We start from the raw sequence: 60948 nt of genomic DNA, 5'->3' as shown, positions 1-60948 counted from the left end.
TGCAATCAAGTGGATGGTGGCAGCGTTCGGTATTTTATGCATTACTTCTTCATACGACCTCCGATTGAGCTGATTAAAATGGATTTAGAAAGCCAACTTCAAGGGCTACAACTTTTGTGAAATGCAAAATTGTCACATTCGGGCTACAAAAGGGTCAAAACATAGTTTGAAGTTATTGCAGCGACCATATCGCGATATTACCTTCCATATCGCGATATGGGAGAAAACGAAACAGAGAGCTTGCATTTTTGCCATATCGCGCGATATGCCATTCCATATCGCGATATGGGGAGAAACGAAACAGAGAGCTTGCAATTTTACCATATCGCCCGATACTGCCGCTCATATCGCGATATGGGCCTTGGGATGCGTAAAAAATATCTTAGAAGGCCAAGCATACTATAAATAGATCCCTTGTGTCATTTAACAAGGAGGGACTTCTTCGTCGAATCCACTCTTCGACTTCATCTTCGACTCTCTTCAGTCTTCGACAGTTCTTCGCGGGAATCTTCGACGAGGGTTTCGACTCGGGTTTTTCATAAGCTTTTTCTTTATGTCTAGTTTATGATTTCTCGTGTTCTTCATTTGGATGCTATGTTTGTAATGAACTAAGAATTTTCTTTTAGGGAAATGAAACCTTGTATATATTGATTTTGATTTCCAGATCTGTGATCTATTTGTCGTTCTTTGATTCTGTTTATGTTTTCCTGTATTAAATGCTTTCGATTGTTTGGCCAACAGTTGAATTGATTGTAAATGGGAATGAACTCGAGAGAGGATTTCTCGTTTGAAGTTAGGAAAACATAGCTCGGGGTGTGGAAACGGAGACGTGATGCACCTCGGGTAGCCTTTAAGGACTTGACCTAAATGCTCTCTTAATATCAGGTTCTGAACGGAGACGTCGGACCTGTGGGTAGACTCTAACTACACTGGAGACGGGGGTTAGAGTATTTTAGTGTCTGGGTTAGCGAACATAGAATTGACAATAGATTCGGATTTGTAGATCTTTATCGATAGTACACTGGTGGATTTTCCCTAGAAGCCATCACACGTCGGAATTCCTCGTTTATACTGGCGGACCGTTGCTTTTATTATTGTTTCTTTATTTTTAGCTTCATCCCCTTCCCTTTCGATCGTCTAGATAAAGTTTAGGATAGTATAATTACGGTACTTGGTAGATTTAGGAACTTAATTCCCTGTGGATCGATATCTGGAATTCACTATTCTACAAAACGCGATACTGTACACTTGCGGTTTTTCATACGTAGGTTTTACGCGTATCAAGTTTTTGGCGCCGTTGCCGGGGAATTAGTTAATCTTGAATTTACTAATATCGTTACCAACTATCCTTGCTTTACTTTAGACATTTTTTTTCTTTTGATTTTTTTTTATTTATTTTCACAGATTTGTATACATTGATGGCCTCGATTTATGATCTCTCTCTTGGCGAGATTCAATCCAGAGCTGATTACATTCAACAAGAGTTGGAGGATATTGAAAGACATCGAAGGTTGAACCCAGAAAATGGATTTGCACAGACAAATGAGCACTTGTGCTATTTACAAGACGAACTCCAGTTTCTGGCAAATATTTTCAAAAAATTTCAGGGATGTCACATTCACAAACCACATCCGACCATCATATATGAAGACAACGAGGTATTTACAGATTTTCGTATGAACGATGAGGTTGAACACCTTGAGGGAATTATTCATCCCAGTTTTGTAGATACTTTTGCGTGTGATGAGAGTGGGATGAAGATGATGGTAGAGGAACTTGACGAACAAAATCCTATCCACATTGCTACTCCGGATTTGAGTGTGAGCGAGGAGACGAGTTTCAAATTTGAGGTAGAGCTTTCTCCAAAGCTCGAGTATCTTGTATACGAGTTTGAGAGATCGGTAGGCAAGCAACCCATCCTAGTCTCCTACCGACTGATTTCCAAAGCAAACGAAAAGTACCATGGGTTGGGATGGTCATTACAAGATTGCAATCTAGTCCACGATATGATTGCAAAGTATGTATCAAGACTGACGGATGGATGCGCAATCTACAAGGCTTTGGATTGGACATAATCCGTCCAAATTGTGTCGAGCCGTCGACTGTAAAACAGGCGCTGAATGGGAGGCAACCCATTATTTATTTTTCGTCATTTATTTTGTTAGTTTTCTTTTATTTTTGCATTTTTTGGTTTAGATATAAATTTCACCCTTTTTTCTTGATTTTTGCCGGTACCTCGTTCCCAGGGAGAGAAGAGTAAGAAGTCGGGGAAGTCTAGACAACTCCGGCAATTCGCCCTCGGTGCCGAAATCCACGGCACCCCGTGCAACCAAAGAACACTTTCGCAACCGTAGAACACTGATCAATCTGCGGCACAACTGTTCAGGGCGTATTTCTTTCTCCTTTCTTTTATTTTTCGCATTGAGGGCAATGCATGATTTAAGTTTGGGGGGAGTTTAGCTAATTTTGATTTGGTCTTTTGCATGCATATCATATAATTTAGATTTATTTATGTATTTCGATTTCCGTGATTGTGTTATGTTTGTCACATGCATTTCATATAGGATCGAGTGTAAGTTGCATTTCCGGATTCTATTGAAGCAAAGAAATTAATGAATTAGTAGATGGGCTAGTTGATTTTAAAATTGAAATTATGGATAACCGGCTAATTATAGATGTATCTTCCGACTGCGTTTTTGCAACTTGTGTGGATAGCCTTTCGAATCCTTTCCGATTAAGCTTGAGCGCACTTTTCTGAGGGGTATAATAGCCTGAGGTTTGGGGGGCGAGTTAGAATTGAATTATGTGTTCACGATTTCCAGTTGTTGGCTAAAAGTTCTATCAATGGTCCCGTTGGGTGCACCTCGTTGCCTAAGTCTCTCGAGTTGTCAAGCTTGGGGGTTTCTTGGACTAAAGTTCGATACATGGGTCAGAGAGATAACACAGTGGTATCGAGCCTTGCACGAGTCACGATTATTCCCGTTTCAAGAAAAAGAAAAAAAGAAAAAGTTGTGATGAAAATCACCAAAAAAAATTGTTGTTGTCATTTTTTTTCTATTGAATAAATAGACTTACTTATGCCCAACTCGAGTTTTTGAATTGCAGAATCAAAACTTACTTTTTCACCCACATTTCTACTCAAAACCCTCGGTGATTGAGTTTATTGTTTAATTACGGATTCTTGAGTCTATCTTTCATTTTGGTGTAGAAACAACTAATTGCGTCGGTAGGAAAGTCGAATACCTTAAGCCGTATGCCATTCTAAGATTTTAAGTTATCTAGCTCGTTTTATCTTTGGAATTAATTGCAATGCTTTGACCAATCCGGCAACTTTGTGGGTGTGTTGTCTGAAAACCCTCACGAGACACAACTCGTCCTTTGGGGGTACCCAGGGGTTCAAAGGCTTGTTGCATACGCTAAATGCAATCGTGTTTCCCTACGTTAGTGGCCTAGTTTTAGTTTGTTGTTTATATTTCCTTTTTGTTTTTGTTTCGTTTTGATTTACTCGGGACGAGTAAAGTTCTAAGTTTGAGGGTGTGATAAGTGTTCATTTTGCATGATTTTCACTTATCAGTTCTTCAAGTTTTGGTCTTCGTTCGTACGAGTTTTCGGCTTTATTTGTTTATATTATGCGTTTCTTGTTTTATTTATATTTTCAGGTTTTGTTAGCTATTTTTGCCGATTCGAAACGATTTTGAAAGCGAAGCCGAGAATCAAGTCAAACAAGAGCAAAAATTGCAATCAAGTGGATGGTGTCAGCGTTCGGTATTTTATGCATAACTTCTTCATACGACCTCCGATTGAGCTGATTCAAATGGATTTAGAAAGCCAACTTCAAGGGCTACAACTTTTGTGAAATGCAAAATTGTCACATTCGGGCTACAAAAGGGTCAAAACATAGTTTGAAGTTATTGCAGCGACCATATCGCGATATTACCTTCCATATCGCGATATGGGAGAAAACGAAACAGAGAGCTTGCATTTTTGCCATATCGCGCGATATGCCATTCCATATCGCGATATGGGGAGAAACGAAACAGAGAGCTTGCAATTTTACCATATCGCCCGATATTGCCGCTCATATCGCGATATGGGCCTTGGGATGCGTAAAAAATATCTTAGAAGGCAAAGCATACTATAAATAGATCCCTTGTGTCATTTAACAAGGAGGGACTTCTTCGTCGAATCCACTCTTCGACTTCATCTTCGACTCTCTTCGGTCTTCGACAGTTCTTCGCGGGAATCTTCGACGAGGGTTTCGACTCGGGTTTTTCATAAGCTTTTTCTTTATGTCTAGTTTATGATTTCTCGTGTTCTTCATTTGGATGCTATGTTTGTAATGAACTAAGCATTTTCTTTTAGGGAAATGAAACCTTGTATATATTGATTTTGATTTCCAGATCTGTGATCTATTTGTCGTTCTTTGATTCTGTTTATGTTTTCCTGTATTAAATGCTTTCGATTGTTTGGCCAACAGTTGAATTGATTGTAAATGGGAATGAACTCGAGAGAGGATTTCTCGTTTGAAGTTAGGAAAACATAGCTCGGGGTGTGGAAACGGAGACGTGATGCACCTCGGGTAGCCCTTAAGGACTTGACCTAAATGCTCTCTTAATATCAGGTTCTGAACGGAGACGTCGGACCTGTGGGTAGACTCTAACTACACTGGAGACGGGGGTTAGAGTATTTTAGTGTCTGGGTTAGCGAACATAGAATTGACAATAGATTCGGATTTGTAGATCTTTATCGATAGTACACTGGTGGATTTTCCCTAGAAGCCATCACACATCGGAATTCCTCGTTTATACTGGCGGACCGTTGCTTTTATTATTGTTTCTTTATTTTTAGCTTCATCCCCTTCCCTTTCGATCGTCTAAATAAAGTTTAGGATAGTATAATTACGGTACTTGGTAGATTTAGGAACTTAATTCCCTGTGGATCGATATCTGGAATTCACTATTCTACAAAACGCGATACTGTACACTTGCGGTTTTTCATACGTAGGTTTTACGCGTATCAGAACTTAACGTTTGTATAAATCTTATTCAAAACAGGCGATGTTTTGTCTTATATATAAATATTTGAGAGTCTTCTCGTGAAAGGATATGTTGTTTATAACGAGTTATTTCATTAATAGATTGTTCTTAGGGTATAAACTCATCTATTCCAAACGTTCACCTATTCGAAATACCCTAACAATTTAATTCACACATGAAAAATCCAAGAAAGTTTTAGATGATACGTCAACATAAAAGTACATGGGGTCGTAGCCCATTGCCATTGTCAAATGCATGGTAGAAAGAAATGGAGATATGAACAAAATTGGAAGAACCCTAAATTTTATGAACGTAAGAAAATAATTTTATGCATCATTTACGTGGAAAATCGTGAAAGAACATGATGTGTTAGCCGGGTTTTTCTTGCTAAATACTTATACTCCATCTTTTTATTTAAGATCTTATAGTAATGAACAAAAGTAATTATAAGTTTAATACCCAAACTCTTTCAAAATTAATTTTAAAAATAAGATGTAACAACTTATCAGCTCTTAAAAGAACTTATCAGATGTTTACGTCTTATTTAAAAAAATCATTTTTAAGAGCCCGTTTGACAAAGCTTATTTAAAACATCTTATAAGTTACTTTTAGTTTTTATAAGTTGTTCAGCTGTTTGGAAATAGAAGGTATGTTCGCTACAATGACAAAATACATGACGCCACTATAACTGTTAGACTTATTTAACTCAATACTTTTGTTCCTAAAATATTATTATAATATTTACAAATTAATTTTTTAAATAAAAATAATAATATAAAATTAAAATATTAATATAAAATAAAGGTTGTAAAAGAAATGCAATTTTTTTTATAGATTAAAGAAATATAATTTACTATTCAGATAATAAGAATATTCGGGTGTTTTATATACCTATAAAATGTAAATAGAGAACAATTTTTTTGACAATTATTATAATAATTATATTTTAACTAATAATTAATCTTGATTACAGAAATACATTGTTTTGATAAAATATAAATGATATTAATATTCATGTAATATAATAAAGTATTTGAGGGTAATTTTGTATTTTGAGTATTTTATTAAATAATCAAATAAGATCTTAAAAAATGTGGGGTGGATGTACTTTTTTAAAAACATCTTATAAGCTCCCTAACCGCTTATTTTTGGAAAAAAAAAATTAGATTTTTTTAATTTTTTTACCAAACACTTTTAAATAGATTATAGGCTCTTGAACATTTTATAAGATGTTTATAAGTTATGTTACTCATTGTAAGATCTTAAATAAAAAGTTCGAGTATAACCGTATAAGTACTTAAAAAATATGAATATCTTATGGGAAAATATGCAATACCCCCTCAAATAGAAAATATTATGAGTAAAACTCATTTGACTTTAAGACTTTTGGCCACACCCACAATCCAATCTTAATTAGCGAGACCCCCCGAACTAGTGTGAGAAGACAAAAATACCCTCAACTACTATGACCCTAAATCTTAATTATTTGTCTCCACCTCTATCACATTCATCTACTCTCTTCTCCACCTCTCCACCTAAATCTCTCAACTATCTCAGGAAAATCCGACCTTCCTCCGCCGCCGCCGCCGCCACTGCCCACCATCGTTGTTGCCTATTTCGTCTTCACATAAATTTCTCTCTCTTGTTCGTTATCTCTCTCGAGTTATCTCTTTTTTTTACAGATCTGTACACCATCACTCACCGATGGAGACCACTCAGCTGCACACGGCACCGACGCGGGCTTCCGATTCTCCTTTCGAAGAGTAGACGGAAAAAGAGGAGACAAATCAGTTTTTTGAGACGTAGCAGTTTTCGTGCGGAGGCCATATTGGATGATCTAATTGTCGGATCGGGTTAATATTTTTATATAGACTTTTTAACACATCAATATACGTTCTGAATAGTGGAGATCGAGATCGGACTTCTCTAACTACATATCATATCTTAAAACAACCGCTGCTGGTTTTTGTTACTGAATAATTCGGGGCAGCTAGATTGGACACATTTTTCGTGCAATTGAACCGTTGGATGTGGCCAAAATTTGGACAAAGTATTCCGAGCATATATTTATATATTCTATACCCACAAGATTGAATTTGGTGTCTCCTATCTCCGGATATTAATCGTCAAACAATTTGGTGATATTTTTTTCCTTTTTTACTCTTCACTTTGAGCGATGTTCAATTTAAAATTTGTTCGGGTCATTTGTGTTTGATTTTGATATTCCAATTATTGTTAATTAGGCCTTTATTTGTTGAGAGGGTGTAGTTTGAGCATTATTGGATATCCGATGAGGAAACTTCGGAATAAATGGTGGCGATGGCTATGAAATATAATGTACTAGTGAAAATAGAGCAACTTGCAAGCCAAATGGCTAGAATCAGTTTTGTAGTCATATACATACGTAGTCGTATGTGGTAACATATATAGTTATATTTAAGTTTTGTAAATTCTTTTGTCTGGTTCGATTTCTCTCTCTCTTTTTTTTTTCTTCAGATCTAAACATACAATTTCAAATTTGAGCAGCAATATTCGAATATGACTATAGTTGAATATGTATGTAGTCATATTCGAATATGTTATATATTCTCGTTTCAAGTTGACTTGTAATAACAAGATTCAAATTGTGATTTTTATGTGGATGTTGATTGGATTGTTTTCGTAAATAATAGGTAATCTTCGTTTGTTCTATATAATTTGATAAACATGATTGTACTACACTATATAATCGAAATTTTTAAGTTGAAAATGTAAAAAACTGCAATATAAAGTAAGAATATGACTACCGGTGATATAGTCACATATAGTCATATTAGAATATAGTCATATTCAACTATAGTCATATTCGGCATAGTAAACATGTCGAGAAAAAAAATCATTTTTTTATTTAAAAAAATATTTTTATTAAAAAATAAAAAATAAAAAAATGCTAAATAAAGTCCAAAAATAATAAAAAATAAAAAAATAAAAAATAAAAAAAAAAAACAATTTTTTTTTTATCTCGCAGCAGATTTTTAGGAATTGACTAATTAACACAAGGGTAGTATTGCGAATAAAATTTCTAAGGGATTATCACAAAGAAATGTTTAAGAACCATTTCTTAGCTATACAAGGGGCTTATTGCTTATGACCCCATATCTTATATATAATCCACTCTAGCGGCTTATGTTTTAAAATTTTAAGATCTATTAATAAAAATACCAACACTTTTGAATAGCTTATAAGCAGTTAAACAACATATAAGTTGTGATAATCTTTTTCTCATGCTTTAATATTATAAATAAGTTCCGAAAACAAAAACAAACGGATACACACTTTCTTCTGAAATCAACAGATATCTTCAGTCCCGGTATACATCTTCTCTTGCTTACTTTATTCTCATGCTCCACGTTTTGATGCATCATTTCTTCAGAGTCAAATCATTTGCTTCATCAAATTTTGAGCTCAATTTTGACTTGCAATACAATTAATTAATGATGCACGCAGGAAATAAAAATGTGGAAGCTAAAGATTGGTGATGGGGAGGGGCAATGGCTGACGACCACCAACGGCCACGTAGGCAGGCAGCACTGGGAGTTCGACGCCGAAGCTGGGACGGCGGAGGAGCGAGCCCAAGTTGAAATAATGCGGCAAAACTTCAATAAGAACAGATTCCGATTCAAACAAAGTGCTGACCTCCTAATGCGGATGCAGGTTCTCTCTCTCTCTCTTACACACACACACGCGATAAAATACAAATACATTTCCTTTTCTAATATGTATTCCTAGCAACTCCACTCGTACAGAACGCATATGCATATATTTATGGGTAATTATGAAAACCACCCTGAACTTATGCTAAATTACGAAAAATACTCACACCCATCCGTAATTACTAAAATTCCCCGGACGTTTATTTCCGTCTTACACCGACTCTCTTAAGGTGTAATATTTTACGAATTCTTTTTTATTCGAGGGAATATTCTCTAACAAATGCAGGCGTGACATTTCTATGCTACTTTTGTAAAGTAAAAAAATTCCATGATGGGGGCCTTTACATGGAATCTTTATTCTAAATAACACAATCACAACTTTTTAGTATTGTCATTACTCCTTTTAGGGTAGTTTTTGTTTTCAAAATGTAGCATTAAACAATGTCGTCTCCAATGGTAGAATTGACATATTTCAGAAAATATTCCATGGAATAAAAAAAAATTCGTGAAAAAATGGGGTCAGTGTCAGACGGTTACAAACATCGGGGGCAATTATAGATAATTACTGATAGGTGGGGGAGTCTTTTGTGATTTAGCCTAAGTCCAGGAATTTTTTCGAAATTTGCCCTATTTTTATTCTAATAATAAGTAAAATAAATAAAAGTGTTGTAAAATGGCCTATTTATCTAGCTCTTTGGTTTGTGTTTGTGGAAATTCATAAGAATGTAAATAACAAGACAATAAGAGAAAGAGAGAATGCAAGGAACAACAATCCGTAGAGAGAAAATTGTGGGATACGTGGGGAGGGAGTGTTTCTCATTTATATAGGTGGTAGCCACCGGAAAGTTACAAAGGAGTTACATGTGGAAGTTACGTAGAAGTTACATCGCCACTAACACCATATATAGATATGGGAAGTTAATAAACTAGTGGGAAGTTGAAAACCATCAAGTGGTTATGTTAGGAAACCACACATTCCATACTATTTACAACACTCCCCCTTGGGTTCCTATCAAACCACTATTGTGCTTTTTGTGTTGCCTCGTTAAAACCTTCCAAGTCATAAAACCCATTGGGAAAAAAAACAATCTCGATTAGGGAAAAGAGTACAACGCACAATCTTTTCAATCAACAAATGTTGCCTCATTAAAACCTTGTCGAGTAACTAAAACCCTGTGGGAAAAATAAACCTCGCACGAAGGAAAAAGAGTACAACAGGGCACTCGGGTATCTTCTGGATACTGAGTACCTACAGGGTACTCCCCCTCAAGTTAACTCCCCCTGATGTCTACAAGGGAGCGAGCTTGTATAATCTACGCAAGTCAGCATCCTTAACATACTTTTCCAAAGTGACTTTAGGCGAAAACTTAGTGAATAAGTCAGCGTAGTTATCATGTTTCATGATCTACTGAATCATTATTGTTTGAGCTCTTACTATTGTTGATTGAAGAAAACCTCATAACTATGTTCTTGGAGTTGTCATATTTAATGAAGCTCGTCTTCATTTGCTCAATGCAGTTAAATACAATCTCTTAGGATCTTTTGTGGTAGCCAATTCACAAAAATCTCAAACATGCTTAATCATGGCTTCAGGCCAAGTGCATTCACTCACTATCTTGTGAAACAAACATCATGCATGATTTGATCTAGTGACAACCGAGGTACATTTCATAGAACCCCAAGACATAGCTATTTTCCCAATACTTAACCATGGATTGGGAACGAGCCTTTTGTGGATATGACTTCTAGTCAATGCCAATATAAACCACAAGTTTCGCCTCATTCATTGATGCATAGGGCGTGTCGGTAAGTTGAGATAAGTCTATCTAATAAATTTACCGAAAAAGATAAATCATATCGAGTACATGGAGTTAAGCATAATAATGCATATATTGCATTTACATATGGCAATTCTGGTGCTAACACTTCCTCGTCCTGCTCCATGGGACGGAATGAATAATTGGACCTTTTCCACTTTCCAGCTCCCATAGGTGTTACTCGATAATTTCTCCTTATCCATAACATCTTCTCGATGTAATTCGATTGATGGACATAAATATAATTGACATGATAATTTTAAGTTGGCAGAGACAACAAATTAGTCTCATTTAGATTTTTGATCTTGAACTCAAATTTTCAACAATTGAGTTTCTCTTACTTGATTTCTTCAGGAGTCCAAATCAAGTTCATGTCCTTAAACATAAATTGTAGTAATGGGAACAATCAAAATCAATTATTGTTCACATATTCTCTTCCGGAGCAATTACTCACTTAGGATATTATCATATTCTTCCGGAATATTTCAAGCCTCAATTTAAATAAACGTCTCAGCCCAACTAAGTTTATGTTCCGTGGTCTGGAACTAATTGTTTCGGGGAAACATAGTCCTTTAGGGACTTTCATATAAATATTTGTATCTAGATCCCCGTAAGATACTTTGTGACCATGAATTTAATAACATTCACCATGAAAGAGTATACCTCTTTAAAATCAATCTCGGGTTGCTGAGGAAATCCTTGAACTATGAGATGAGTCTTCGAGCTCCCAATCTCATTTGCTCTTAAATCATTGTACAATAAGATGAGTCTTCTGGCTCCCAATCTCGCCGAGCTATGAGATAAGTCTTCTGGCTCCCAATCTTGTTTAATTTATGAGATGAATCTTCTGGTTCCCAATCTCATTTCATTAATTGAGTTATGAGATGAGCCTGGCTCCCAATCTCGCTTGAGCTATGAGATGAATCTTCTGGTTCCCAATCTCATTTGAGCTATGAGATGAATCTTCTGGTTCTCAATCTCATTTCATTGATTGAGCTATGAGATGAGTCTCCTGACTCCCAATCTCGTTTAAGCTATCAGATGAATCTTCTAGTTCCCAATCTCATTTGAGCTATGAGATGAATCTTCTGGTTCACAATCTCATTTCATTCCTTGAACTATGAGATGAGTCTCCTGGCTCCCAATCTCGTTTAAGCTATGAGATGAATCTTCTGGTTTCCAATCTCATTTGAGCTATCGAGATGAATCTTCTGGCTCCCAATCTCGTTTGAGGTATGAGATGAGCTTTTTGGCTCCCAATCTCGTTTGAGGTATGAGATGAGCTTTTTGGCTCCCAATCTCATTTCTTTTCTTTGTGAGTACTCACTTATATCCCATGGGTGAAATTCAAGGAGTTGTAGGAACTACTGGTCTCTACACTCTTCATTTTATCAAGGAATCAAATTCAGCTTGGATTGATTTTTGTTTTCATTTCGGCCATCATCCATTTGTTTACGCTTATCAATTGATCGAGGTTTTATATCATCACTCGATAAAAAGTTCAGTAGCTACTGTGTAGAGAAGTTTATCATCGATGATCATTTCATCCCAATACCACATCTCATTCATGCATGAATAACTAACCGAGTTTTTTCTATTCACGGGAATGGATATTAATGTCGAGGCGTCCCCCGACTTCGTCTACAGGACGAATCCATAGTCCGGAATTAGTTTATGAGATGGATCAGGTGGGATCCCATTTGTACTAGTGCTAACCGGATTCGATTGTTGGACATTCATCCACTTCCGGGGGTGAGAATCCTTTGGTCCCATTGCGCTCCCCCTCTCCTAGTAAGGGATGCAAGACTTGTTAGCATGGATTGATGGCCTACCCGTCATTGTCCTTCTAGGACATCTATCCTTGCAGGCTTATTTGAGATCTCGTCACTTTTTCAAACCATAGAATGAGTCTGGCATTATTCGCCATACACGACTTCACGCTGTTCTTCAGGAACATTAGTGTTGACATTATTTGCAGATTTAGTAGGCGTCCCACACGACTTCACGCCGTTCTTCAGGAACGTTAGTGTGGATGATCTATTAATCTATATATCAATTCTCTGTAAGAGATCTTGATGAGACACGTGGGGTCGTCTCACACGACTTCACGCCGTTCTTCAGGAACGTTAGTGTAGACGTTCTTTCCTCCCCCTAACGGCGGGAAGACAATCTCATCAAAGTGACAGTCCGCAATTTGAGCGGATAAGAGATCGCCTGTCTAAGGTTCTAAATTTAAGTTATAGATGGTGATACATATTTCACATATATCTTCTTGGATTTCTTCCAAAAAATATTGAATCATTTCATGTATGTGCATATGCTGACATATAATCAAATTACAAGCAATCGACAATTTATGCTTCTGGCATTCAAATTGTGGTTCTACATAACCGTGTCGAAAAATTCCTCTAATTTTCCCAATGCACGCTTCTGGTCGTACATGTTAGAGATGATGCACATATATTCGATTTCTTGGCTTCAATGATTTCAACATAATAACCATTAGCTCAAATATCTGTAAAGTTTAATAACGTTCTACTGGAACGTGGAGGAAAAATAACTACTTTAATGGCAAAAGTTGTGCCATGTGATAACATAATGTGGACATTACCATAACCATCTATCAAAACTACATCGGCCTCATTTAGTTATCAAAGAGGTCTTTGCTACTACTAGACATGAAATTAATAAAAATACGACTTATCTCTAAGGATAGTATGTGTAGTCGCACTATCTGCCAGACATTTATCCCCACATGTCATGTCTAGAGCGTTATATATTCTAATCACATATTTTCAGTACTTCAGGTACTAAATAAATTCATCAAGCAAACACCACTGAATAACATAATAATTAACTTAGAACACATAATGACATAAATATATGATCCAGAGCATGAACTAAACATAATCAAAATACGAATATGGTTCATAACATGAGAATATGAAGTAAGATGGTTGAAAATAAAAAATAATAAACCCGAGTAATAAAATAAACATAATGCATGAAATCAACAGTTCAATCATATCCCAGCAAGGGTTATTTGGTCAGATGTGCCCAAGTATGGAGGCTGAGTGACGGGCTATACATAGAAAATATTTGCCTCTACCAACTCAGTCTATGCTGGTGCATTATTATTTGCATCTCCAGCCCCAACGTTCCTCGCACTTCAGGTGCGCGACCAATTCTTAGATCCACTATATATAAAACATATATTTATGTTCTGATTTTGAGCTCTATTCGGATTTTAAAGTCCATATATAAATCGTTTATGAACATTTGCTCATTGCTTCAGGCAAGCGTATTGTCTTTTGGTAATCAAGACGACTAGTGAGGTTATCCCATTCTTTATGGGTACCCTTGTTTGATGAATAGTCCAAACGAAGGACTTCATCTAATTATCTCGTAATCAGAAACATAGTCTCAGCCTTCTGGGTTTTACCTAATAAATTATACTCGAAAAAAACCATTCTCAATTGCTCACTAAGCTTATGGATCTTAACATCCATTCTCCAACCAACAAAACTTTCACCAAATACATTAAGTTGGGTAAACTCGAGTTTGCTCATGTGTTTCATCTCAAATCAAATAGAATAAGGAGTATTATTGTTTTATGGGGATGTAACCTCCATAAACAATTTCATGAATATTTTGCACATATTAGAACTTCCGGTCTAATAATTCATACACCACATGTTCATACAAACTCATGGATTTCATACGATAAACCATAACGACAAACGAAATATTGCTTACCATATTTATGTCATAAAATTACATATGACAAATAAACTATACGTCAATCAAGAATTCTGAATTAGAGATTGACCAAAGTCTTTATGCAATCAAGACAATGTAAATTTGCCAAACATTAAAGACATATAGCATGCTCTAATATAGTATAAAAGATAACCAAAACCGTATAACTTGTCATGATATAAATCATAATTATCATGTATATATATCTCATACAAATTCCACGAACTAATTTGAAATGACTGAGATAGTTAATTACCAATTACCTAAACATATCCATAATGTAAAATTCATACAATCACACCGGGCACAAGTGATAATACGTTAAGAGCATGAGACAAACGAATATATACCAGATTTCATCACTTTGAATCTCAAACATTGAATCATCACATATAGCAAAATACATAGAGTCGTATAGCATGAGTGAGACGGCAAAATTCATGACAATATTTCATACTTGAACATCCGATACTCTTGCCCGATAACAAGAAATCCTTTCACATGCTCAGAGCAATTATTATATGAAATATGAAGGCATTTTAATCATACTATTCACAGAATAAGGACTACCAACCAGGCCATATTTTCAAATCATCCACGGCATAAATGAAGTAATGACTTGAACATAAAGTTTATTCATATATTTCATGCCATTAAATAGATCTATCATGCATCTCTTACGAAATCAAAATTTCAAGGAGATTAAAGTTTATTTGAAACACTTAAATCCAAATATTACGAAGAATATAATATATTTTTTCGAGATTACCGTTTCACATATAAACCTGGGTCACAAGTTCTGCAAGTAACCTTGTCCCACGAACAATTACCTTTCCACGAGCACCTCGAATTCTTCAAGTATCCTCGCCCCATAAACAATTGTCTTTCCACAATAACAACGAGCATTTCGTGCTGATAACGTGTTGTAAAATGGCCTATTTATCTAGCTCTTTGGTTTGTGTTTGTGGAAATTCATAAGAATGTAAATAACAAGACAATAAGAGAAAGAGAGAATGCAAGGAACAACAATCCGTAGAGAGAAAATTGTGGGATACGTGGGTAGGGAGTGTTTCTCATTTATATAGGTGGTAGCCACCGGAAAGTTACAAAGGAGTTACATGTGGAAGTTACGTAGAAGTTACATCGCCACTAACACCATATATAGATATGGGAAGTTAATAAACTAGTGGGAAGTTGAAAACCATCAAGTGGTTATGTTAGGAAACCACACATTCCATACTATTTACAACAAAAAGTATGTACATATGAATATTGGGATAATAAATGTAAAATTTGAACTCTATTGATTAAATCTGCTGAATTATTTTGCAATAACTCTAAAGTTTAGTATTAAATATGTTCTATATTGCAACGACTAATATACTTCTTTTTAGTGTATTTTCTTTTCTTTTCCTGTAATCTGTATTACTATAGAATTGATAATATAGTAGATTTGGAAAAATATTTTCACAAAAACATTCGACTTTCAAACATGCCAATTATAATGCAAAAACCAACTTATTACAAACATAGGGTTAATTACGGTCACCCCTGAGGTAAGGTCAATTACTAAAAAAAAACCTCTTGTTTGCGTAATTATTGTCACCTCTCAACTATGCATTTACTTGCACGTTCACCCTTATGTTGTTAAATTTACATAGGGGTGCTCATCCGGTCAGTAAACAGACCGAACCGAACCGAACGAAAATTCGGTACATGCCAATTACCGAACCGGTAATTCGGTTCTATATTCAGTTTTTTTTATTTAATATTTCTATTTAAACTAAAATTAATTAAAAAAATTAAAAAAAAAACAAAATTATAAATATTTTTAATAAAATTTCGATAATTCGGTTATTTACCGAACCGTACGATAAACGGTATGAAAATTTGGAGTACATAATTTTTGGTACGATTTTGCCGAATGAACACCTCTAAATTTACCAACTGAAAAGGTTTTTTCGTAAGACAATGCATAGTTGAGGGGTGGTTGTAATTATGCAAATAAGAAGGGTTTTTTTATAATTTAACCTTACCTCAGGGGTGACTGTAATTTGCCCAACATTGTTATAATAGAAAGGGCAAATTACGGCCACCTCTTTGAGGTAAGATTAAATTATGAAAAAATCCTTCCTGTTTGGGTAATTACTCATTGTCTTACGAAAAAACCCCTCCTTCAATAGGTAAATTTGACATCGTAAGAGTGAACGCGTAAGACAATACATAGTTAAAGGGTGGTTGTAATTACCTAAACACATAAGGGATTTTATGGTAATTTGATCCTACCTCGAGGGGGTGATCGTAATTTTTCCCAATAGAAAAAATATCTAACATGTAATTTTGAAAAGATAAAATTTCCAATTTATGTTAAAGGAGACCTTAGATATAAAGAGTTTAGTGAGAGATCTCAGCAAATAAATATGACATTTCAAGTAGTTTAATTTCAAGGGAAGGTTTAGGTAGACATAGATTAGTAAGAGATATTAGAAAACAATATAAAGCGCTCAAAGAACTAACATTTCCATTTATTTTTCTTTTTTGAAATAACCAACTATACATTTCAAGTAGTACTAAAGAAGAGCTTATATAGAGAGAATTAAAGCTTTGTTAGATAGGTTAACAAACAAATATGAATTTGAAGTTATGTGCATGAAAGATAAAAGTTTAAATAAAGAGAGCTTATTGTGTTAACCTTTTATGGAATTGTAGAGCTTATTGTATAAACTTGAAGTTGGTCGTCATCGAATTATCGATTTTTGTTGAGTACTGCCTTTATTTTTTTTTTATTTTTTTTTTTTTTAATTATATGAAATAAGGCCATGTAATGCTTTTGAAAGATTGTCTGATGAAAAATATTGCAGCTAAGAAAGGAAAATCCACGTGGTGAAATTCCATTGGCCATAAAAGTGAATGAAGTGGTGGAAATAACAGAGGAAACAATGACAACTACACTTCGACGGGCTATTGGTTACTACTCAACCATTCAGGCTCACGATGGACACTGGCCTTCTGAATCCGCTGGTCCTTTGTTTTTCCTCCCCCCTTTGGTATGTTTCTATAAATAATCAATCAAAAATATATTTAATATATTATCTTACCTAATTAATATGTTATAATTATATGTGTGGTCATTATTTCAAAAGTTATTTCTTGCAATATTAAAATAAGTGGGACCTTCTACGTGATATTCCAGCAACACAACTCACATGAGATACGCCTTTCAAATCGCGCTACGTGTCCCAACAATAATATTGATTTTTTAATGATTTGTGTATTGTCCAAAACACCCTTATTATAAATATTTAATAATTAATATTTAAAAACATAAATAATACATTTTATGCAAAATTTATTTTGTACTATTCGTAAAAATTATTAAATCACCCGTTCAAAAATCGTTCATGTGGCATTCGAACTTGTGACACCCTTAAACCATTCGGTTAAACTCAACAATTTACAATAGCGTATTAATTGAAATAACTATGTATAGTTAAAGTTTAGTATTTTTTTATTGAATTTTATCATAAAAAAATAATAAAATTTAATTTGTAAAAATCGTAAGATTTATCTATTCAAATATTATGGCAGATTAAATCTTACAATTTACGATTTGATTCTTACGATTTTTACGAATTAAATTTATTTTTATTTTTTGTTAAAATTGAATTAAAAGGATATTAGACTTTAATTATAAATAGTTAGCTCGATTAATACGTTCTTGTCAATGGTTGAACTTAATCTATTAAAATCTTTGAAAAATATTTACAAATTGAACGGACATGAGTTCAATCGATTCAAATCTTACTATTTGATTCTTACGTATTGATGATACTAGAGTTTAGTTCACCTTAGAAAGTTGAAGTAAGATGAGCTGTAAGAGCAGAATGGATCACTGGCTTACGAGCTTGATGATCTCGAGATACCTGGGATCGTAGAACACGTGAACTAGGTCGGGGTTGATCCGGCGGAAACTCCTCCGACGCTCAAGTCAGACATGCGGATTGTAGAAATAGTTGAGAGAATATGAATTGTCGTATTGTTGAGATAATAGGGTCTCCCTTTAATAAATGAATTAAATCATTATTTATATCTTAGTTGAGATTGTCGGGTTCAATCCTTACTTGAAGGTGATTGGGCCTCGGTGGTAGTGGTCTTAAATATTGGGCTCGTGGCCCATTAAGTAAAGAAATTGTATGCACATTGGGTTGACCCAATTAGACATATCACGTATGTTAGGAATTAAATTCATTACTTTTTATGATAAAATTGAATTAAAAGATATTAGACTTTAATTATAAATAGTTACTTCAATTAATATGTTGTCAATTATTAAGCTTAATTGATTCAAATCTTTGATTAAAGTTGACTAACTGAAAGAATTTGAAATTAATCAATTCAAATCTTACTATTTGATTAAACTAAATATTAAAAGAAAAATCACAATTTAGTATTTTGAGTTTAGTTTTATTTTAAAGTAAGAAAACAAATTAAAATATATGAGTTATAATCTATTTTTTTCTAAATAGACATCTTATTTTATTTTTTCATTCGGATTTGTCACACTATCTATTTAATAACCTAAGTGAGTTACGTTGTATTAAGTCATGCATTTGTTTATATTTAATTGTGTATCTTAACTTTTATATTTTTCAATAGTAGAGTTTATTAATATTATATAATTAATGATAGATGTTTAGGGTATTGAACGGCAATTTTTTATATTTTTCAAACTTTATTATATTAAATTTGTTAATAATTTATTTAATATTATTTAATAATAATGAATGTTGCATTTAACATTTAATTTAACATTATTTAAATACTTATATATATTATCATTTGCATTATGTCTTACCAATATATAAAATAATTGTTGGAAATGTTTTCACAGGTTAATGTTCTCAATGGTTGGTTAGCAGCGTTGAATGCATTAAAATGTCCCAAGTTCAGGGTCGAGATCTAATCTTACAAAATTAACAGTAATCGGAGCATATATAGTTCATTGTAATAACTAGGAATGAATTCAAAATCCTGTGTTATTTGGAATTGCTAAAAAAACTCTGTATGAATCATCGGGAGTTTTTAAAACAAATAACTAGCATTACAAAATTTTGATTAATGCAACAAATTAAACTGCAGGTGATGGGCTTGTATATCAGTGGATCAATAAATGTTATTCTATCACCAGAGCATCAGAAGGAGATCAAAAGATACATATATAATCACCAGGTTACGTACACTTGCCACTTGGTTTTATTTCTCAAATATATATATATTTTTTCACAATGATAAAGTACTAGTGATTTTCATTTAATGAATTACAAGTTTTGATTATTAAAAATTGCTTGTGGCACAGAATAAAGATGGAGGGTGGGGAATGCATATAGAGGGCCACAGCACAATGTTTGGTTCTGCCCTAAATTACGTCGCATTAAGGCTTCTAGGTGAAGGCCTTGAAGATGGTGCTGACATGGCAGTCGACAGAGGCCGGAAATGGATACTCGACCACGGTGGTGCCGTCGGCACACCATCGTGGGGAAAACTTTGGCTCACTGTGAGATGATCCGGTATTGATATATATATACATTTGTATATGTATAAATATATATGTTATGTTTAATTATTATCATATATCATATTAGTCCGTTTGCCCGTGTTTTAATTAAGGTGTTGGGCGTGTATGAATGGGATGGCTGCAATCCGATGCCCCCGGAGTTTTGGTTGCTCCCGAAATTCTTCCCTATTCATCTAGGTTTAGTATAATTATTTTGAAAATATCTAGTTTTAATTGATTCCTTAGTTTAAGGCCAAACTTTTCTAAGGTTATTTAATCCTTGTGCAGGTAAAATGTTGTCCTATGCTCGATTGTTGTATATGCCGATGTCGTATTTATACGGGAAGAGGTTCGTTGGACCTATTACGGGATTGATCCGATCCTTAAGACAAGAGATTTACAACGAGCCATACGAAGAAATAAATTGGAATAGAGCAAGAAACACTTTTGCAAAGGTTAATTACTGATCTTACATCTCATATATAGAAACAATTACATAAACGCCATTTTTGGGAAGAAATTTTTTTATTGAATTAATACATGATGTTTTATTAGGAAGATCTATATTATCCACACCCTTTGATACAAGATATGCTGTGGGGATTCCTTCATCATTTGACTGAGCCATTGCTTAAAAGATGGCCATTTTCTAAATTAAGAGACAAGGCTTTACGAACTGCCATTGAACATGTTCATTATGAGGACATGAATAGCAGATACTTTGGGAGTGCCTGTATTGCAAAGGTAACGTTTAATTATGTTAGAAAAAATAAATAAAGACAAGAGTAGTGCATGCATGCATGCAGGGGAGTTAGATGCCACACCTGATTATATATTTACACTCGGGTGAATTCGAATCGTAGATTTTTTTATTAAATAACTATCCACGAAACACACATACATATGAGTGTGTGTGATTATGTGTAGATCTGTGTTTCAAATCCACCCAGTATAAATAATCAGGTACCGTGGCATCTAATTTCCCATGGAGGAAAGTTAATTTTCCATGAAGGGGAGTTTTATTAAGTATATACCAGCTACATAGCCCTCAATATATATAATATAATGTTTTTTTTCTTAATTAATTAAATTAGATGGTCAGTCTAGTTGCTTGCTGGGTGGAGGATCCTAATTCCGAAGCTTACAAGCGACATCTTGCTCGTTTACCAGATTATCTATGGGTAGCTGAAGATGGCATGAAAATGCAGGTGTGTGTACATATATATCAATATATGTGTGTGTGTGATATCAATTCTGTTACACTTGTGGAGGCTTTAATTATCTAGTTTTGTTACATATGTTTCCTATTTTTTGGTTATATTTTGCATAGACTTTTGGTTGTCAAATGTGGGAAGCTGCCTTTTCTATTCAAGCAATCTTATCGGCTAATCTTTCGGAAGAGTATGGGCCAACCCTGAGGAAATCACATAGCTTCGTAAAAGCCTCACAGGTTTAATTTCATATATATATGAAGAAATTAAAAGAAAAAAAAATTAATTAAATGGTAAATAATATCATTTTTGAGGTAGCCTCAGAATTAAGATAAACTTTACTAGGTTTGCGATAACCCATCGGGAGATTTCCGTAAAATGTATCGGCATATATCCAAAGGTGGTTGGACATTTTCAACACAAGATCATGGCTGGCAAGTCTCAGACTGCACAGCTGAGGGACTCAAAGTAGGTTATATATTAATATAACAACAACCATTAATTCTTGTGCTACAAATTAAATTAAATTTTAATTTTTGGCCTTATATTTTCAGGTTGCACTTTTATTCTCCCAAATGCCGCAACAACTCGTGGGAGAAAAAATCGAAACAGAACGCTTATATGATGCTGTAAATCTCATCTTGTCCTACCAGGTAGATCTAGTTGAATATTATTAACGAAATGTGACAAGATTAATTTCTTAAGATAGTCTTTCTTAACTAGCTACCCAATTTGTTTAAATTAAATACCGATTAACTCTTGTAACTTTTTCAAACATTGACACAGAGTTCTAATGGTGGTTTTCCTGCATGGGAACCTAAACGATCGCCACGTTGGGTTGAGGTAAACATGTATTAATAACTATTCAGACTGCATGGATATTTTTTTATGTCTCAAAATTAATCCGTTGAAATTTACTTTTCGAAAATAATGTTTTATCATTCTTAGAAGTTCAACCCTGCGGAATTTATGGAAGATACCGTCATTGAGCGAGAGTAAGTCCATTGTCTAATTAAGATTTATCAGCTAATATTATTAATACATGTAACATGAACACTTTGTCTCATCGGTTTTTTTTTTCAGATTCGTGCGGCATATGTTTACCAATCTCGATAAATGATAAAATGATCGAAATATATATATAACTTTTTTTTTCTATAATTTCAACTAGTCATGTGGAATGCACGTCATCAGCAATCCAAGCCTTGTCACTTTTCAAGAAGCTATATACCCATCGGCGAAAAGAAATAGTAAGGTGCATCGAAACAGGAATAAAGTTCATAGAAAACAATCAAGAGTCTGATGGTTCTTGGTACATATATATATATCTTCATTTTTTTTTAATAATTTAAATTATATTTATGTACTATTTAATTTGTCTGAAACATAAAATAAATCATTTCATATTTTTGTGTAGGTATGGTTTTTGGGGTGTGTGTTATACCTATGGGACATGGTTTGCTGTAGAGGGATTAGTATCTAATGGCAAAACTTACGATAATTCTCCTACCTTACGAAAAGCTTGTGATTTTTTGCTGTCGAAACAATTGCCCGATGGTGGATGGGGCGAGAGTTATCTTTCAAACTCGAACAAGGTTAGTAGTATTTATTGATCGCCTCATCTTAAAAAATACATTATTGGGAAGAGTTAAATACTCCATCCTTCCTATTTTATTTGTCTTTCTAGAGAATTTTTTTATTTCAAACTAATTATCACTTTAGGATTTCAAGAAGTATTTATTATGTTTTTCACAATTATGTCCTCACTCCTCACTACTCTTATGATAATTAATGGTAAAATATTTATGAAAGTGGTTTTTTAGTCATTTTATTATGATTTTTCTAAAATCAATGCACATTTTAATTATTAGTTTTCTTAATATGTGTGAATTAGGCTAAAACAACAATTAAAATGGGAAGGAGGAGTATTAAATATTGAGAAAGAATTAGTGGAGAAATAATTAATAAGAAGAGTATTCTTACTCTCTCTCTCTCTCCATATATTTCCTATAATTCATGCACACATTGATTAATTTTATTAATTTTGTAATATATTATGTTGGCCTAGATATGACAATAATTTTTTTTATCCATCATTAGATTTTAATTAATATTATATTTTTTTAATACCTAACCTGCTGGTGTAGGTGTACATAGGGCTGGGACTGGGTTGGTTTTTATCCACCAACCGACCCATTACCGACCATATTTTTAGGCGGACAATCAATTTTTAACCAACCCATTGGATCGGGTCGAAAATTTCACCCAAACCATCTATAATGGGTCGGTTGATGGTTTATAATATTATCAAAAGTTGGTTGACCGATAATTATCGGTCATCCAACTATATTATTAAAATTTTACTAAAAATATAAAATAAAGGCTGTGTTTTCTCAAGTGGTTATTGAAATTATCAAAATATTAGTATTTTAAATTTTAAAAACAATCAACAAAGGAAAAAAAATTGACCTAAACCTTCCACCAGTTTCTTTATGCCCAAGCTTAAACAAAAAGCTCACAAAACTCCACTAAATCTCTTGTGCATGTTTGAAATTACTTTGAATTTTCTAATTATATTTTTTCGTTAAATTGTTATTTAATTATTTTGAACTGATAAATGATGATCGCACTGTTGCATTACGCAGAATGTGGATATTTTACTCCAAAATTGATTGTTTTTAAGTGAACTAAGTTGCGGGTATAAACCACTAACCGACCCATTTCGGAACCAAATATTCGGTTGCCAACTATCAACCGAACCACAAAGGTTGGGTCAGCAACGGTTTTCAAATTTGAGCAAAAATGGTTTGACGGATGGGTCGGTTTTTAGGCTGGTAATCGACCGACCCAACCCAGTCCCAGCCCTAGGTGTACACTAACCTTGAAAGTAACAGATCAAATTTGGTGCAGACATCATGGGCATTGTTGTCTCTTATTAGTGCTGGGCAGGTTAATACTTAATACGCATAATCAAATTTGAACTTTGTCATAACTCGTTTTTTTTTTTTGAATTCAATTAGTATGTGCATGTGCATCCTTAATATTTTCCGATCTTTAAATTAAAATGATTCCCATGCAGGAAATTAAAATAATATTTTGAAGTTTTAATGATTGTTTATGTAAAAAGATTCGGCTTAATCCCACTTTGCACCCTTGAAACATACCATTTTGGCACTTTGCATCCTCGAAAAAAAATAATATTACTTTGCACCTCGAAACACAATAAATCATGCATAATGCACCCAAAATGAATTTTTAAAGCTAATAAAGGTAATTTAATATTTTAATGGTATTTTTTTCGATGACAAATGTCAAATGTTTTTATTCATCAATTATTTTGAAATTATAAAGTGCAAGAATAAAAATACATCTCATCAACATATTTAAAAAGTATATTTTTTATCACAAAAAAATATATTACGAAAAAAAATCATTCAGCTGTTTCGTTATCAAGTTATCTTAAAATCATATTTATTCCAAAAAAAATTACTTAATATTTCCACTAGTTGCAATAAAAGATCTATCATCGAATAATTTAGTGATAAGAGTTTTTTTTTTTTTTGTAAGAAAATATAATTGTTTTCAATAATTTGGTGTGATTTTTATTTTTCCGCACTTTGTGCGCTCAAAATTAGGTTGGAGGTTGAAGAAAATAACATTTTATTGTTATTTTGTATTCCGGAAAATAAGAAACAAAAAAAAGTGAAATTGCCTTTATTATTCAATTCATGGTGCATTGTGAATAATTTATTGTGTTTTGGGGGTGCAAAGTACTATTAGGGTCCATTTGGATGGAAGGATTTGGGGAGGGATTTGATTTGGGGAATGGATTTTAAATGACTCCAATTTTGGAGTCATTTGAAATCCATCACTATTGCTCCAAAATCAACTAAAAAGGAGGGGTGGGGATTTGAAATCCATCTCCAAATCCCTCAATCCAAACAAGTCCGAGGGATTTGTTATTATGGATTTGAAATCCCTCCCCCAAATCCCTCCATCCAAATGCACCATAAAAGAATATCAAGAAGAACAAATTCACAATGAAATTCAATTGAAGAATATATCAAGAACAACTATACTATGAAATGACAAAAAAGTTACAGTGGAAAAAAAATACACGATTTAAAACATTAAAAAATGTGGAGGAAAGACAATCCACGTATGATAATATGAAGTAGTTGAATCGAGTGTTGAAATTACATTGTTGTGGGAAATATCTGCATGGACCATTAACGTAATTTTTGAAATATTTTAAAATTTTAAATTTTGAATTTTAAAATGAGTGGCAATCTAGAATTTCGAAATCATTGATTATATAATTATATGATTTGATATGATTTGAATTTATTTGGAAATAATTCATCATGGCGGTTAATAAATATGTACCAAGTTAAATTGGAAATAATTAAAATTTGTTTGACAACTAAGTGAACCACCTAATCCGAAAAAAAGTTAAGTCATAATAATTATCATTCGTTGAACAAAAAGAAAATAATGAAATTACATGTATCATATAATTCGTTTCATAAAAAATAAAAATATAAAACACAAAATAATGCAGTAAATTTATTCAAATGGATTCAATAAACAAAAGAGGATCCCTATTACAAATCAATTAATACATGAATTACCTTTTTTCTATTACATGTTCAACATCATCAACATCAAATGACTTTTTATAAGAAGCAACTTAATGATCATTGCAAAGATAATTAATGGATAGAAACACAAAAGCTCACCTCAAAAAAATTTCAATCTAGAAAAATATCCCCGTGCATCCACTAAATATTCATCCATTTACTAAACATGAATCATGTCGTTCCATGCTACACAACATCGCATGACTTCTCTCTTGTCGATGTCGTCGCGTATGACGCAAGTGTACTATCCATAGATCTAAAAAACCGAAAAAAATCTGAGCTTTTGTTGTCTTAACGCATACAACATTTTAACGGATCCCAAAGAAAATAATACATTAAAACACAGTACAAACAAACACGTGAAAAAAATAAATAAAAAACAATACAATACAAAACAGAAAAATAGAAAAAATAGGGTGAAAACCGTTGTTTGGTGTGATTATAAGAAAATGTATAGATGAATTATGAGATGAATGAGTTGTGGTTGAGATTATTTATACTTCATTTTCAAACACTAAATAATTTAATAACATATGTTAAAGAAATCATTACTATGTAATAATTTATTAGACCAAATCGCCAAAATAATGGTATAAAATCAGTGGAAAATCTTCAAATCAAATCCGCAAGATCATGAGTTAACATTTTAATGTTATTTTACATTTATTAGAGTCTGAACTAAATTCCTCATTAATAGTAATTGCCAGAAGATTGTAGTCAAACACGGTAATGTCATTCTTTTTGCCTTTTATTTGTAATAGTAATAAATTGTATTAACAAACAATCATATAAATAATATCAAATGTTAATATAAAAGTCAAACACAATAAGAATAATTATCGAAATTATGTTTAGTCGATTAGTCAATTTTGGATAGGATAATATATATATGGTAGTTATGCAAATGGTAGAAAAATCCGATGAATTATGAAAAATCATATTAAAATTTTAACCAATCAAAATCAATTATGTAAATTTGAAGAAGATTTTGGAAAATGAAAATTTAGAAAAATCAAAATATACAAAATTTGAAATCCGAATATTTAAAAAGCATAATATATGTATATTACTATTCTGTATTTAAATATACTTAAATTGATCTGAATTTGGATTGAATTTGGATTGATCTATTCTAATGAATAAGCATAAATAATTCTAATTTATTACTAATATAATATATTTCAAAAGACATATGTACACATATATATACATTGGTTTTTTTTAGATACTAGGCAGGTGCACGTGCGTTGCACGTGTCTTGCTATTATTATTATTTTTTCCGCTAAACATCACGTCAAAAAATAGTTATGTCATTGTTTGATCAAACAAGACAAGAGTACTCCTGTTGTGTGTTTGGACTCTAAGGCATTCCGTCTTAGGTTGTGTTTGACAAAATTGAGCACTGAATATTGAATGTTGAATACAATTTTGAATAGTTCAACGAGTTTCAGAATGTTGAGTACTATGTTGAACTATTATGATAACTAAAAATATTACGATAAAATACAATTTCTACCCTTTTACTATAGCCATTACATGCATTCAACCCCCTATACTACTGAAAACGTATCCACCATGTTAGTGATTAATTTGGGTGTCAATATTCACCATTTGTTCAGACCTCTAAGTTTCATAGTTAATTTGGTTTTTCTCTTTTTTATTAGCATAAAAGTTTATATGTAAACAATTAACAATATCGTTAAATTGAATGAAAATAATTAGATATTTTACAAAGTTAAACTGTAAATCGTAAATGTATATCATATTATTAAAACAATTCAAACATAGTTTATATAAACTAATAAGAAACAATATTGAGAAATAAAATGCATTATTTATCTCCATTGTCTCGATCCGCTCCCCTTCTCCAGCGTGTACCCACCAACCCTCCTGTGCAATTTCATTGATGTATCAATGGGCACTTCATATATACTTTCTCTTATCTCCGTTTCTTCTTCGATCTTCTTGTTCCTCATTTGCTTCGTACATGATATGTGCATTCTAGTCATATATGAAGACTTTAATATATATTTGGAAGATCGATGAACCCGACAATTACAATATGGAACTTAAAAAAAATTCAAGAATACATACATAAAGACTAAATTATATAGATTGAATTTGGAAGGCCCTCAAAGCTCAAACCATTACCTAAGACCCTTGAGATTCTTACATTTAATTTATTTTTCGTAAAGTAAAAGAGTACAAGTTTTATAGCCGAGTATGTCAATATACAATTTAATTCTAAGAACTGCATTGAGATTGTTGGACTATTTGTTTTGTTGAATTCTAAATGCATCAATCCTATGAAGTTACCTATTATCATTATTGCATATGAGTTGATTATGTAACTGCCCTCGATTTTTTTTATCACTTTTAGTGATTAATTAATAGGGGAAATATGCAATATCCCTCAAATGGAAATATTTTGAACTACATCAAATTGATTTTAAAGACTGTTTTCATAATCCGAAATTCAATTTGAATTAGTGAGACCCCCTGATCAAATGCGATAAGACTAAATTTCTCTATGTTTTCGTTTAAATTATGAGTATAGTCACATTGGAATCACTGTTACTGAAGAAATACAGACAGTTGATTGTGGCCAATATACTTACATATAGTCACATCGGAGCCACTAATACGATAGTCATATTCAATGATAGTTGATTTGGGAAAATATAGTCACATTCGACTATAGTCACATTTGACGTGGTAAACTTATCGGGAATATAGTCATATTCGACGTAGTAAACTTATCGGGAAAGAGGAAAAAAACCTATATTTTTTATGATTATTAAAAAAAATGTAATAAAGAAATAAAATATAATAATAAAAATCCGAAAATACTATATGCAGTAGAAATAACGATAAATGTTAATTTATATGAGTGAGGGGTATTTTTGGTATAAAAAAAGTAATAGAGTATTGCAAAGAATGAATTTAAGGTTGAGTGTAGTTTTATTTCTTAGCGGAAAGGGTTTATTGCCAAAGGCCCCTAATTAATAATTAATAATTAATAATTAAATTTAGATACGAAGTCTTAGTATTTTCTCGAACCTTCAAGACCTGTGAGTAATCAATTTTTTTTTTTTCCGATAACCGTTTTTGTCATGTTAGAAATAAACATATTAATAGGATTTAATGTCAATAAAGAATTTGATTAATTCTTTTTCTATGAATTCAACTAATGAACCAAATTATTCATTATCGCTTATTATTATTAGAGGATATATTAGTAAATAACTTAATTACCCTTATAATCCTATGTCTAGAGAGTATTTTGTAGGGTAATTTTGTCCATACAAAAAAGGGAAGAAATTTCCTATCTATTCATACTTTTGTAAGCAGTATAGATTAAAGATTTAAAAAATATCAATATAACAATTTATATTAAAAAATTTAATAAAATACATAAAACAAACCAAAATAATAAATTTGTTCCGATATTTGTTTATATAAAAAATAAAAAAATTAGATATTTAAGTATATAGACATTCGTGTATATATGTATTATATTACATCGATGATTCCATTTTTATATATCTACATGTGTACATATGTGTATGAGATTAAATATAAATAAATTGAAGTATATAGCAAATGTAATAGTACAATTAAGCAATTGAAAAATACACATAAGAAATTGAAGTGCCTACTAAGCGATCTGATAAAATGACATAAGCATTTGACACATGTCATTCATTGAGGCTATAGATTCTCTTTTTATATAATATATAGATTAGTTGCGTTAGGATTGATGTTCCCTAGTACATTTAGGTCAAACTCTTTAGAGAATATAGATGTAGGAATACCATCCAATCCATTCTCATTCCAAGAATTCTGATGACACCAATACGATTGTCTAAATCCTCTCGTTCCCGTTCCTTGAGAACCATATTAGACTATAAATGATAACCAATTTGTTGTTATTTCTCCTTTCCTTCTACCAAGAATTAGTTTGTGAAAAACCCCTAGTGTAGTTCAACAAGCCGTGTTAGCAAGGAATGCTATTAGTGGGGCAAGCTATAAACTAATTGACATCGTAAGATGTAGATTATGTTAAAGGGTGATCCTACTAAGTTGGCTAGTTTAACTGGGACTTAGTAGGAATCGACCCATTAACATCTCACATTAGTAGGGTAGACTTGACAAATAAAGACGATGATGTTCGTCATGTTACAGGGGTCATAGTCAAATGTGAGGGGAATAACTTCAGGATCACATAGAGATGTGATTGATATGATCTAGCTTCTAGGCTAATGTAGTTGGTTAGTTTAACTGGGACTACATTATTGTTATTACAACTGAAAACCCATTAATGAAATAAGATTTCTCGTTTTTCCACTAGAGGGAAGTGAGAATCGATAAAGTTAGTAGGAGAACATCAAAATCATAAAGTTCAATTTCTTTATTGTAATCATTAATCTTTAAATTGTCTCTAGTTTTACTCGAACTTATAAGTATTGTTATAATCTGAATTGGATTCTAATTAATTCTAAAACAAAAATCTTGTGAGACATTGAATGGAATTAAAATTCCAATCTCACAATGAGTCTTGGGCAGCAAGACCTACTACCATGTGTTTTTTTTTTATGATTTTGTTTAAGGTGTTGTCATTGATTGGGTCTTCTTTTATAAAAGGGAATTCAAGGATAATTTCTTCTTTAATTATTATCATTAATTGGTAGTTTGTCTTTTATGGGAACTAAATGTGATAAGGAATGAGTTGTCTTTTAAAAGATATACAATACCTTTTCTTACGTGAATTGTGATCTAATAGGTTTTTTATTGTTTATGCAGGAAACTCATATAACAAGTATAAAAAAAAATATTAGGTCGTAAAATTTGGCGTGCTTTTTTTTATCGAGAGAAGATTTATGAGAAAATATTTTTTTCCTCTCGTTTTTATTGCTCCATCGTGATACGTGATTTTCATAGAAAACATATCAGCTTCAATGCTTTGTGGTGAAGACACCAAGATCCAAGGATTATCACAAGTTTGCTTGTTCTATATAAAAAGATCGGTTCTTCAGAAGATGGGCTTAAACAGATCTCGGGAGGAGATCGATCCGCCGACTGAAGAGATTCAGCGTTGAAGGGAGTTCAACCGAGCGGAGAGGAGGCTGGCATAATCGGAGCCACTAGTTTTGAGTATTGCACAACAACGTTGTCAATATAAAGAGGGAGTCTTTAATTTATTGTTTAAGTCCTAATATCGTGCTTGTAAAACTAAAATAATGAATATTCGTTTTTTTTGCAGATCCTCGTGGATGTAGGGTACAATTGTATCCAAACCAAATTAAATTTGTGTCTCGTTTATTTATGTTTTTACAAACTGTTTCACGAACTGTTGCAACACTTCACGCAACAGTAACGAAAAACTGAATCTGACACAAATAATTAATATTTGCACGAAAAAAATTCTAACAATTGGCATCAAGAGCATGTCACTAGATATACTTAGTGAGATTTTACGAATTAATTAATTAATTTATTTTGTTACGTGCAGATATGCTTCATCGTGAATCAGCGTCTACAGAACGGCCACCTCTCTTGGATGGGTCAAATTACTCTTACTGGAAATCGAAGATGAAGATATTGATCAAGTCCGTTGATGAACGAGCCTGTAGTGCTATCGTGATTGGTTGGATCCCGCCCATGGCTAAAGGAACAGATAGTATGCAGACGGTAAAACCAAAAGAAGCATGGACTAATGATGAGATATTACTTGTCAGTTACAACTCAAGGGCGATAAACTCAATTTCAGTGGCGTTGGTGACAATCAATTCAAATTGATATCATCGTGTGAATCAGCAAAAAGGGCATGGGAGATCCTACAAGTGACGTATGAAGGCACATTAACTGTTAAAACATCTAAGCTGTAGATGGTAGCTACAAGATTTGAGAGTCTTCATAGGGAGGAGGACGAGACGGTTGCTGCTTTTCACGCTAAACTGTGTGATATTTCAAATGAATCTTATGCACTAGGTGAACAATACTCGGAAACAAAGTTGGTAAGAAAGGCGTTACGTTCATTACCAGAAAGATTCGCATACAGAGTTGCAACAATCGAAGAACTGACGGATATCAATACGCTAAAGCTGGATGAACTCATGGGTAAACTGCAAACCCCAAGAAATTAATTTTAGAGCAAATATTCGAGAAAAGAAAAAGGTGAAGAATGCGGCCTTCCAGAATGAAGCTTCCCATGGCATCTCACAAGGCCAAACATTTTACGAGTATGACATTGATGTTGAAGAATCCTTAGCAATTATGTCAAATAACCTGGAAAGGCTGCGTCAAAAATTTGAAAATCGAGTAAGTTCCTCTCAATCAGGTAAATCTGTTAACCCTAAAAAAATTTACAAGTTTTCTAATAATGGTTATTCTGATGATGCAAAGTCTAGGAGAATACAATGTCGAGAGTGTGGGGGTTTTGGACATATTCAGGCGGAATGTGCGAACACATTGAAGAAAAATAGGATGTCACTCACCACTGTTTGGAGTGATAAACAGGACAGTGATGAGGATGAGAACAACAAAGACGACCAAACCACTACTTTGTAGCATTCAGTGGTCCTACATCGATGCGTAGAACCGAGGGAACTGTTGCAACAGTCTGTCCAACATAACTCAATAGTGATGATGAATAGCTAACCCAATACAAGAAAAGTGATTTTTAACAACTTCAAATTAACAACGTGCTATAAAAGCATGTTGTGGTATTATATATTTTACAACATTCTTTGAATGTATATTGTCGTTAGCCTCAACATATCATATATTACAAGGTGCAGGTTTTGCGTGTTGTGAAACATTACATACTACAACATGATCAAGCATCTTGTAAATATTTTCTTTGTAAGATATACAATACAACATTTTCGGCATCTTGTAGAATAAAATGCCTTATAACAACATACATAGGTATCTTGTAAAATATATTAAATATAACAAGATACGTAGGGATGCTGTCAAATAGTTCAATTTATTATTGTAAATAAAATAAAACAAACAAAAAAACACATGTATTTTGTAGAACTAATTAAATACAATAGCATAAACGAACAATTTGTAGAATATTTTAAATATAAAAATTGTGACGTAAAACTAATAAAGGAAATAGACTATAATATAATTAATATATTATAAAAAAATCTATTAGAAGAATGAATAAATTAATTTCAAAGAGGCGGCAAAACGACCGCTCTTTTCTTTTTTTATTACTACTAAATCTCATCAAAATGAATTTTCCACTACCAGGCCTCTCTATCTTCTCGATTTCCTTGAAACCGATAGAAACCAGAGAATCCCCTTCACTAATTAATCAATTAAATTCTAAATCTGCCATCATTTAGTTCACCGGCAAGTATCTTATATGTCGAATTGACGGGAGACTCCAATTGTTGTCGACAGCTAGGTTTTGAACTTGCGTGAATTATTAGCCCTTAAGGAGTAACAGGACACAAATCCAAATATTTCCTCACCTCCCACATATTTCAAGAAGATGCGTTTCACCACCGTAGATACTTCCATTTTATTTCGTTGAGGTATGGTATATCTAATGTTTTCCTAGGTTTTCAAATATTATTTTTTTATTGAAGTTCTAGGGATTGAGTGAGTTATGTTTGTGTGCATGTTTTACCCATAATATTAATATGTGTGTTATATTGATGTTGCTGGTTTCGTGTATCCGGAAACCTGTAGATCTTACCCTCTGTCCTCTTTTTTTTTTTTTTTTTTTAATTTTTTTTGTACTTTGCCTCTCTTAATTGTTATTATTCTCAGTATCACCTGGAAATGGGTCATTGGTCCAGTGAAAGCAAAAATGTAACACCTCAACTGCTATTGGTAGTACTCTCTACCTTGTTTTGTTTTTTCATATACTTCATCCTCATAAATTAAAATTCTACTATCTTTGTTTGTAGGTGGTCTTTTGTTATTACATGTGGAAAGGAAGTAGATATGAAACTATATTTTGCAAGGTTAAGAGAATAATATATTTTATCCAATATGTGCAAGATATATGATGGTAGAATTTGTTGAGCCCTGAATAACCAGGTTTTGGCCTAAATATATGAGAAACCATGGAATTAAGTATGAAATGACAAATACTCTTTATTTTTTTTTATTTTTTTTTCTTGCATAGTTGTAGAATACAACGTGTACAGAGAAGAGGCGATAGAGAGAAGGCTACTGAGAAGAGGAAGTTTCGATGGTAACAGAGTATTTTTGATATATCTCACTCAAGTAAGAGTTGGTGCAATTTTTCTTTTTCAAAGTATTGAATGTTGTTTGTTTCTATTATGTATTGTCAGAACGAAGAGGAAAAAACACAGAAAATTGGCGAAGTTAAGTAGCACTAGTCTTTCAGATTCAATAACTTATGGCAGTCCATGTGTGGCACTTGCATGCTTGGCGATTGTGTGTTGGATTATAAACTGTCTCGATTAAATCGGAAATAAAGAGCTTCAGTTTGTAGTGTGCTTAATTTAAGTGCCACATGTTATAGAGCTAATGAAAACCGTGATGCCGAGGAAAATATTCTAGCATCTTTTTTACTACATAATCTAACGAAAGGTACAAATGATGGCAATTTATTGGAATATACATTAGTTTATGTTTAACTTAAATTTTTTTTCACTAATTTTTTTCATGTATTAAATTACTTTACAAGATAATTCCAGTTGAAGGAAGAGTTTCTTTTGGGTTGCATCGACAAACTCACTGGTGTTACATGACTTTTTATGGATGCTGAAGAAACATCTGAAAATTATCGCAAAAGAGGAAATAATGTGATCTTATACCAGTTTAGACCCAAAGGTTTGATATTTAAATTTACTCTTAATCCTTATTTTGCAAATATCAACAATTTATTTGGATTTTGCAACTTTCGTAAAGATCACTCCACACGTGACTCTAGTTCTAGATCACTTGGTTAACTTTGTATTTATGTGTTCACTTGTTGAAATTTCTTGTTCACTTGTGCAATTTTTTCTAATTTGATTTCTTTATTTGACTCTTGATTAACTATAAGTTGTTATTTACAGTATATTGATCCTATTAGTCTAACTGTGGAATATGCGGCGGAGCAAAACTTTAGCATTGTCGGGCTCGAAGGGAATTTAGAATTAGTTTGACGATAAATCAATTTGTTTTGTTTATTGTCTATACATCATTCGATTGTAGTGTTTTTAGATAAATTTGTATTTCAAAGGTTTTGGTCTCTTTGTATTTGGACAAAACTGAGATTAATTCAAAATCTATTTAGTGTATTTAATTTCATAATTTTATCAATATTTTTTTTTGTAATAGTCAATAAAGCCACAACGTGCTAATGGTTGTTGTTAAAACTCTATGACAAGATGCACCAGTGCGTGTTGTTAAACATTCTACAAGATGCGTATGAATCTTGTAAATACTGTGACACAACATGCCGTGTAGCTTGTCGTAAGGGGAAAGACAACGTGCATCACAACGTGCTGAACGGGTTGTTAAAAATCCTGACCTTTAACAACATGTCCATCAACAGCGTGCACTTGTGCATTGTCAATACGTTTTAACAGCGCGCATCGCCTCTTGTTAAAAGGTACTTTTCTTGTAGTGACCCAAGAAGAGATTAAGAATACATATGAAAAAATATACCGGAAGTGACTTGAAGTATCTGAGGTAAATAAGTTCCTTGAAAATGATAAGCATGTTCTCATAGAGGAAAACAAGGTGTTGAAGGTAAAAATTTATACTCTTGAAGAAAGGGCTATTAAAGTAGATAAAGAAACAAGTAGTTTGCAGGCAAAGTTTACTCAGACTCAAGATGCTATTTCTCAGTTTAATACTGGTAGAGTAACCTTGAATGAAATTTTGAACAAAAATCAGCCGAACTATGGTCGTCTAGGTATAGGGGGTAATCAGCTATCTACTGATGCATTGCAACAGAAAGAAAATCCTAAAAGAAAAATCAATTTTGTTAAAAAAATCCAGTGTTTCACACAATGTTGCGACAGTTGCACCAATACAGTCATCTCAAAGAAAAAGTTTTGTCCCTATCTGTCACTTTTTTTATGTTTCTGATCATGTACGACCCAGTTGTTTTAAGTACTTGAAGATGGTAAAAAGAATAATGGCCCGCTCACCACTTTTTGCTAAAATTGATCACACTTTTGTGTCGACTAAAAAACCCAAGATAAAGGTTGATTTAGTGAATAAAACTAGACAAAAAAATTGGGTAAAAAAATCTGATCTTAATTGTTTATCTACCATTACTTCTTTAAAATCATGTGATGATAGTACTAACTTTTCCAACAGTTCTGTTGACAAAATTGGATTGGGGCATAAGAAACTTGGTCTTTTGAATTTTGATAATTTGAGAGCGAAAATTAATTCGATGAATCCAATTCAGCATTCGAGAACTAAGCTTATTGATATTTGTCATCGTTTCATAAGGGGTTTGGTTCAAAAGGGGGTTGTCTAAATTGATTATGTTGCAACGGAGAATGAATTAACAGATGCTTTTGCAAAAACCCTTGATGTACAAAGATTTGATTCCTTGCGAAAATCGCTGGAAGTTTATGATGTCTAACTGATGCAGTTGCATGAACTGCTGCAACAATCTGTGAGTCCAGACTTGCAACTTTTAGTGGTAGGACACTTCATATGTTTTTTCATCTCATATAGGACCTGCATTAAGCATACTGCATATGATTGAGACAAATGTGAATTTGATACCTTTCAAGGTGTCCTATACACCTAGTGCCCTCATAACCATCTGGTTCGGGAGTCGCTTGGCCGAAAGCTCGTTACACGGCCAAATTAAAAAGCCCGGTGAACTACACATTGCACGACCAATGCAACTTATTTTTTTTTGCTTTTTTTATCATAAAGCATCTACATGCTTCGTTATTCATGGGAAACAGTTACCACTGGCTTGTGTGTAGGGTACCAAATAAGAGCATCTTTGTGTTTGACTTGAGATTATTTAGTTTATTGGTTGCATTGGTAGTCGGATTTTTTGGGATTGCGCTTATCGTGAATGTGAAGATAAATCCCATATGTTTTGTTTGTCCATGCAGAATCCTCTTCACATCTGTGTCTTCAATCATGTTTAATTTCTCACTCACGTTTGTTCCCTGTTCTGCATTTAGGCATGTTAAAATTAGAGAGAGAGGGAGAGAGAGAGAGAGAGAGAGAGAGAGAGAGAGAGAGAGAGAGAGAGAGAGAGAGAGAGAGAGAGAGAGAGAGAGAGAGAGAGAGAGAGAGAGAGAGAGAGAGTGAGAGAGAGACGGGGTTTTTATTTTTGTGCACGTTAAATTTGATTTTATGTTGTAACCGAATCTTTTGAGCCTACTCCTCACATTCCCACATTTCTTATGAAGTTTGGCAAAATCAGTTGTCTTGGTTATTGAATGTTGGATGTGATATCTCTATCCTTTGATTTTCGCATTACAATTTTCGTGTGGTATTGAGTTTGTGAGTTTGTGAACTTTTTGTGTATGTTATGTATGGTGATTCTTCACACTTGGTTTCAAGAATATCTCGTCGCTCGATCTTTTTATTAAGTGTTTGAACAGATTGCTCGACATATCGAGATCATTAGTCCATGTTGATTTATCTACGCATGGTGATTGCCCATGAATACAGGGGGAGTTCAGACAATTGTTGCTACAGTGCATCAGACAGTTGCTGGAACTGTGCATGAATACAGAGGGAGTTCAGACAACTGTTACTATAGCTCATCAGACAGTTGCTGGAACAATGCAGGATTACTGGGGGAGTTCAGACAACTGTTGAGACAGTTCATCAGACAGTCGTTGGAATAGTGCAGAAATACATGACGAATTCATTCCGTTGATGAGCATTGTGAAGGGAAGTTGATTGTGCTACTGCATATCTTTTTGTTTCATGTTTATTTGAAAAAAATTAACTATGAACTTTCCTAGGTTAATTTTTTTAAAGCTTATACAATTCGATGAACTGTTACAACAGATTATATTTGCAGATTAAATTTTGAATTTGCTAACCCTTGATCATGTAGGTACAATATATTTTGGGGGAGTAAAAATTCTGACCAATCAATGACAAAGGTGGAGATTGTTAGAATCTGAATTGGATTCTAATTAATTCTAAAACAAAAATCGTGTGAGATATTGAATGGAATTAAAACTGTAATCTCACAATGAGTCTTGGACAGCAAGACTTACTACGGTGTGTTTTTTTTTTTTTTTGAGCTTTTTGAGGAAACCCCCTCATTACTTTTTTTAATGGAGAGAGGTCCAAAATATTTCAGTCCATTTGAGAAAATCCCACACTTTGAGCCATTACGTTTTCCAACTTTGCCCCCGCCCGCCACATCATCACTAGGTCACGCGCTCAGCGAATTTTTTTATTTTTTATTTTTCCGTTTTCCCCCCTTCTTTTCTATATCTGTTTCCTTAATCGACTATGAAGCATAGTCGATTAGCCTTAATCGACTATGCTTCATAGTCGATTAAGGAAAATCTTTAATTTTTAATTTTTTAATTTTTTTTTTCTATATCAAGTATATTAATCGACTATGATGAAGCATAGCCGGTTAAGAATCTGCTACTAAACATAACAAATCACAATTGCGAAAAAATGTAAAATCATCTATATTTTACAAAAAATAAAAAAATATACAAACATTATAATTGATCTATACACTTGGAATCAATAAACAAAAAATCCAAAATAAAAATAAAAAATGGAGTCGATCAACCTTAATCGACTGCCAGAACATAGTCGATTAGCTTAATCGACTAATGGTCATGTACATAGTCGATTAAGGTTTCAGCCCACGCGGAATTCTCTATACGCGTCGGTCCTCCGTCAGATCCACAAAAAACTCAAAATCAGCCTCTCCATCGTCACCACACTGCCGGACTTGGTAGGAGTTTTCTTTTCCCCTTGGCTGAAAACTTAAATGCGATAATTACAATAAGGAAGAGAGAAAGGAGAGCATATATCCAGATTTGTTCATGAATTACCTGTTCTTAGTGAAGAACTCCTTGGCGGTGGCGGCAGTGGAGGGGATGTCGAGCGTGTACGACTTGTTGGCGTCATGTGCAGGAGCGGCGGTGGTGTCGGCAACTGTGATTGTGAGGGTTTTGAGCGGCAAAGACGAAGTGAGGTTGAGTGGTGGAACGACGAGGGGACGGTGGTGGTCGGTGAGGATATGGCGGCGGTAGCGGTGGACGGTGGGGGAGAGGCAGTGGTGGTGGTGAGGAAAAATGAGAGAGAAATTAGGGTTTCAAAATAGTATATTGACAATTAATGGTAGATTTAGAATTATAAAAATAATACTTGGCGGAATAGTAACCAAGGGGGTTTTCTCTAATTATTTTTGGAAGGGGGATTTTGCTTAACTACATTTCCTAGATGAGTGGGGTCTTGCTAATAATCCCTTTGGGGCTCTTTCAGGAAACCCCCTCATTACTTTTTTTTAATGGAGAGAGGTCCAAAATATTTCAGTCCAATTGAGGAAAGCCCACACTCATTTTGAGTCATTATGTTTTCCAACTTTGCCCCCGCCCGCCACATCATCACTGGGTCACGCGCTCAACGAATTTTTTTATTTTTTATTTTTCCGTTTTTCCCCTTCTTTTCTATATCAGTTTCCTTGATCGACTATGAAGCATAGTCGATTAGCCTTAATCGCCTATGATTTATAGTCGATTAAGCAAAATCTTTAATTTTTAATTTTTTTTAATTTTTTTTTCTATATCAGGTATATTAATCGAAGCATAGTCGATTAAGAATCTGCTACTAAACATAACAAATCACAATTGCGAAAAAAATGTAAAATCAACTATATATTACAAAAAAAAAATATACAAACATTATAGTTGATCTATACACTTGGAATCAATAAACAAAAAATCCAAAATAAAAATAAAAAATGGAGTCGATCAACCTTAATCGACTGCCAGAATATAGTCGATTACCTTTATCGACTAATGAGCATGTCTCCTTCAGATCCACAAAATAACTCAAAATCAGCCTCCCCATCGTCACCACACCGCCGGACTTGGTAGGAGTTTTCTTTTCCCCTTGGCTGAAAATTTAAATGCGATAATTACAATAAGGAAGAGAAAAAGGAGAGCATATATCCAGATTTGTTTATGAATTACATGTTCTTAGTGAAGAACTCCTTTGCGGCAGCGGCAGAGCAGAGCACCTCCCGCAGGCCATCACCGACGACTTCAAGCACACCAGCTGCGAGAACGTCTCATGTCCCCGCATAGTTACCCATGGGGTTTCTGCGGTCAGAACGGGGCTGGCGGCAGTGGAGGGGATGTCGAGCGTGTACGACTTGTTGGCGTCATGTGCAGGCGCGGCAGTGGTATCGGCGACTGTGATTGTGAGGATTTTGAGCGGCGAAGACGAAGTGAGGTTGAGTGGTGGAACGACGAATGGACAGTGGTGGTCGGTAAGGATCTGGCGACGGTAGCGGTGGACGGCGGGGGAGAGGCAGTGGTGGTGGTGAGGAAAAATGAGAGAGAAATTAGGGTTTCAAAATAGTATATTGACAATTAAGGGTAGATTTGGAATTATAAAAATAATACTTGGTGGAATACTAATTAAGGGGTTTTCTCTAATTATTTTTGGAAGGTGGATTTTGCTTAACTACATTTCCTAGATGGGGGACCTTGCTAATAATCCCTTTTTTTTTTAATAATTTTGTTTAAGGTGTTGTCATTAATTGCATCTACTATTATACAAGGGAATTCAAGGATAATTCCTTCTTTAATTATTGTCATTAATTGGTAGTTTGTCTTTTATGGGAACTAAATGTGTTAAGGAATGAGTTGTCTTTTAAAAGATATACAATTCATTTTCTTATTTAGTTCTCATAGAAGACAAACTACCGATTAATGATCATAATTAAAGAAAGAATTATCCTTGAATTCCGTTGTATAATAGGAGACCCAATTAATGACAACACCTTAAACAAAATGGTTTATTAGGGATAACCCACTTGTTGAGATTTTGTAATGAGGTAGATCCATTTGATTTTTCCCTTTTTGAGATACACCTAATTATACCAACTTGGCACAATATATTATTTAATTTCCCTATAATACCCCTATTTTATTTTTGGACGGCAGTTTTTTTTCTTATCGACGTGATATGGGATTGCCGATACGTTGCCTATAATCATGGATTAAAATTATGTGAGTATATCGGTTGTTTCATCGTGTTCATCATTATCAAATCGTGTACAATCGGGCTACGAAGAATTTTTCACCAGCGTCTTAGTATTTTCGGATCTGAGCGTTTTCATCGTTTTCATCATTACGTGAGTGTGAACAGTTTTTGTTTGTTTATTTTTTCGCTGTCATGTGCAAGTGTTGTTGTGTTATGGTGGTTAGCCATTATAAGGTTTGCGTTGATATGTTGATTCAATTGGTATTAAAGTAGATCGTTTTTTAAAAAAATTAGATCGTCACATATACATCGTTATTTTTGTATGATGATGTATGTCTTGGAGGGGGATTCACGTATTTGCAAGGGTAGGGTTCACGTAGTCTGACCAGAGTTATTTTATATGAGTGTCGTAGTTGGTTTACGCAGTAACCAAAATAAATGTTTGGTGTGGTCGAGTTCATGAAGTTGACCCGGATTAATAGTTGTTTTGTTTGTTTACAACAGTCGATTTTAATTTATTCGGTAGTACATTGAAATGTATTTCGTAGTCTATTTTAATTGATTATTTGGATTATGCTTTTCTTAAGTTCATTTGATGATGTTAATTTCTTGTCATTGAAATGTATTTGGCAGTCTATTTAATCAATTTTTCGTATTGTGCAACACTTTCGACACACCAAAAAATAAACATGTGATGAATAGCATATTACTGCAATCGATGAGATAATCTCATCACAATTATGATTTTACATTAGTATACATAAAAATTTCATATAACAGACAACTGTATTTTTCAACCACATAGTATATTAATGATTTCAATATAGTACATTAATCTGCTATGATATTATATTACGGTTATAGTAGTAGTATGAAATTGTGTTACAAACAATATACCATTGAAATGACAAGAACATTGAGAACAAAACCAACGTAAAGTAATTCCAACATAACCAATAAAATACTTAAAACACATCATAACACAATCAAACCAATATGTCGAGTTAAAAAACTCTAGTACATTAATAATCTCATAATAGTATAATAAAAACATAATGGTAGTATCATACGGTATTCATAATAGTATACTAATATATTACAATGGTTTAACACTTAACTGAAGTTACCGAGCCATTACATCGTAAACACGACATTAATTAAACATATCAAATCTTAGGGGGGTTTGGAAAATAACAACCATCGGAATCAATTGAATTCATTGAGTTTATGTCCTCGTCGCTATCATCTGGAATGCAATCGACTTCTTCGTCCGACAACTACACAACGCCTGCATTCAATCCTCACTTACAGTGGCATCAACAACTCAAACTTGTTCACCCCCACCCCCTGTTCCAGCATCATCAGAAACAACAAATTCATTATTATTACGAACTTGGGGCGACCCGTTATTCTCGACATACAAACAAAACCAACACATGTTGAAGCCTATTCATTCATAATAAATCATCATGTGCCTCGAACTGCGATAATTGATTAAATAGACTACCAAATACATTTCAATGTACTACATAATACATTAAAATCGACTGCTGTAAACAAACAAAATAACTATCAATCAGTTTCAACTTCATCAATTCGACCACACCAAATTTTTATTTCGATTACTGCGTCAACCAACTACGATACTCATATAAAACAACTCTGGTCAGAATACATGAACCCTCCTCTTGCGACTACGTGAATCCTCCTCCAAGACAAACATCATCAGTCAATAACGATGTATATATCACGACGTAAATTTTTTTAAAAACGATCTACATTAATACCAATACAAGATGACTACCACGTTGCAGTTAAACAAAAAAATTGACATGGTTTACCACTTCTGGTGGATGTCCTGCCCATCGATCGTTGCAACACCACAGATTTAGGGCTCGATTTCGGTTGGCGATTTAGAAAATATCTGCAATTAAACCAACATCACAGTTGATTAAGCAAAAACAGATCAACATATCGATGGGTGATGGCGTTTCAACAAGCGGCGAAGACGTACCACTGCCAGAGAGGTCGGAGTGCAGAAACGTCGATCCACCGTGTAGCGTGCTATCTTTCCAGGCGTATAATTTTCTAGTTTTTTTTGGGAGGTTGTAGAATTGGGTAGTGGGTTTTGTGGGGATAGTGTTTTAACGGGAAAATAGGGAGGGATTTGATATAATGTCAAAAGGTAAAGTAGCGTGATTTTTGGGATTTGATTGAGGGTACTGATGGAATTTAGAAAAATATGGGTTTTTATCAAAATGACAAATTTGAGTTTGAATCTACCCCTATTTTTTGTAAGACTAGGGGGGTTATATCTAATGACCCTAAACAAAATTATAAAAAAAAGAACACACGGTAGTAAGTCTTGCTGCCCAAGACTCATTGTAAGATTGAAATTTTAATTCCATTCAACATCTCCTACGATTTTTGTTTTAGAATTAATTAGAATCCAATTCAGATTCTATCTCCCCATTTGTCATTGATTGGTCAGAATATTTACTCCCCTAAATATATTGTACCTGCATGAACAAGGGTTAGCAAATTCAAAATAACATCTGCAAATATAAATTGTTGCAACAGTTCATCGAACTGTATAAGTTCTTAACAAAATTAACCTATGAAAGCAGATAGTTAATTTTTTACAAATAAACAGGAAACAAAAAGATATGCAGTAGCACAATCAATCTAAGAATCCCTTAGTGTCTATTCTCGACCAAAAGCAAATTCAACGACAATAGCTATCTCGATTATTACGAATTACTAATCTGAGATGCTAAATTAATCACGACCAAAGTCTGCGTGTAGTACGATTATAATGTTTTAGATCGAATTATTGTATTCCTACGCATTTAAATCTGGAACACAACATTAAGCATAAATCTCAATAATAGTTACCTAAGAGATTAACTATATTCCTATGTTAAAACAACAAAGGTTCTTTTACTGTAGTTCTAAGTGCTAAATCGATCTCCCGATTCATGCATTCAATAATAACAAGAAAGCACATAAAGTGGCCATTTTCATGCACTTAATAAAACGAGTAAAAGAAGTAATCCGAAATTAATACTCGCATAAAATCATAAAATTGAGTTTACGAATCACACATAGGGTTGGAATAAAATCCTAGATATAAAAACTTAGCTACTCATAGTCATTCTAAAAATCAAATAAACAAGGTTCATAAAGAATGTAAGGACTATGCTTGAATCTTCGACTATCTTCGTCTTCGCTCTAAGATTACATAAAGGACCCTATTTCCATGCTTGGTGTTTCCTTTAGATAGTGGTCAAAACTTGGCATGGAAAGCAAGGATTCCTTGTGCAGATGAACATTCCTTACTGCGCCTTTTCGCCTATTCCAACGGCTGTCCGAAATATAGTGTAAAAATCCGGACAACCATCTCGCTTCCAGAGATTTTCTTCTTCTTCTTCTTAACATCGGACGACCATTTGGATGTTAAGGGCTTTCCTCGGACAACCGTCCGAGTTCTTGCTCGCAAGTTAACTTTGACTTTTCCATTCTAGTCCAGTTTTTCTCCGTTTTTTTACCGTTTTGACACGCAATTCATCCTATATTCTTCACTTTGTACCTAAAACACAATAAATCAAGACTTTGAACACGAAATATCAATAATTTCATGAAAGTTAGGCATAAAGAAGTATAATTAAGTGTAAAATATACACTTAACGACAATATATGCTATCCTCCTAGCCTAACCCTAGACACTTAACGATCTTGTTTCAAACCTGCTCCCATTTCGTGTCTAGAGGTAGATAAATAGACATATCTCATTGCACTAATCGAAGGAGTTCATAGTGACTACGGGGGTCGAAGACCAAGAATTAAGTTATTTATACCAGGCATTCATGTTATGGCTAGTCCAATCTCCTGGTCCTTGCGGAAAGGAAAAAAGAATTTCACGCTCTTCCTTTCGGAAATGGAGGATTAGGGAAATCCTATTAATTGCAACTTTCTCCAAACTTCCGGGGAAAAGGACATGTCATATATATATATATATATATATATATATATATATATATATATATATATATATATATATATATATATATATATATATATATATATATATATATATATATATATATATATATATATATATATATATATATATATATATATATATATATATATATATATATATCAGTGTTCTAAAAATCGACCGAGGTGGCCGATTAATCGTTCTCCGAGGCGAAGGCGGTCCTAAACATTTACGATTTTAGTGTAAAAGTTTGAAAAATTGATTTTTTGCCTGTGAGGCGGTCAAACCTTTAAGGCGGGTGAAACTAGGTGGCAAAAATCGATGAAAAATCGATGAAAAATCGGTTTATATATATATATATATATATATATATATATATATATATATATATATATATATATATATATATATATATATATATATATATATATATATATATATATATATATATATATATATATATATATATATATATATATATAATTCAAAATAAAAGTTGGGATTTTAATAAAACAAATATGAGTATATGTTTTATTTTGTTTATGTGAACTGTTATTGTTAAAGAACTAATGATGTATGCCATGAATGTTCAAGAATAAATGTAAATTCAAAAAAATTGCCTTTTATTTATATTTTATAAGAATATTTATGTATTATGATCTTATTATTGTTAAACTTTTATTATGTTATTAGGATATATACATGATGGAGATATAACTGTGTTTAAGTATCTTTTTATATAAGTTTTGAGTATTTAGAAATATATTATATCAAATTATAAAAACCGATTTATTTTCGATTTATCACCGATTAATCACCGCTGCACCGATTAATCGTGAGTCAGTCCCTGATCACCTCCGACCGGATTACCGCTTTTTACAACCTTGATTTATATTAATAAAACTAAAAACCCTAATTAAACTAAGAAAATACTAAAAATTACCAAAAACAGCAAAAATGAGTTAAAGCCTGATACTAGTACATCTCGTAATTTTTGGAACAACCCACTTTACGGAATCCTAATACAATTTTTCTATGATTTGATATTAATTTTCTAAAACTTGCCTAAAATAGCAAAAACAAACTTTTAGGAGTCTAAACGACGTTGGATTGCTGAAATTTAACGCGATTCATGAGCTTTGTTGACGAGTTCTGTTCCTTGCACCGTTTCACTTGAGATAGAGTTCGTTTCGTACTCAAATACAATTGAGTTAGTAGAAAACCCTTATTTTTCCATAATTTCTTTCGATATTTTCACCAATGCCCATTAATAACTCTTCTCCGAATTAAATAATTATTTTGCAATTCGAATCAAATTTGACGTTCCATATCACTCTCCTCTTCTTCAAAAGAGCTTGACCTCGTGCTATGATCAAAATATAGCGATTTGTGTTCATTTGACAACAACTTCAAGTGCTCCACCAATCTTCCCGGCACAAAAATATCGCTTACAAAATCTTCCTCCAAACGAGGCATTAGAAAAATTGGCTCTTAACCAAAAATCCCAATGGCTCCACTAATTTCACTGATATAAGAACTTCATAGCAAACACTATCTACAATTAGATCACATACCTCAACGCAATCCACTTGTTCATTCTCTTCTCATGCACCTTCCTCTTCTTGAACAAATTCTGCAACTTTAAACTCTTCCTCAATTTTATTTTCAACACCCTCTTTAAACTCGTCGACTTCCCCTTCAATCTTGCTAACATTCTCTTCTACCCTATTGTCTCTCTCTTCAACTTTGTTGATGCTCACTTCAAGCTCATTGACTCTCCCTTCAAGTTCGTCGACGTTGACATTGATTTCGTTAATGTCATTGTTAATTATAGCTACACTAATTTTAACTTTTGCATCGACAATTTATTCTTCAACTTCGTCATGATCCTCCACCAATTTCGGAGGTTGAATAACGAACAGAGTATCTTGTGCCTCTTTAACTTTAACAACAGGTGGAACATCTTCGGTTTTTCTAGAATAACTATTTCACTTCTGATAATATTCCTCCCTCCATGCTAACCTTTGAGCCTCTCCAAGGGTGTAGAATGTATGCCATCCCATCCTAAGACGTATTGCAATATTCAATCCTTTCAAGTACCGTGAAATTTCCGTACTTTCAGATTCTTGCAGGTAATTTAAGTTTGTTAGACTCATAAACTCAGCAGTATACTTGTTAACTGATCTACTCCGCTGCGAACAATTACGATATAGTTGAAATAGATGTTGCTCGTAATCTAAAGGTAAAAAACGGTCCATCAATATTTTTCTCATCCTCCTCCATGATTGGATTGGAAATTTTTCTTGTCTAACTCTCTTCCTCTGTATTTCATCCCACCATGCGGCTGCACTACCCTTTAATTCACATCTAACCAATTTTACCATCTTATTCGGCAAAATATCCATCAATTCAAAATATCTTTCGACTTCTGATACGCAATCGATAAAATCCTCAACTTCAAGAAATTTTCCACTACAAGAAGAAATTTCAGCTCTTACCCGGTATTTATCACGACCCTTTTACCTCCTTGTAGGCGGGTTTTCTCCAAACTCTGAGTTGTCGCTCCCTTTTGAATAGTCGTCATACCTTGATTGAAGTTGAACAGGTCTATGATAATTGTGTCTAACATATGCACCTCGGGCTACACCGTCGGCAATCATCATGTTAGATTCAGTCCTTCTGTTGTTGTTGTCCAGGGCAAATCCCTCGCGCACCAACCAAAGATTTTGCAGTTTTTCAACCCCGCGGTCATCGCCACCGCAGTTGTTGTCTCCATGTTTCGCACCTGTTGCCATCTAACCAAAAAAAAACCTCGCTACTGATGCCAACTGACGCATAACAGAAGCACGGTAAAGAATTAATTGCAACGAATTAATCATATATAACAAAACAACATTCGGAATTCACCAAAAACTCTCGAATCCACTACAAAAATAGAGAAAACTCTAAATATTTTATTAAAATTTGAAATTATTCTCAAAAGTCCTAAGGCAGCTATTTATACTAATAAAACTGAAAACCCTAATTAAATCAAGAAAATACTAAAAATTACCAAAAAAAAAAGGCAAAACTAAGTTAGAGCCTCATTCTAGTAGGTCTCGTAATTTTGGGAACAACCCAATTTACGAAATCCTAATATGATTATTCTATAATTTGATATAAATTTTCTAAAACTTGCCTAAAATAGCCAAAAAAAAAACTTTTAGGAGTCTAAACGACGTTGGATTGCTGAAATTTGACGTTATTCGTGACCTTTGCTGATGAGTTTTGTTCCTTGCGCCTTTTCACTTGCGATAGAGTTCATTTCGTACTCAAATAAAATTTGAGTTCGTAGAAACCCTTATTTTTCAATATTTTCTTTCGATATTTCCACCAATGCCCATTAATAACTCTTTTCCGAATTAAATAGTTAGTTTGGAATTCGAATGCAATTTGACGTTCCTTATCAATTAGTGTATTAAATATTTATTTAATTAAATAACTAAAAGGGATTTTACTAATAAAATAAGGGCAAATGGCAAATATGTCAATGACAAGAGGACTTAATTAAAAAAGAGACATCCAACTTTCTTGTCTTCCAAATAAATTCACCTCATTCAAACTTATTTGCAAATAAGGAAAATCCTTTTATATACACAAAAATTACCCCGAACTCCTCGAAACCCTAATTCAACTCCAAGTTCATGATTTACACCCCAATTTAGCCTAATTTAACCAATTAACCAATTTTAACCCTTACTCTAATTTTGACCGTCGGTCAGCTACCATTGACCGCCGGAGACCGGCGTTGGCTTTTTTTTTTTCCGGTAGGTTAACCGTCTGTCTCCAGCGTCGAACTTTTTTTTTTTGGAAAACTTGTTTTTTTCTTTCAAAAATTATTTTAATTAATATTACTGTGTTGTTCTGCTGTATTACTGTCTCCGACGTTAATTTAACTGTCTAAGACAGTAATTTTACTGTATTAATTAATTTTATCGTCTTGGCCTGTAATTTTGCCGTCTTCGACCGTAATATTATTGTGCCCGACCGTAATATTATTGTCTCATGCAATAATATTATTGTTTGGGACAATAATATTAGTAAAATTGTTTGGGACAATAATATTAGTAAAATTGCTACTCGGGAAAGTAATATTCATAATATTACTATTCTAGACAATAATATTAGTGTTCGGGATAGTAATATTAGTAATATTACTATTTTGGCATTCAATATTACTATCTTAGACAATAATTTTGTTGTTAACGCATTAATTTAGGGAGAAAAAAAGTTTCAAAAAAAAGAAAAAAATAGTTAACGCCGGTTGACCGGTTGGAAAAAAATTCAAAAAAAAAAGTTTCCAATAAAATATTCAACGCTAGAATCTGGCCGGGAAAAAAGTTTATTGAAAAAAATTTATTCTCTTAAAAAATATATATATTTCAAAAAAATTATGAAAATAGGGGTTAATGTGATATATTTGTTCAAATCCGGGATTAATGTGCAATATTGATGAACTTAAAGTATAATGGATGGAATTGATGAAAAATATATTATGGAGAATATTTTAGAGGGAAAGACATGGGGATGGATTTAATTGCAGGACTGTTTTTTATCTGGACCTATATGCATTTATGTCCCTTATTATGGGCCTATTTGCCATTTGCCCATAAAACAAAAGGGTGTTGATCGATTCTTATTATATCCAACGAGTAAGGAGGGGTCTCACTAACAAGTCCACGGTTTTAATGCGTGACAAGAATATAACATAAAAGTGTGGAATGGTTTTAATGGTGCACGTCCTGCTCATGATCAATTGTAATTAAGTGTTTGATTGCTCTTAATGAGTTCTGAATAGGCATAAAATTCTGAATCGGTCAGACATAATCCATTAAGTACGTTTGGTGTAGACATCTTAATGATTCAATTGACCACTTACCGAATCAGTCGAAAAACGCTCGCTTATTGAGTCGGAGCTTCTCTAAACGGGTTTTTGACACATTTATCCCTACAAAAAATCGAGTTTGGCGACCAACTCTCTGTCTTTTACATTGAAACTCATATCCAATTAATTGATAGACCACCATAATTGTATCCTCCAGTTGACAACAACCTCTATCTCAGTTAGTCAATCTTCATCAAATTGGAGCAACAATGATAAAAGGCTTATGCTATTACGATTATTAAAAATAATTATGAAAAAAATCCTCGTGAGCAGAGATAATTGAGGCGGTGACGGTGGTTCTACCCTCCATCTGAAATTTATCTAGTCAAAAGGAGTGTATTCTAGACGGTGGTCTTGGGGTTGTACTCACTTACCAATTTTTTTATTCTATTATATTGTGGCTGAAATATTACAATGGGTAAAATCTTCATTTCCATTATATTATTTTATAACGAAGAAATGTATGACTCTTTAACACCACATATTTTATGATTTTTTTTAACATAAAAAGTAGTATTAATTCAACTATTAAATAATTTATCCTTGGGGATAATATCGTAATCTTAAATTGTTCAGATATATAATTATCAAATGAACTTATTTGTTCAACATTAAGCATTCAAATAATATTCTTAATCATTCACCTATGTATTCAGTATTCGGCATTAAATGCTTAATTTTATCAAACACAGTAAGATTTGTTTAATTTTCTTGTTATATACTCCCTCCGTTCCCTATTAAGTGTCGTTTTTAGCTTTGCACAAGGATTAAGAAGCTCAATAAATGTGTCTTGATTTTAGGTAAAATATATTAGAAAGACTAAAATAACCTTGATTATTTAATGATGTGATAAGAGAGAGTTAATATTTATAGTTGAATTAATAAGGTTAAAACAGGAAAAAATGCATTTAATGCGGTATTGGAAATCTAAAGTGACAGATAATATGGAACAAAAATATTTTTAAAAAGAGACAGTTATTGTGGAACAGAGGGAGTACTAGGCAAGCCGCCTATTGAAAAGTTGAGTGTTTTCAAAGAAAGCAGACGCAATTGTGTTTAAAAAAAGTATATGATATCTACTCGACCATTTTCATATTGTATCGACCAAACACAAAATTAATTATATGCCCACCGACAATAATGATTCATCTGTTGTAATTAATTCATCAGTTGGTTATTCAATGATGAATAGACGGTCACTAATTCATCCTAACTCTCATAATGAATGTTTCTAGTCATTATTTTGTCCAAATTGACGCCCCATCTTCTGGCATGGAAATGGAGAGTCCTACTCGCACCTATGGTACATCACAAATCATCTATTCTTGGGCAACCTTCACATCTCCCATTTTCCTTTTCTTTTATTTTTAGTAATCTTATTATATTTACTAGTAATTGTACCCGTGCGATGCACGGGACAACAAATTGCATTGTTTTGATGTTGTAAGAATATAAACAAACGTTTGATGTATCGTATGATAAAAATTCTATTATACTGGAACATTATTAAGTATACTACACACAAAAAAAAAGGACATAACTTTACTGTTGAATAATTTTCTAAATGAATTGAATCAGCTAATACCAGTAGATTGAAAATTTAAACCAGGAAAAAAATCATCAATTATGTCTTTCATGTTGAGCTTAAAAGTAATTAGATTTAATAACTAAGTTAACATAATCAAAACTAAACTCTCGACAACATACCATCGTAAAAGGCCATCTATACATCTTGCATCGGAACTAAGCCCTTCTCCACTGCCTCATTTTAAAGCTGTTTTGCCACGGGAATTAACAATTGGAAAATTAAGAAACAAAAATAAATACAAACAATAAATTAAATATCGCATACAAACAATAAGTCTTGAAGGTCGACTTCCAATAGCTTGTGGCTCCGCCCATTTTTTGTTAATTTTCTCAAATCATCCCTTTTAATAACATGTCCAATAACATATAAAATGAAATAATTGTTATACATAAAATTTGAAAACTTTGGTATAAATTAATGAAACACATAATTTAACAAAATGAAATTACCTATAAGCCATGATGGAAAAAGATGTAAACTAATTGCCACACAGTAAATAGGATGAAGAAGAAGATAAGAAACAAAATCTAAAGTCAGGTTACCAAAAGAAGAAGCCTTAGGTAGGGAAGAAATAAAATTCAAATGTTGCAGACATTCTGTAAAACGATGTCACAAAATCCGCTAGGGATGAAAATCAGATTTATTTACCCTTTTTCTATAAAAATATGATTAAAATGAGATAAAAGTTGATAAAAATAAAAAATAATATTTAGGAGACAAAGATCTGATAAAAATAAAAAAATAATATTTAAAATAATATTTAGGGGATACAAATATGATAAAATTCGAAAATAATATTTAAAATAATATTAAGGAGATAAATTTGATAAAAATTGAAAATAAATTACAAATATGACATTAGGGTTTCTTAGGGTTGCCCTAGCGTTTCTTTCTTTTATATATAAGATATCTAGGTGATGAAAAATTGACGAAAATCGATAATAATATTTAAAATAATATTTAGAAGATAAAAATTTGATAAAAAATAAAAAAATAATATTTAGGAGATAAAAATCTGATAAAAATCGAAAATAAAAATTAAAATAATAGTTAGGAAATAAAAATTTGATAAAAATCGAAAATAATATTTCAAATAATGTTAATGAGATAAAAGTTGATAAAATACGAAAATAATAATTAGAATAATATTTAGGAGATAAAATATGATTAAAATAAAAATTATTATTTAAAATAATATTTAGGAGATAAAAATTTGATAAAAATAGAAAATAATATTTAGGAGACAATAATCTGGTAAAAAACAAAATTAATATTTAGGAGATAAAAAACTAATAAAAACATGATAAAACTCGAAAAAAATATTTAAAATATTATTTAGGAGATATAAATTTGATAAAATTCGAAAATAATATTTAGGAGATAAAAATCTGCTAAAAGTTGAAAATAATATTTAAGATTATAGTTAGGAGATATAAATTTGATAAAATAAAAAAAAATATTATTTATAATAATATTTAGGAGATAAAAAATTGATAAAAATAAAAAATAATATTTAGGAGACAAAAATCTGATAAAAATAAAAAATAATATTTAAAATAATATTTAGGGGATACAAATATGATAAAATTCGAAAATAATATTTAAAATAATATTAAAGAGATAAAAATTTGATAAAAATTGAAAACAAATTACAAATATGACATTAGGGTTTCTTAGAAATAATAGTTAGGAAATAAAAATTTGATAAAAATCGAAAATAATATTTCAAATAATGTTAATGAGATAAAAGTTGATAAAATACTAAAATAATAATTAGAATAATATTTAGGAGATAAAATATGATTAAAATCAAAATTATTATTTAAAATAATATTTAGGAGATAAAAATTTGATAAAAATAGAAAATAATATTTAGGAGACAATAATCTGATAAAAAACAAAATTAATATTTAGGAGATAAAAAACTAATAAAAACATGATAAAACTCGAAAAAAATATTTAAAATATTATTTAGGAGAGAAAAATTTGATAAAAGTCGAAAATAATATTTAGGAGATAAAAATCTGCTAAAAGTTGAAAATAATATTTAAAATTATAGTTAGGAGATATAAATTTGATAAAATTAAAAAAAATATTATTTATAATAATATTTAGGAGATAAAAAATTGATAAAAATAAAAAATAATTTTTAGGAGACAAAAATCTGATAAAAATAAAAAATAATATTTAAAATAATATTTAGGGGATACAAATATGATAAAATTCGAAAATAATATTCAAAATAATATTAAAGAGATAGAAATTTGATAAAAATTGAAAACAAATTACAAATATGACATTAGGGTTTCTTAGAATAATAGTTAGGAAATAAAAATTTGATAAAAATCGAAAATAATATTTTAAATAATGTTAATGGGATAAAAGTTGATAAAATACTAAAATAATAATTAGAATAATATTTAGGAGATAAAATATGATTAAAATCAAAATTATTATTTAAAATAATATTTAGGAGATAAAAATTTGACAAAAATAGAAAATAATATTTAGGAGACAATAATCTGATAAAAAACAAAATTTATATTTAGGAGATAAAAAACTAATAAATACATGATAAAACTCGAAAAAAATATTTAAAATATTATTTAGGAGATATAAATTTGATAAAATTTGAAAATAATATTTAGGAGATTAAAATCTGCTAAAAGTAGAAAATTATATTTAAAATTATAGTTAGGAGATATAAATTTGATAAAATTAAAAAAATATTATTTATAATAATATTTAGGAGATAAAAAATTGATAAAAACAAAAAATAATATTTAGGAGACAAAAATCTGATAAAAATAAAAAATAATATTTAAAATAATATTTAGGGGATACAAATATGATAAAATTCGAAAATAATATTTAAAATAATATTAAGGAGATAAATTTGATTAAAATTGAAAACAAATTACAAATATGACATTAGGGTTTCTTAGGGTTGCCCTAGCGTTTCTTTCTTTTATATATAAGATTTGAGTATTCATTCTCCTTCTTCGTTAATAGAAAGAAATATTTAGTTTTTTATCTATTACCAATAAGTCCATTATGGGCTACTTATTCATATTTATTTCTAAAACTAATTTACAAAAAAATTCAAATAAAGTCCAGCGTTGTGTAAAAAATTAAAGTAGCCCTAATATTTTGATATACTTCAATTTCATCAATTTAACCTCAATTTGACATAATTTCACTAAATATTCAATTTTTACCCCTAACCAGATTTTGACTCCAATTTTGACTATCGTTGTCCTTGACCGTTGGTTAGCAACCGTTGAATTTTCTTTCTGCCGGCACTGTTGACCGGCGGTCAACGCCGAACTCTGGCAGTGTGGACTTTTTCCTTTTTCCTTTTTTTTTTCTCAAAATTTGTTTTGGCCCTGGTAAAAAGGTAAATTAATGTGGTTGACAGTAATATTAACTATATTACTGTTTAATACATTAATATTACTATCTTCTTGTTTACATGTGTAATATTGTTATATTACTACCTAGTACATTAATATTAACTTGATTTTTGGCCCGTGAGATGCTAAAATTTATTAAGTTTTGGCCCGTGCGCTTCACGGGATTGAAGTAAAATAAATACAAAATAAAGTTCACTTTAAACGATAAAACTGAAGTTTCAATTCATTTTGATGTTTTGCTATATGCATTGATCATAATCCCCCGTCCATAAACTTTTTTTGTCATATTTAATAATTTAATTTCATGTTTCTGATGATATATGATTGTATATTTATCTTATCTCGGTTAATATAGAAGTTTGATGAATCTTCTTCTTTATCACCCATAATAGGCCTCATTAAATTTATTGTAAATCAATGATGCCATTAGATCTCAAGAGTTTATCAGGAGCGACTTTACTTTTATTAATAAGATAAGAATCAAATGTTTTTCTATACTTTTAATAATTTTCCTATAAAATTAATATTAAGCAAAATGACAATTTTAGTGGGAAAAGATACTTAGTTTTGGGGCCAAAAAGTCTGGATACTTAACGCATATACTAAACTTGATTATATTAAATATAATAAAACAATAAAATTAATTAAATAAATAAATGACAATTATAACTATCAAATGAGCGGAATTTTTTTTCTAGAGTTTTTCAGGAGCAATCTTACTTTAATTAATAAGACTAGATTTTTGGCCCGTGCAATGCACAGGATTGAAGTAAAATTAATACAAAAAATCAAATTCAATTTAAACGACAAAATTGAAGTTTCAATTCATTTTGATGTTTTGCTATATGTATTGATGATAATCCCCCCATCCATAAGCCATATTTATTAATTTAACTTTATGTTTTTTATGTCATATGGTTGTTTATTTAGGGGCAATTTTTCTTGTAGGCCATGTTTGCCATTTGTTTTTTGAAAAATAGGACATTATTTTGGAGTATTTCAAAAATGGAATAATGCGTCAATACAAATAACGCGTTTTAAGAAGACGCCACGTGTCCAAAAATCTAGGGTGCTTAAAAAGCGTCATTTCAAATGACGCGTTTTAAGATGCCGCCACGTGTCCAGCTCTTTTCAGCTCTATTTTCTTCATTTAATTGGTTTTTTTAAATTTAAAAATAATAGAAAATTTAATTAAATTATCTTTCTTGCAAATTATAAAGTTTGAAAATCAATTAGAAATTTCAATAGTTATTATATTTAACAATAATTATCTTGTAAAACATAAGTAGCATAATATTATTGATAAATATTTGATAGTTACTATTTCAAAGAAAAAAAAAAATTTCTGCAGTTTTTGTTCAAATCCATATTTTGATATTTTATTTTCTTTATTTATTTGATGTTTTATTACCATATTTATCTTATTTGTACGTATTTTTAAATCATAAGAGTTACTATTTTGTGCCAAAAACTTTTTTATCTTTTATGAATATCACGGATGTGTCAATACATTGAGCCACTTTGTGAGCTCGATAAGCCGGCTTGAAAAAAGTTTGTTTGTGAGTTTATTATTGCATTTATTTATGATGCTCTTTAAATATACTTTTTAATATTTTAGTTTTTTTTAAGTAACTTAATATTTTAATTATTCAAACTAAAATAAACTAAATAAACAAAAAAATGGCCAAAAAGAAAACAAATCTAATTAATTATATTTTAGTACCTTTTGTTATTCATACAAATTAAATAAAAATAATAATATTCTAAGTAAAATACAATTGAAAATTTCATTACAAACAAAGAAAATAATTAATTATGTTTTCAATTTAATTAATAAATTTACTATTATTTTACACCTAAAACGAATTAAATAAAAAAATTAAAGCTGAAATAGGCTGGACACGTGGCATCATCTTAAAACTCGTCATTTAAAATGACGTTTTTTAAGGACCGTAGATCTACCCGACATGTGGCGTCTTCTTAAAAAGCGTCATTTGAAATGACGCATTATTCTATTTCTACAATTCCTCAAAATATATCCTACTTCTACAAAAATTAGACCAACATGGCCTAGAAAAAAAAATTGCCCCTGTTTATTTATGTTATCTTAGTTAAGGTAGAAGTTTGACGAATCTTCTTCTTTATTACACATCACATGCCCCAACAAATTTACTATAAATCAATAATCTCATTAAATCTCAAAAGTTTATCCTGAGTCACCATACTTTTATTTATAAAATAAGAACAAATATTTTTCTAAACAATTAAATAATTTTTCCATAAAATTAATATTAATTAAAATGAAATAAGACGTGGATTTGGGGTCAAAAAATTAATACTAAGTAAAATATTAAGTAAAGTAAAATAAAATTAATATTAAGTAAAATTAATATTAAGTAAAATTAATATCAACTAAAGTAAAATAAAATTAATATTAAGTAAAATCCTAGGATTTACCAGAAGCAACCTTACTTTTATTAATACAAGATTTTTGGCCCGTGCGATGCACGTGATTAAAGTAAAATTAATACAAAGTAAAATTCAATTTAAACGATAAAATTCAAGTTTCAATTCATTTAGATGTTTTGGCAGTTTTGCTATATGTATTGATGATAATACCCATCCAATTTTTCTTTTTTTGCCATATTTATTAATTTAACTTTATAGTTTTTATGTAATATGGTTGAATATTTATTTTATCTCAGTTAAGAGGTAGAAGTTTGACGAATCTTCTTCTATATCACCCATAACAGGCCTCAATAAATTTACTGTAAATCAATGATGCCATTAAATATCAATAGTTTATCAGGAGCAACCTTACTTTTATTAATAAGATAATAACCAAATATTTTTCTAAAAAAATAAATAAATTTTCCATAAAATTAATATTAAGTAATAACATTGATTATATTAAATGAAATAAAATAATAAAAATAAATAAATAAATAAAAATTATAACTATCAAATGAGTGGGAAATATTTCCTAGGGTTTCCTAGGGTTTAGCAAGAGCAACCTTACTTTTATTAATAACATAATACGTGGACTTGGGGTCAAAAAATCCGGATACTTAATGTATTTATTAAACTTGATTATATATTAAATGAAATGAAATAATAAAAATAAATGATTAAATAAATAAATGACAATTATAACTATCAAATGAGCGGGAAAAGTTTCTTAGGGTTTATCAGAACCAGCCTTACTTTTATTAAGATACGTGGATTTGGGGTCAAAAAATCTGGATAATGTATTTATTAAACTTGATTATATATTAAACGAAATTAAATAATAAAAATAAATAAATAAATGACAATTATAATTATCAAATGAGCGGGAAAAGTTTCCTAGGGTTTAATAGGAGCAACCTTACTTTTATTAATAAAATTAATAAAATACGTGGATCTGGGGGGTCAAAAAATCCGGATACTCAATATATTTATTAAACTTGATTATATTAAATAAAATGAAATAATAAAAAAATTAAATAAATAAATTATAATTATAACTATCAAATGAGCGGGAAAAGTTTCTTAGGGTTTATCAGAACCAACCTTACTTTTATTAATAAGATACGTAAATTTGGGGTCAAAAAATGTGAATACTTAATAGATTTATTAAACTTGATTATATTAAATAATAAATAAAATAATAAAAATAAATAATTAAATAAATAAATGACAATTATAACTATCAAATGTGCACGAAAATTTCTTAGGGTTTAACACGAGCAACCTTATTTTTATTAATAAGATACAATAAAATCACCATGTTACATATAAATTTATTGTGTACTACAATAATATTATTATGTTGACCAGTCACAAAGGCAAACAAAATAAAAGGTCAAAAATTAATGTCCTACGACAATAATATTGTTGTCAATCAGAGTAATATTAGTGATGTTCATATTAATATTAACGTCAACCACAATAGTATTACAAGGTCAACAAATCAAACAAAAAAAAAGTAATATTACAGTGGTTGACAGTAAAATAACTTAAAACAAGTAACACTAGAAAAAAAAAATCAATGTCGTCGGATACCGGCGTTAAGCGGTCAGCGACGACAGAAAAAGAAATGGCAGACAGAAAAAAAAAGTCACCGCCCTTGGATGTTATCGGTTGGATTCTCGCTCAGTCCCAATTGAACTAGCCAATTCAGTAAGACCACCATTTAACCTAATCTCCATCTTACGATTGATACCCGTAAAACCTACGTATGAAAAACCGCAAGTGTACAATATTGCATTTTGTAGAATAGTGAATTCCATATATTCGTCCACATGGAATTAATTTTCTAAATTTACCAAGTACCATAATTATACTACCATAAACTCTATCTAGACAGACGAAAGAATGGCTGATGAAATGAAGCTAAAAATAATCAAAAATAAAAACAACGGTCTGCCAGGACAAACAAGGAATTCCAACGTGTGATGGCTTCTAGGGTAAAATCACCAGTGTACTATCGATAAAGATCCACAAATATGAATCTAATGTCAATTCTATATTGGCTAACCGAGACACCAAAATACCCTAACCCCCGTCTCCAGTGTAGTTAGAGTCTACCCACATATCCGACGTCTCCGTTCAGAACCTAATATTAAGAGAACATTTAGGTCAAGTACTTAAGGGCTACCCGAGGTGCATCACGTCTCCGTTTCCACAACCTGAGCTATGTTTTCGTAAAATCAAACGAGAAATCCTCTCTCGAGTTCATTCCCATTTACAATCAAGTCAACTGTTGGCCAAACAATCGAAAGCATTTAATACAGGAAAACATAAACAAAATCAAAGAACGACAAATAGATCACATATCTGGAAATCAAAATCAATATAAACAAGGTTTCATTTCCCTAAAAGAAAATGCTTAGTTCATTACAAACATAGCATCAAAATGACGAACACGAGAAATCATAAACTAAACGTAAAGGAAAAGCTTATGAAAAACCCGAGTCGAAACCCTCGTCGAAGCTTCCCACGAAAAACTGGCGAAAATCAAAAAGATAACCAAAGAAGTCGAGAGAAAAATAAAAAGAGACCTTCTATTTATAGTAAGAAAACAAAGAAAAATATATGGTCTCAATTTATGTGCCTAAATAGCGATCTGGGCTTCTTGGATCGGGATGTGGCAGCCTAGAAAACTGCGTACTGCCATCCCAGATCGCGATCCGAGAGTCTCGGATCGCGATCTGAGCCTTTGTTGTGTGCTTACTGGAATTTGCCACCCGATCGCGATCCGGTGGTACTGAATCGCGATCTGGCCTCTGCATCATCTTCAAACACTAATCTTACCCATTTTAAGCCTGAATTTGACAAATATGCGTTTCCCATAAATGTTAGACCTTGAAGTTGGCTTTCTAAATCCCGTTGAATCAGCTAAATCGAAGGTCGTAAGTGAGAGTTATGCGTCAAAATACCGAACACTGCCATAGTCCGCTAGCATGCACTTTTGCACATGTTTGGTTTGGTTCTCGGCATCGCTTCCAAAATCGTTTCGTATCGGCAAAAATAGCTTCTCTTTACCTAAAATAGAAATAAAACAAGAAACACAAAATATGTGCAAATAAAGCCGAAAACTCGGACGAACGAAGACCAAAACTCTATGATTCAATAAGTAAAAATTGTGCAAAACGAACACTTATCAACAATCTCAACTAATTTATAGTTTGTCCCGCTGATAGTACTTCACGCTAACACGACTTGCCATACTGATATGCCTAATTGGGCCAATCCAATGGACTTACAATTTATTTACCTACTGGGTCACGAGCTCAATATTGAAGATTAATATCACCGAGGCCCAATCACCTTCAAATAAGGTTTGGGCCCAACGATCTCATCTAAGGTATAAGTAACGATATAATTCATTTGCAAAAGGTATGCCCTATTATCTAAATAATACTAAGAGTCATATTCTCTCAATTATTTCTACTATCTCCACGTCTAACTTGAGCGTCGGAGGGGTTTCCGCCGGATCAACCCGCGGCCTAGTTCACGTGTTCTCTTTTCGCAGGTATCTCAGGGTCATCTAGCACGTGAGCAGTGATCCACTTTGCTCTCCCAGCTCAACTACTTGAGATGATCTATTTTTAGCATCATCATATTGGCGCCGTCTGTGGGAAGGCAAACAAAATCACGTAGCGCGC

General features: G+C 32.2%; 1 protein-coding gene across 2 annotated transcripts; it reads left to right on the top strand.

Annotated features, from left to right (window-relative positions):
* The first annotated feature begins 8275 nt into the window (after nt 1-8275).
* On the top strand, nt 8276-32602 carry LOC148771102 (lupeol synthase-like). 2 transcript variants are annotated; one of them, XM_088816829.1, is made up of 18 exons: nt 8276-8385; nt 8523-8729; nt 17166-17351; nt 19444-19533; nt 19661-19858; nt 19972-20056; nt 20147-20313; nt 20414-20602; nt 20953-21066; nt 21189-21308; nt 21415-21537; nt 21624-21722; nt 21856-21912; nt 22018-22064; nt 22241-22381; nt 22487-22664; nt 30513-32030; nt 32115-32602. In XM_088816829.1, exons 2-17 carry the CDS (start codon nt 8532-8534, stop codon nt 30552-30554), a joined length of 2034 nt encoding a protein of 677 aa, XP_088672955.1. In that variant the 5' UTR covers nt 8276-8385; nt 8523-8531; the 3' UTR covers nt 30555-32030; nt 32115-32602. The 2 variants fall into 2 exon arrangements, with proteins under 2 accessions (XP_088672955.1, XP_088672954.1); XM_088816828.1 differs by lacking the exons at nt 30513-32030; nt 32115-32602 and adding an exon at nt 23938-24115.
* Nucleotides 32603-60948: the final 28346 nt, after the last annotated feature.

This window comes from Erythranthe guttata, chromosome 4, assembly GCF_056151865.1.
Source record: "Erythranthe guttata isolate IM_541 chromosome 4, IM_541, whole genome shotgun sequence".
Lineage (NCBI taxonomy): Eukaryota > Viridiplantae > Streptophyta > Magnoliopsida > Lamiales > Phrymaceae > Erythranthe > Erythranthe guttata.
Note: the sequence above shows the minus strand (reverse complement) of the source record. Positions and strands in the feature narration are given on the sequence as shown.

What these genes read in the sequence shown, in the direction of transcription:
- LOC148771102 (XM_088816828.1), top strand. Translation starts at nt 8,532, where the DNA reads ATGTGGAAGCTAAAGATTGGTGATGGGGAGGGGCAATGGCTGACGACC. An exon ending in ATTCTTCCCTATTCATCTAG is followed by an intron (nt 20,057 to 20,146) that starts GTTTAGTATAAT and finishes ATCCTTGTGCAG; the next exon opens with GTAAAATGTTGTCCTATGCT. An exon ending in ATCTTTCAAACTCGAACAAG is followed by an intron (nt 22,665 to 23,937) that starts GTTAGTAGTATT and finishes TCCCAGCCCTAG; the next exon opens with GTGTACACTAACCTTGAAAG.